This window comes from Larimichthys crocea, chromosome I, assembly GCF_000972845.2.
Source record: "Larimichthys crocea isolate SSNF chromosome I, L_crocea_2.0, whole genome shotgun sequence".
NCBI classification, from domain to species: Eukaryota; Metazoa; Chordata; class Actinopteri; family Sciaenidae; genus Larimichthys; species Larimichthys crocea.
Window position 1 is genome coordinate 27955161 of NC_040011.1, and position 69525 is coordinate 28024685.

Below are 69525 nucleotides of genomic sequence, written 5' to 3' on the forward strand. Positions count from 1 at the left end.
TGAGGGGCAAAAAACAGAGACAGAAAGAGAGCAAACTGTAAGTGAAAGAAGCAAAGAGCAATAATGTAAGTCACAACAAAAGTTGTTGTGAATCTGGGTGAAGAGGAAATGGGTGGCAATCGTTGGTCCATGCATGTGTAATACAAGTGTGTGTGTGTGTGTGTTGTGTGTGCGCGTGTGGGGGGTGTCTATGTTTTCTTTTTGAATATCTCTTTGTTAGCATGTAGTGGTGCAGGGCTGTGTAAACCCTTAACTACATTCCTGAGTGTTTGCCTGAGAAACCAGGTAACTACAGTTTGAGAATCAGGGGCGCGAGATAGGGTGACACCCACTGGTAAAACAGGGCGTGAATATTAGAGGATTTTAAAATACAGCTTCATGCCTGAGCAGCGTCTGACGCCAAAGTGTACATCGTTATTCAGCTAGTTTTCCCCAGGCTCTCTACAAAATCATGTATTTTAGCAGGTTGGCCCCGTTGGGAACTGATAACCAGGTTGGTGCTGGGCTCTGCTTGATAGCTTTACAGAATAAAAGCCATGAACTCACTTGAATGTGTCAAGTATGTGTGCGAGTTGGTGTTGAGTGAGGTAGAGTTTCATGTCTGCTGTGTCCATCGATCTGAACGACACGGCTCAATTAACGGCGGAGGAAAGAGAAGAGGGGAGACGTTACACATCACGACGTCACAAAGGCAGATTGACTGCCCAAATGATCCTTGCTTAAAACATTTAAAGTGATCACCTTCTCCGGATCAATGAAGAAAATTCTCTGACGTCTTTTGTGTTTGTAACTTTGCGGCAATGTTGACAAGGCCTCTGGAAAGATTCTGAGCAAGAGCAAAGAAAGAATTACACTACGAAACGATTATGTCCTTTCATCGTTAGAGGTTACTGACAGAATACATTTTAAGATATATCAGTGTGTAATGTTTCTCACCTTGAAATTAGCCTCCATCTCATTAAAAGCTTTAGTCTTTCCTCTGAGACTGTACAGACCAGACTGAAGAGAGAGGAGGAAGGAAAAAGAGGAATTGTAAATAAGGGTGTGGATAAAACTAAAATAAAAGCCAGTATATTCAGCAAAAAGTGTCTTTCTGTGTGTGTCTGTTCCTTTTGTGTTGATCCAGCAGATCTTTGTCAGTGATTAAAATCTTCAGCTCTTTCAGCTCTTGTAAAAACTCTTTATCGAGATCCACATCCATGTCTCTCACACATGTTATCTACAAAGAAATTAGTTAGTTGTAGTTAATTCTGACGGCATTTTTAAATTTAGTTTCAGTCCTGTGTCAAATGTCTTGTAAGGTTTTATTCTATCACTCACTACAGTTAGTTTTATCTCTAAGAAACTGAATCGTTACTAGTCATCAATTATATTGAATATTCAGCCAATCTAGTCAAGCCAAAGCCAGTATCTTTTGTAGTTTCACATTTAAGATTGTTATCTTATCATTATCTGATGAAAACACAAAGGCTGAATGATCCGCAACACAGCCTACACAATGTACACCGTTACGTCTTATGATTAATTTAATACAGCTTAAAATAAATTGTTTAATTACCTACATCATTTCTTTATGCTGAGCTTTCATATTTGTTTGTGGATATGACTGACAAGGTATTTTATGGCCACATGCTATCTCAGTCTCAGTGATATAATGAAATACTCACCTTGTTTTCTTTCTCTCAACCCTGGTGTTGTTGTTTTGGACTTTAACTTGCTTTCTGTGAAATAGTTGATGTAACAACAAGTAACTCCAGCATTGATATCAGCCTGCACAGCAGGAAATAAATTGCTGTGATACAACACAAAATCTCCTCTTTGACTCCTTTTTTTTGTAATGACATAGACATAGATAGATATTGGTAACGAATTTTATTTTTTATCTACAGTCAGTAGTGTATTTTTCCCCCAACATTGTCAGGTAAATCTGTGTTTCATATGCAACTAAAAAATCCAAGTTCATTTGACTGAGGGTCTGCAAAACCTGAAGGCCTCTGCTGGCAGTAGGAGGCACAGCAGCTCTGATTTGTTCCTTACTTCGTTATAACCACCATAAAACATACCTCTTGTCTTAACGTAACACATTTTAAGCCTTTTTTATATATTTGACTCAGAGCTTCAAAACTTTTTTGTCCTTCTCTGGATTTACCCAGAATGTTGTTAACTCACTCTGTAAGCCTCAATCTAAGGGACAAATGAAGATTAGGCTCAGGCTGATTAATATCGGTTACATAAACTGATTTAAATGCACTGTTGCCTAACACCTCAGTACAAAATGGGGAGCAAACGGCCAACAAAAACAGGGTGAAAATAGTCACCAAACAGCCCCCACGGTCCAGTTTGTTGAAAGGCTGGCCAGCACAGAAAGCAAAGTCCTGGAACGTGAGCTACTGAAGCTTCTTCTTCCCGTCTCAAGGGCGATGTTGGCAACAGAAAACAATGGGCGCATTACATCCCTAAATAAAGCAGAGGAGATCCCGGTTGTCAGGTAACTGTGCCGACACATCTGCGGCTGGTTTAGGAACAGTGCAGCTGTGACCTCTGGTTTGATGTGCAAAAAGAAAACATCTAATATGGCATTCGCCATCTGCAGGCAAGTTGGGAGAGAGGAGGGGGGAGAAAAAAAATGGAAAAAAAACGAAGAGGGGGTGGTGGAGTGGAAGACAGAGAGAGAGAGAGAGAGAGAGAGAGAGAGAGAGAGAGAGAGAGAGAGAGAGAGAGCGAGAGAGAGAGAGAGAGTGTGTGTGTGTGTGTGTGTGTGGAGACCTATTCGGAAAATTTGTCATCTCATTTCTTAGAATAAACTGGTGGCGCTTTTTCTGGGATAAAATACAGAAAATAAACTACTATCATTATTCTCGACCAACTTTGCTGCTCTCCGTTTGTGCATGACTAATGCATTACTGCATGTGGTATCATTTCCGGCACTATTTTTTTTTTTTTCTGCTTGCAAAATTTGCAGTCTGTTATGTTGCAAACTGGATAAGATGTTGCTTAACCCACATTGGTTTTTATTAGTTTAAGTCTGACTCAACCTTAAAGTCAAACTTTAAGGTCACCACAAAGTAAAAGCCTCTTCAAATTAAATGAGCAGCAGCCTCATTGCAGTAATCGGAGGCTTCATTCCAAGATACTTTACCAAATGTAACACCCATTACAAAATGATTGCCCGCATTAACGCTTACAACCGAATATTCCTTAATAGACGTACTAATGTTTAGATTTTTAGAGAGTGCAATCATGCCAATTTTTTTAAATTATGGTTGTAATTAGTGTTTTTATTTTTCCTCTCCTGCACTTTCAAAGTTTTGCTTTAAAACCCTTTCCTCGACCTCACTGTTTATCTGTGCTGTCTTTCTGGGTGGTGGCAGAGATGACAGCTGTCATTACGGGGGATGTTGTTAAAAATCACACTGACAACCCCCTAGCTGGACCAACTGTGTTCTCCCTGGTTGGTCCCTTATTCCCATGACCACACACAGGCACCCCACCAGCAGAGGTCTCAGTTAATGACACACTTAATCTGTTGGTCATTTGTTAAATCTAAAACACGAATACAGTTTATAACTCATCCCGAGTGCAGAGTGCTGAAGCAGGACTTCACAAACTGCCATCATCACTTATGTGGTTCTGTTTTATATCATCGATCTCATCACGCTCACAAGATCAATAAATCTTAATAATAACAACATCTCTTCCAAATAACAGAGCAGATAAAATGATAACATTAAACAGAATGGCATTTTGATGTAAATTTTATTTACAAATCAAGTTTACAGACACTCGGAGTGCAAACAGGGAGGCTGAAAAGCGAAAATGGGGCTTGAAAATTCATCACGATGACAAAATGATACAGTGAAAGCACAAACCGAGCGGCTTCAGCAACAGGAAACAAACCAAGGGAAGAGCGGGGTGAAGAGGGGCGAGAACGTGAGGACAAAAAAATTGCTTCAGTCGTGATACATTTTGAAGATGCAGCTTTTAATGACGCCCATGTATCTGTCCCACACAACCTGGTGCCTGAGGGGCAAAAAACAGAGACAGAAAGAGAGCAAACTGTAAGTGAAAGAAGCAACGACATACTGTAAGTCTTACAACAAACTGTTGTTGTGAAATCTGGGTGAAGAGAGTAAATGAGGCAATCGTGGTCCATGCAGTGTAATACAAGTGTGTGTGTGTGTGTGTGTGCGCGTGTGGGGGGTGTCTATGTTTCTTTTTATGAATATCTCTTTGTTAAGCATGTAGTGGTGCAGGGCTGTGTAAACCCTTAACTACATTCCTGAGTGTTTGCATGAGAAACAAGGTAACTACAGTTTGAGAAATCAGGGGCGAGATAGGGTGACACCCACTGGTAAAACAGGGCGTGAATATTAGAGGATTTTAACATACAGCTTCATGCCTGAGCAGCGTCTGACTGCCAAAGTGTACATCGTTATTCAGCTAGTTTTCCCCAGGCTCTCTACAAAATCATGTATTTTTAGCACGGGTGGCCCCGTTGGGAACTGATAACCAGGTTGGTGCTGGGCTCTGCTTGATAAGCTTTACAGAATAAAAGCACATGAACTCACTTGAATGTGTCAAGTATGTGTGCAGAGTTGGTGTAGTGAGTGAGGTAGAGTTTCATGTCTGCTGCTGTCCATCGATCTGAACGACACGGCTCAATAAACTGGCGGAGGAAAAAGAAGAGGGGAGACGTTACACATCACGACGTCACAAAGGCAGACTTGACTGCCCAAATGATCCTTGCTTAAAATATTTAAAGTGATCACCTTCTCCACGAGATCAATGAAGAAATCTCTGACGTCTTTTGTGTTTGTTAACTTTGCGGCAATGTTGACGAGGCCTCTGGAAAGATTCTGTAGCAAGAGAAAGAAAGAATTACACTACAAAACGATTATGTCCTTTCATCGTAGAGGTTACTGACAGAATACATTTAAGATATTATCAGTGTGTAATGTTTCTCACCTTGAAATTAGCCTCCATCTCATTAAAAGCTTTAGTCTTTCCTCTGAGAGCTGTACAGACCAGACTGAAGAGAGAGGAGAGAATGGAAAAAGAGGAATTGTAAATAAGTGAGTGTGGATAAAACTAAAAATAAAAGCCAGTATATTCAGCAAAAATGCGTCTTTCTGTGTGTGTCTGTTACCTTTTGTGTTGATCCAGCAGATCTTTGTCAGTGATTAAAATCTTCAGCTCTTTCAGCTCTTGTAAAAACTCTTTATCGAGATCCACATCCATGTCCTCCACCATGTTATCTACAAAGAAAATTAGTTATTTAGTGTTAATTCTGCCGGCTATTTTTAAATTTAGTTTCAGTCCTGTGTCAAATGTCCTTGTAAGGTTTTATTCTATCACTCAAACAGTTTTAGTCTTATCTCTAAGAAACCTGAATCGTTACTAGTCATCAAATTATATTGAATATTTCAGCCAATCTAGTCAAGCCAAAGCCAGTATTTTTTGTAGTTTCACATAAGATTTTATCTTATCATTATCTGATGAAAACACAAAGGCTGAATGATCCGCAACACAGCCTACACAATGTAACACCGTTACGTCTTATGAGTTAATTTAATACAGCTTAAAATAAATATGTTTAATTAACCTACATCAGTTTCTTTATGCTGAGCTTTAATCTTCAGGTTTGTGGTATGATGACAAGGTATTTTATGGCCACATGCTATCTCAGTCTCAGTGATATAATGAAATATCACCTTGTTTCTTTCTCTCAACCCCTGGTGTTGTTGTTGTTGACTTTAACTTGCTTTCTGTGAAATAGTTGATGTAACAACAAGTAACTCCAGCTATGATCACTGCCTGCACAGCACAGGACAATAAATTGCTGTGATACAAACAAAATCTCCTCTTTGACTCCTCTTTTTTGTTAATGACAATAGACATAGATAGATATTGGTAAAGATTTTATTTTTTAATCTACATTTTAGTCGTGTATTTTTTTTCCCCAACATTGTAGGTTAAATCTGTGTTTAATATTGCAACATAAAACATCAAGTTCATTTGACTGAGGATCTGCAAAACCTGAAGGACCTCTGCTGGTCAGTAGGAGGCACAGCTCTGATTGTTCCTTATTCGTTATAACCAACATAGACAACATACCTCTGGTCTTACGTAACACATTTTTAAGCCTTTTTTATATTTTGACTCAGAGCTTCAAAACTTTTTTTCCTTCTCTGGATTTACCAGAAATGTTTTATCACTCTGTAAGCCTCAATCTAAGACAAATGAAGATAGCTCAGGCTGATTCATATCGGTTACATAACTGATTTAAAATGCTCTGTGCCTTAATATCTCAGATAAAAATGGCAGCAAACGGCCAAAACAAACAGGTGAAAATAGCTCACCAACAGCCCCAACGGTCCAGTTGTTGATAAGCTGGCCAGCACAGAAAGCAAAGTCCTGGAACGTGAGATACTGCAGCTTTCTTTTTCCCGTCTCAAAGCGATTGTTGGCAAAGAAAACAATGGCAGCATAATCCCTGAAATAAGCAGAGGAGAGGTTACAGAAGCCAGCAAAAACCCAAAACAAAACTAAAGTCTCCAAGAAAATCAGTTAGAACTTTGTTGGTATCCTGAGTACTGGCCTTTTCAGATGCTGTTTTGTTAGGGTTTGCTAACAACAGAAAACAATGTAGTAATTCATCATAAAACCTACAACAAAACAGATCTGCGGTAATAAGACTACTCTGGAAAATAAACCTGAGGCAGGAAAGCTTGTACTCTGTTCTTCTGATTACCTTGCAAGCTTGTCAGAGAGCAGAAAATGCTGACGTATGTTCTCCACCAGGGGTCCTTTAAGCTCTTCCACAACTTTGAAAACGCGTTTGAAGTTGTCAAACTGAAAATAAACACATGACGCAGGAGTTTTATTAAATTGTGACTTGGATAAAAACCTGCACGAATGCTTGCTCTGCAGACATTTAGCTGAGTCACCACAACTAATGTAAACTGAACCCACTGCCAGAAAAATATTGGATGAGATATTGATTGAAAATGTTCTGCTTGTCACTGATACTCAAAACAAATAAAAAGCAACTATAATGAAGTTGATTTGTTAAGTCGCGGCAGTATAAAGCTGAAAATAAACAGTATCTTTTAAAACTGACATCGTAAAAAGTGAGCACCAAGCATTTTTAAACTGATAATACAGGTAATATAAATGTTATTGTGGTGTTGAGATTGCACTTACTTGCCGCCTGCAGCTCTTCAGTGTCACACCCGTTTTGGCACTGATATCGTCCAAGTCTTTCTTGGTTCCTTTGGAGAGTTTCTTTCCCAGGACTTCACGAACAAAAACATCATCAAAGGTGTAGTATCTGAACAAGGAAACACAGAGGCAAGAGAGGAAACATGTCAGAATATAATATCATTTACTACGTCATGCTATGGGAATGTCTTGACAGCCTTGTTCACGCAAGATGAATGTTCTAAAGATACAAAAAGACAGAAACATACATTTTTGATCAAATTAAGTATGATATAGCTTCGGATCAGAAACTGGAAACACAAATATTTGAGGGGGAATTAACTGCACCTCTCTATGAGGACAGCTTGTCGATGAGGCGGGATCTGGAACAGCAGCTGGTTGGCTAGTTTGGCTGGACTGTGCAACAGACGCTCACACATCTGAAATGTCCTGTACTGGTCCATGGTGTCGCTCAGCAGAACATCTGCACTCGCCTCACACTCCTCCATCACTCCTCCTTCTATTCGCACCTTCACTGCATCGTTCACTGTTGAATAAATCAGTTATGTTTAATAACCTTGAATAACAAAGCTACTGGTTTGGTGTGAACGTACAGCAGCACTATTGCTGCTCCAGATACTTCACACTGGGCACTACAAATGTACATGTGTATGTGTTTGGCACCTTAGCTGAGAGTTATTAGACGCAAATCACTGTCAGAAAACATCATCAGCATCATGAGACAATCCTACTACTACTGTCTGATTGGGAACTACACTCACATTTTATATCATTTAACATTATTAGACTGACAAACTCTACGGTGAAATTGTTGTAAATCATCTCGACCAAGAGTGATGTTGTCAGATTGTTTCCATTTAATAGTTTTATAATAAAAAATGATAATAATTTGTCTGTTTTTTTTCTTTATAGTCTTTTATTTGTATTCATCTTGATCCTGCCTGCAGATTGACATCCTCTGCTGCCTTTAATCAAACTCCAGTAAAGCCCACATTGTGTTCAACTAACCAGGACTGTGTGAATACAGTCAGTACATACACATCCATACCTGTGTATCCATCCAACCAGAGCTGGTAAACCTCTTCATCCATAATAGTGGTGTTACCCACGAACACATCGAGCTCTACTGCCATCTGCAAACAAGTGACAACAAATGGTCAGGTGATGACTAACACTCGGATTAGCTCAACGCCACTCGAGCACAGTCAGGGTGATGTTATACCTTGTTTGTGTGTGTTGTCTCCACCAGTTCCAGGCACGGAGATGAAAGCAGTCGTGCAAAGTGATCGTCTACAGACTGGACCTGAGTCTGCTCTCCATGTCAGCTGACAACTTCCTCCATTACAGGCTAGCCTCCTGTGCTAGCTACGTTAGCAGAGTTAGCAGCGTGAGCGGAGCCTGAGCCGACAACCGGACACGAGACCGATTAATTAAGATCTAATTAACACGAGGACATGAGCGGGTTATTAGCGCGTGTCCTTTAAAGCACGAACATCGACCAAATGGTAGATCACTCTGTCACTGTGGTGTCAACAACAGCAGACATGCAACACGGACTTCCGGTTTATCCACGTCACAGGAAATACAACGTAGACATATAGTGAATATATATAATTTATATTAGATAATAAAATACTATTTATTACATATTAATGCTGTTATATTATTATTATTATTATTATTAGTAGTAGTAGTAGTAGTAGTAGTAGTAGTAGTAGTAGTATGGTTATATCATGTCTTAGATATTTTCTTTCATGGTTTGTGCAAAAGATTTTGTCTTATTTAATTACTTATTAATTACATTTTATCCATAGGCTGTTTTTATTTTTTTATTATTTTTTCTATTTCTATGTGAATGTGAGATCATTAAAGTAGATCAGTAAAGTAAGATAAGAAAATTATTAAATATATATTTACTTTTCTTGTGAAGTGAATTTTCCTATTGTGGGATCATCTTATCTTATTTTAGTTGTGTTGTTGAAGAGTTCCTGAACATTTCAAACAGCAGCAGGCTATCAGAAGTTTTACATTAAACGCTCATGATATTAGGTCAGAGTAATGTAACATACAGGATATTCTGTGCCGTACCAAAACCTACATTGGTTTTCAAATTATTATTATTATTATTTTCATATATTGTTTGTAATGTTCGTATGTTCAAATTATTTTGAATGGTCATTGGTTTTCTACAAAATTTAATTTTTTTTGTGGAGTAACCTATTTGTAGAGATGATGCTTTTATTCTGAAACAGTATTTTTTTTCTCTTTTTTTTTTTTTTTTTTCTCTAGTGTGAGTTGATTACCAGCTCCTCCCTCCTCTCAGAGCTTTCACTTATCTGTAATTGGCTTCAATGTTTTAATTTATCCGCGTGCCTCTCGCTCTGATTGGCTGCACTGTAACACGGATTGTTCTGTCATGGTAACAATGTACTAACGATTGTAACTGTTACCAGTCAGCTTGTCCCAGAGCTACGTTTACAGTAGAGCCAGAGCAGACGGCTCCCATTCATTGTAGGCATGTGGCACAATTTAGAGACCAATAACGCCCCTACTACCACTACTACTACTACTACTACTACTACTGCTAATAATAATAATAATAATAATAATAATAGGTCATTAGTAGTATAATGTGTTTAAATGACCCCAGACAGCCAGATAACACAAGGAATTCAACAGTATAGTATGAAAAGCATTTTGAGTGAGCAGTAATACTGCCGTAGTTTATTAGTGTTTCATTGTGGAAAGAATGATAACCAGTCTCATATTTGCTTAAATGACTCGTGTGTGTCCTACCTCAGGCTATCACCCATGTCTTTATTGTGTCGCCCCACAACTGAACCTAAGGATTAAAGAAGGGGTTTGATCACATTCCTAGCAGCATGCCGACATGGGGCCCGAAACCTGTAACGACCTGCATGTACTGTCTTCTCAGAGCCAAATGTGAGCTGTAAATCCTATTGGCAAGTCACACTGCGGCGGGTGCCTTGTATTTCTTGCTTGCTGCACCCTTGAGAGACTTCATAATGCAAAGGGCGGATGAGAAACCCTATAGACTCAATAACTGGGACCTATATCATTTTTACACTATAGTCCCTAAGTCCTATCACTCAACACTATTCATGTTTGGTAAGAAAGGCATCAATGGGCGGACGAAAATCAAACGACAATAGACAATAATCCATTATATTATATTACAGCAGCGGATTTGGCAGACAGGCAGTGGTCTATTGTTGATCTCTGCCCTTTCATTTGTGCTTTTAGTCATTTTTTAAAAACGTGTCCGATCAGCGACAGGCCTCGGTGTGAGCACCCCCCCCCACCCTTGCGCTTTGCTTTGCTACGTGTACACAATCTGCTCTCTTTTCCTCCGGCGATTAATCTAAATAAATCCCTGCAAATCCCTCTCCTCTCCCTCCCTTTCTGTGTTTCTGCATGTGTCCATTAAAATCACAACATAAGGGAAAACGGACTCAGTCAACATGTCTTTTTTTTTTTGGTCGGATCCCTCGCTGCACATCAACACTCTAATGTCTAACCTCACATGACACCCTGATTCCATCCCCAGCTCCCCCTTGCACGGTTAACACCCTACATTGTTATGGCCTCAGTGAAACAATGGAGGTGGGACAGAGGGCGGAAGGATGTGGCTGAATGCCTCAGCATAAACCCATGGAAAAAAGCCTGCAGTCACACTTTCCGCCTGTGTTCTTTGAAAAGAAACAACCAGGAGTCACCCATGATGTGAATGTACTGTACATCCTTCTGTGTGGTGAACTCCAAAATTGATGTGAGGCCTATTTATTGTATGTGTCATGTTTTTACAAAGGGTTTGGAGACAGCAAAGATATGTGTATATGCCGTGTGTTCATCCAATGAACAGAAATCCCCAGAGGAAGTGTCTTCATACGGGCCTTTCCTACCCATTTCCTTTGTAAAATTGTGCACATCCGTGTTGTTTTTGTTTCATAGCATGATAAGGGGTGGAAATATGTTTTTGAATCCAAATGGGGGCGCACAAGTTCCACACGGAGAGAGCACATGGAGCAGATCAGCCTCTCATCTTGTTGTTTTTCACAGCTGAAGATGGTCAGAGTCGGTTCAGCTGGATACCTGAGATGATTGATTAGATTGAGCCATTAACGACCATACCGTAATTATGGTATGCGCGGTAAGACCTACTGGAAACCACAGAGGAAACCACAAACATTTTTGATCACTATCTCACCAACGTGTCAATTAGCAGCCATCATAAAAACTGAAACTTCCGGGAAGAGTCTACAAAATAAAACCAACAGTGTTGGCGAGCTCGAGTAACGCACTAAAATAAAAGCAAACACTGCGATTTGTAAGAAAATTATTTTGCAGCTACCAAAACATGTGTGTTGTGAGTATATGTATTTGTAACACCTCCTCACTTGTTTTAAATAAAAAAAAACCCTCACAACTCGATGCTTTTATTTTGAAAATTGCTCAGCCTGTTTCCTGGTAGTGCGTCAGCTTGACGCGCTGCTCAGCGGAGTCACAGCCGTGAAAGTGGCGGAGGCGGACATTGTTGTGGTAACAGTCCGGCCCCAGAGGATGAGCAGAGATGATGCATTTATTTTGAACGGATAAAGGGCGAGGTAGTGATTTATTTTGTTTGTTTGTTTTCTTTCTTTTTTTTTTTAGGCCGACTAAATAATGAATCGTTTATAAAAGAAAGAGGAGCTGCTGCTGCACCGCACGGACTCATCCTCCAATCAGCCAGCCAGCCAGCCGGGGAACGGGGGAGTTCATTCAGCCGAGGCGAGCGCAGCACAGCCTGATGAGACGATGCCAGCGACGTAAAAAAAAATCACAACATCTGCAGGGTGTGCATCCGAGGCTGCTGGATTAAGCCTCTGGGCCTTTGTGCACACAGTAGAGAAAAGCCCACTCGGGCGCCTGTTGCCTTCAAAATACTGCGAGAGGAGGTAAAATAAGGACAGTTGTATTCTTGGAGGCCTTTCGGAAAATCCAGCCTGCTGTTTGGAGGATGTCAGATTGACATTAACGAGGGCTTGCTGTGCGTTTTCATACACGACCTCATCAAGGCTTTATCCACGGTGAACCATCACTGGGTTCAGCTCTGAAGTCACAGCGCCTTGAAGAAAAGCCATTCAAATAAAAATATCACATGTTTCTGCCATGATTTGGCCTCCGGTGCTTTATTGCACACATGACATCTGGAACACACTGGACGCAGATGAAGATGTGATGTGTTGAGCACTGAATAGCTACATCTCAGCGCTTTTAATAGATTCTCAGGTATCCTCCAGTTTTTTATTAATAAGAAGAAAAAAAAATGGGAAGCGAAGGTGAGATAATCAACAGAGAACTGTCAAAGATGTCTGACGAGGACTTGCTGGCGTGCTCCAAAGAGGAGCTGGTGAGCCGGCTGCGTAAAGAGGAGTCGGATAAAATAGCAGCTCTCATCCAGAGAGGACGGCTGATAAAAGAGGTAAATAAACAGCTGCAGGGACACCTCCTTGAAATCAGGGAACTGAAAGTCATCAATCAGCGCCTGCAGGAGGAAAACGTGGAGCTGCGAGATCTGTGCTGCTTCCTGGACGATGACCGGCTCAAAGTGAAGAAGCTGGCCAGAGAATGGCAGCTGTTCGGGCATCACGCAGCCAAAGTGATGCGGGAGGACCTGGGCGGTTACTTGAAAAAGCTCGCAGACCTGGAGCGTATGCAGGACGGGCTAGTCAAGGAGAATTTGGACCTGAAGGAGCTGTGTCTGGTCCTGGAGGAGGAGTGTGTCAGCAGGAGTGACTCCAGCCCAGGAGGATCCACTGAGCTCAACCTGCCTTGCATGGTAGCCCGGGATCTCGGGGATGGAAGCTCAAGCACAGGGAGTGTGGGAAGCCCAGACCAGCTTCACCTGGTGTGCTCACCTGATGACTGATGGCAGGTTTATGTCAGCAGTCAGGGCTTCATATGAGGAACCTGTAGAGTAAGAGTGGTGTGATTTGGCAGACTGGAGGCTTTGCCAGGCATTACAAATTAAATTGGTGCAAAAGCATTAAGGCCTTCTGAATGCTGCAAATATTTGTGTGCCACTACATTTTGACTTCTACCACTAGAGACATTTTCAGGACTTTACAAAGACATTTAATAGATGTTTGCCAGATGATAATGTATCTAAATTTTACAGTGTTTTTTTCTAATGACTCTTCTGTTTTGGGGGGAAATACTCCTTTTTTCAGTGGTCTGTTGATGAAAAAAAAAAAAATGGGACCAAAAAAGTAGGTCACATATATAAATTTATCTCATGCACTGGACTAGCCTACACTGGTTGAAGCCTTTTTTCTATTGCACTGGACAGCGTTATCATGGATCTTTAAATCACAGATCTAAAGATTCATTTCAATCCAGTTTTGAGCCATATTTAGTCCACTGAAATCAAATAGCACTGAAATAGATGCGTTGTGATAAAAGAAAAAAAAATATGAACCTATTTGATATTTGCTTTTTTGCTAGATGCCCAATAATGTGTAATATTTTATGCACTCTCTTCCTCAGGACAGGATTGGAGTGCCATATGTGCATGATGATTGTCACAATTTGTACAGGCCTGTTAACCCACTCTGATGTAAAGGCCCTTCAGGTTTACCGTGGGTGGGGCTGCTGTGCATAACGTACATGTGCTCGAGCCAGGGCAGAGCCAGCACACCTTGTTAAGGTTTTTGGATCAGACATGAAAGATGTCCTTGGACCTCACTCAGAGCTGAACTGAACAACACTTTTTTTTAAAAATCCAACTGGAAACTCTTTGTATCAAACTGGAAGGTCTACAAGTTTGAATGATTTCTATTCTATTCTATTCAAGCTGTTCAAATTCACTTGTATTCCTTTTTTTTTATTACATTGTTGTTGTTGATGTTCAATTAGCATATCACAGAGTTTGTTTAGGTTGGCGATGGTCAGCTTCGTCTTCTGTAACTCATGCTTTGTATTTACCCTGTAACATTAGGGATACTCTTAACTTTGACCCTTCTTTATCTTGATTTATCTGTATTAACTAGCGTTACTAACCGATTTCAGTTTAAATCATAGATAATGCACATGATTAGAAAAGATTTATTTTGTCGTTAGCTGTTTATTGGTTGGCTATGCTCGTAGTGCATTGAAGAGCTTTAAATACAGTGGGTATGACACTTTGTGCTGGTCTGACCTGTTTTTTGTGTGTGTGTGTGTGTGTGTGTGTTTGACTTTGCAGAAACAAGCTTTACATTTTCACGACACAGAATGAAGGATTGATTTCTGTACTTGTTTTGACCTTCGTGTCTAAACCAACTGAGCTTGATTGATGTTCCCTTCTTGTCATACAGACTGACTTTATGGATGTTCATCAGTTTTATTTTTGGATCCCTATTTGCACAGTCTGGAGAGCTGAAGAGGGCAGTAATGCTTTTACCCACTTAGTGATTCACAGACGTCCTTTGACAGCAGCATACACACAGTTTTATTTTTTTCCCTCCCTCATGCTCTCAATCTGACTCTCGTTCCATCTCTGCTTCTCTCTCTAACCCCATTTTAGCTGAGCAGTCCAATGCTCTCTGAGCCATGTATGTATTTAGCAAGAGATTCGCTTCATTTTGGGGAAATGGAGTAACTGAGCACATAGTGTTCACAGCTGAGGGGCAAAGAGCAGTCATTAGTTTCTCAGTACATATTGCAGCCATCAAGCCCTTTTAATCAGTGTCAGGAGAAAGGCTACAGCTTGAGATTATGTTCTCGATCTATCGTTTAATCTATGAAAAAAATAATAAAAATAATAATAAAAAAAATATGCCCACTGTAAACCTGAATGCTCAAATTAATTAATTGGAATAAGTAATGAAAACTTAATTATAATAACTCAAACATTTTAAGTGCCAGTAACTTTTTTCTTGTTTTGAGTTTGCTGAACTAAAATATTTTGATTAATATGAACTATTTTACATATTATGTAACGAAGTCTTGCTTAAAACACTTTAGTTTCAACATAATTTCCTTTGACATAAAGAATCAATAGCATGTTTTAAAGAAGATACTGTTAAAAACTATTGAATCAATATATGTTGCTAAATTTTCATGAATTACGCAAATTCAATATACTACATTTATGAGTAGTTTGATGATGATTTCCCAGAGTCAAATGTTATGTCTTTAAATTGCTTGCTTTTTTCTGTCTAACAGTCAGAAATGCAAAGATATTCAGTTACAATGATAAAATTTGAGAAGTTACATACAAAATAGTTGCAGATTAATCTTCTATCAATCATCTTAATCAAATATTCGAGTACTCCAGGTTGCTACAGGTTTTTCTGGTGTCTCAGTGTTCACTAAAATGTTTTTTGTACACTTTTCACAAGTAATAATAATAATAACAACACACAGTGTCAACACAGTTATGAACTGCTGTTCTTTATTGTCTGTAAAGTAGTACAGCTTTGACAAAAGATAAAAGTAAGGCACTGCCCACCAACAGTTCATTTGTCAGAGAAAACATTACCAAAAATATATTACACTCTCAAAAATAAATATGTGATTATATAATCTATATTAACTCCTACGGCCCAGCCTTAGTGGTCAATAATTTGCATAGACAATGTCAGGATTTCTTTTAAAAGATTCATACAAAAATAAGGACCCTTTATTTGTAAGTACTATTTAGTGAGGACATTTATAAAGTGTTGTATTAAAATGTTACAAGGTTGTATTACAATGTAACAATGTAACAAGTCATTAAATGCAACATTATATATTATAATTACAACATATAACATTATTAATATATTATAACTATCACTTTTAATATATTATGTATCATATATACTTATCACATAGAAAGCTTGTCTAACTCTTAGGAGAATATATTCTGCATGCAATGCTTTCATAATAAACCTCAAACTTATTCTATATTTATTCAACCTGATAGCTTTTAAAAAGACTATATAAAGAAATATAAAGACTTTATATCAAAACTAAAGAGTGTAACATTCATATCCTGATAATGCCACTAATTTTCATGTCTAAGTACAAATCAACTTTCTAAATAGATGAAATAAAGCAGATGCACGCAGCTCATTTTGAAATGCTTATCACAATTATCACTGTAACGTTTCCCAGAGATCCTTTTTGGTCACAAACACAAACATTATGACTTCAATTCAAACGAATATTAGAGTATTGCCAGGATGATAGAGCTGCCGATCACAGAGTGAGGATGGTCGGGGAGTGCAGGGAGTGATCCGATTGGTCACCACTGCTGCTGCTGCGGCGATGAGCTATCCCACAGGGCTGCGGGGCACGAGGCTGTGGTACATTTCCCTGTTGTGATGTAGCATGGGATGTAGAGGCACTGGTGTCTAATGGGGCAGTCGGATAGGTGAAAACCATCCCAGCTGTGAAGGGCGTGAGAGAGGGAGTAGATGTAAGAATCGGGGTGTGGAGTGACTCTGATTCAGTGATGACAGCAGAGGTTGACGGTGCTGTAGGCTTGCTGGGGATGGTTATCTTTGGTTTGGGCTTCTCCATCTTTGTTGGTAGTTTGGTTGAGGGTCCAGGTCTCCCATGGTCCTCTGGCTCCATTTTGATGCCTCCCAAAGAGGAAATTGATGGATTTGGGTCAGAATCTGAATCAGATTCCTCTATCTTACAAATGGGACGGTGAGCCTCGAGAACTAGCTCAAGCCTGTCTTTCTCTTTTTGTAAATTAGCTATTTCCTTCTGTAAACGGGACTTTTCATCCTCTAGCAGGTCAGTCTCCTACACCAGGGGAAAACAGAAACAAAGACAAACATACATGTAAATTCTCCCATGCTTGCCTGAGACCAACACCATGTATTTCAAGCATGAATGCTGTGACATTTATACAGTGTTCACTCACATTTTGCAGTGTGTCTGTCAGTTCCCGGCGGCGATTGCGACATTTTGCTGCTGCTAACTTATTCCGCTCCCTTCTTACTCTCCGTCTCTCAATCTCTTCCTGGGATAACTTTATTGAAAAAGAGAAAAATAAAAGATTAAAATACATAAAATAGGTCCACCAGACACAGAGTCAAACTCTAAAGCCCCATTTAATGTCTTAAGTTGGATTGTGAAACCTCCTTGCTCTGGGTAAAACAATAATGTCAAATGTCAAATGTAGACATGTATCATAGGCAACACGATACAGGAGAAACACCACCACCATGTGTGTGCACTGAGTCATCACATCCATGGCGTCTGAATGATTTTGAAATGCCCGTGAAAGCTTTTGTGCCTTTGTAACACCCAAACTCTGACTGATGCCAGCGCCCTACTGAATAATTGCTGTTCATTCAACATTTCCCGCCCTTTCAGGATCATGAGTCACACTCAGACCCCAGCGGTGACTCAGGTGTGAGTCAGAGAAAATGACTTGTCCCTCTGAGTCACATGACAGTTCACTTCCTGTACCATGAAATTACAACTCCAAGTAAAAAAAACTCTGACGGGGATATGTGCCAACATGTGCCTGATGAAACAAAAAAGTTACCGTACAGTAAGTAGTGACAAACATGATGATGGTTAAAGTTGAGTTAGGTCGCAAGAAACATCTGTGCTATCTTGTTCTGACATGTAACATTGTTCTGCTATCAAAAACCAGACCTTTGCAAGCAGTGTGTCACAGAACGTTACACTGAGTCAACATCGACTCAAAGTAAACACTATCAAAGAACATAAACAGTGTCTTCCTTTTTAAACTGCTCAATAATGGATAATGAATCTTAATAATGTCTAATGACATCTCTAATTAATCTTATGCAATCCATATTACTTAACATGTTAATGTGATGTGCAAGTCTAAAGGAAATGACTGAATTGTGTCATAGAGTAGTACAGGAAATTATTACACACTATTTGCTCAGAAATGTGTACTAGTGTCTTGTCCACACCTCACTGCAATACCCTGAGGGAGAATATGAATCCCAAGAGATCTCCTCTCTGACACAAGCAACAAATCCACTATAATCAGTGTTTTGTCTATAAAGTTTCAGCTATTTAAAAGTTACTTTCTTACATGTTCATCGTTCCGGCGTCTTGTTGAAGCAGTGGGGTTTGCAGCTGCCCTTATGACTCCAGGTCTGAGAAGATGGGAGTGGTGAGGGGCCTGACCCAGTGGCCGTGCCCCTGTGACGGTTGGGTAAGGAGGTACTGGAGATCTTGAAGGGCCTGGTGGATGCATAAGGGAGGGCTGGACCAGCCACTGGAGGTCCTGGTTGGTTGTAATGGCATTGAGGCTTGGTACGAACTGACTGGTGCCTGCCATTGTATATTTCTGGAGAAAATTTGATTTAACAAATGTGATTAGAAAGTAAATCCAACAGGTGATCAGGAGAAAAATACATGTTGTCTGGGGTAAGTAATTACATGTAACTGAAGATTATAATTATTATGTTAATGAACATGAATGACTTAGTATTATATTATTATACGACATAATAACATGTATAACATTATAACATGTCAACAACATGACATATGATGTGACATTAACAGTATATATATATGAGCGATAGATCTCAGATATTAGTGTAGAGCTATAGAGATGATAGTATAATCTATTATAGATATATCTATATATATATAGATATTAGTATTATTTCATAGTTTTTTTCTATTTTAACAGTTCACATTCAGTTTCAGTTCAGTGATAACCTGTAGCCCGGTTAAATAAAGGTACACCTACCTGCTCCTGTTGTGTGGCTGAACTGCTGGTGCTTCCCAGGGATACAGGGTTTGACCCTGTGTACGGCGGGTTGCCTCGTCCTTGATTCCCAAAGTTTCGATACATCCTCTCTTATTAAAACACTCTAGAAAACTGGATCCAGCTGTGTCTATAACAGCCTCAAAATGACTTTCGGGTTGAGTCTTAATTCAAACCTGAGGCAAGCCCACTGTATTGCGGTAAATCGGTAGAGTCCAAACGGGTATGTTTTCAAGGGGTGAACAAGGAAGCGAATGTGTCCTCGTTCTTTCAAAAATCGCCCTAAAACTTCCAAAAACGTCTTTCAGTACTTCCTCTCGTCCTTAGTCACACATCCAGAAGCCAAAGTCTGGGAATGATTGTGAGGTTGTAAACTCTTTAAGCGGCACTATAGGTTCACCACGCCCCTCCGCAGTTACGGGAAATACTGTTGTCTGGAATCAAACCACGTGCCGTGATGTCACTGCCCATATATGGTGAGAGTTTCCTCTTGAGAGTAACACGCGGGATTCCTCAGACAGAAGGAGGCTCGAGCTCTCCGGTCGGATCGTGCTGTTTACCAGCTCCGCGTGATGCAGTGGATAAAACACTACTACAGTTTCCTACTTCAGTGGAAGTACTGTCATTCATATACTGATCTACTTACGTTGATGTTACGTGATGTTACGTTTGTGGAGTAGAAAAGTACCTGGGCGAAGTAAATAAAAAACATATATATATATACAGTATAAATTATATTGGTTATATAAATTGAACTGATATTTTAATATTTGGTGTACTTTTAAGAGATAGGTACAATATTGGACTAGTTTTAAAAAGTTAAAAATTAAAGACATTTTATAATAAAGGCAGATGTAAATATAGACATAGTTTTTCATTTACAACATCTGTAAAGACTCAACAACATTTGTATTTAGTCATATATGTAACTTGACTAAACGTTATAAATCGTATATTTAAAAAAATACTGTCTCAACATACACACTATAACACATCACAGAGAAGTTAAATTATGATATTAAATAATATTTTAATATTAACTAAATATACATTTATTATGTTAGGCAACTTATTTTTGTTTTTTTGTCTTGAAACCTTTAAAGGTTCAGTGTGTAATATTTATGGTGCTCTATTTACAGAATATACTATTTATAACTATGTTTTTTTTTAGTGTATAATTACCTGAAGGAGTTTAATGAAATTAAGTTATCTTTGCTCATTTACTAAAGATATATTTATTATCTTAAGTCAACATTTTTTATAGTTGTCTTAAAACTATTGAAGGTCCAGTTATTTAGGAGGCTGTATATACAGGATATAATGTTCATAACTATGTTATTATTAGTGTACAATTACCTGAAGAAAATATTTTTTTGAAGTTTTTGTTACCTTAAAATGAGACTAGTATCTACAGACACCGCAGGTCTTCTTCCACGGAGTCCGCCATGTTTCCACAGTACAGTAACCCAGGATGGACAAACTACTCTACAAACTACTACACTGGCTCGATATATTCACATTGTCCCTATATTTTATGTCAGCCATAGTTTTTAGGCATTCTTCATGCCTAAAAGGAGACGATGAGGTGACAGGGTTTCGACCAGCAACTATACCACTAGATGCCTCTGAATCCTACATACCGGACCTTAAAAACATTTGTACTACCTAAATAAATATTTTAATATTAAGATTTAACTAAAGAGTAAATTGCACCATGAATCATAAAACTGTCATGTCTAATAATAGTAAATACTCTTATAATGTGAAAAACAGCAGAAAGCCCCAAAAGTGCTACTCTTACAACTTATGAATGAATTTTAAGGGTTGAATATATAGAATAGGATGGGCTATAAAATACATTATAAAGTGCGCATGTGCCCAATTGTGCTGAGGTTTCTGGCAGTCACTCTCACTTTACAAACCACATCAATGTGTGCACATGCCTGTGGAGATGAGTCAGTCGATTGCCTGAAAGCTGCTCAATTATTTCAGCATCCGTTTCAACGACTGTTTTTCACTTGCGCGAGCACAATATATTACCTAGTACAGATTCAAAAAACGCATGCTGTAGAGTTGGTACGATTAGTCTGACACAACAGCTGCTGACCTTGCAATCCCCAAGGACAGAGTTCCCGGCAAGGCCTGATTTCTCCTGTCTGCTGACTGTCAAACCAATGTCTCACATTACTGCTAATTCTTCTCTCAGGAATAAGGATTGTCAATTTTTAAGGAATCACTAAAGTTAATTGGAAAGACAAAAATGTGCAGACAATGAACTGTTGGCTTGCGACTTCATAATTTATGAAGGAGAGCAGACATGGCATTCAGACAAACTGAAACTGCCTGGAGCATGACATTTAAGGCCTTTACCTGATGCTCACCTGCTTATTTTACTGCTGAGTCTCACATTTCACATTTCAACAATATTACATTGTGTCATAATGAGGGCACACATACACACATTTTTTTCCAATGCAGATGATGATATCAGATGAAGGAAATATAGGGTAAAGGTGAGCGTCAGATGACTAAAGCTTCAGGAATGCAGTGATGACACACTTTCTATGTCTCTAATTGGGATATGTTACAACATCTTTTTTGTCTTGATTACACCTTCACTGATCCACTGGATGTTTCTTTCATTTTATATTTGAACAGGAAAGTGTGATCAACAGATATACCCACAAAAATACATGTATTTTTATATATCTGTATATAATGTGTGAGTGAGTTGTTAGTTTCTGTTACTCTACACTTCACTTTGTTGAGTGTGGTTTAACGGATAAAGGAAGTTTAGATTCCTTTGTCATTTATCATCCAAATCTCTACATGTATAACTCATCCACACCGTCCCACCCACCCACCCACACAGTCAACCAGCCCACACACACATGCTTTACAGGGCATAACACCAACCTCATGTAACACAGAAATCTATTTGGTTTTAGTGAATGTTGTAATTCATGCCATGTCAAATCATGCTTAAGTACCATGAGCATACAAAGATTATCTTATCGTGTGATTGTACAGGGCAGCTTTTGAACAACCAGGAAAGTTCTGATTGTTCAGGTCATGGTTTGTTAAGGTACTACTGACAGAGTGTTTGTATGTCACATTTACTGGCAACAATATTAACTAATTATGACTTAAATTAACTAATATTTGAATAATTTAACCCAGATACTGTGCGGGAAAATGTCTTTTTAATTATAGATCTATTAGCCATAAATAATAGAAGTAAAAGTAGGCTACTCTGTAAAAGTAGTCTGAAAGACTTTTTATTACAGTGGAGGTGGTAAAAGTACACATCCATAAAAGTAGCAATACACATGTACATTAATAGAGTAGAAGACCTGAATTCAAATATCAAATTTTTGTGTGTAAAGGCAATTCTGAAATTTCTTTCAAAACACAATAAATATGTTGGAAAATAGTTGCTGAAAACATGTGTAAAGACTTTGAATGATATATTACTGAAATGTGGAGTCAGAGGTTAAAAAAGTTTTTCACCAGTTTTCAGTCCATGGTCCTAAAAGGTGGCTTGATGATGCGTTAAGGCCACCCTGAGCATACATCTCATCTACCTAACTCACAACAGTATAAAAGCCTACAGCATGTTAGCATCTGTGCTTTTACGTATGCTAGTTATTATTCTTGTTTACACTCAGTTTCTAGCTAGCTCTGCCTTTGAAGTACTGCAAACGCATCTTCCCTGGATGAACAGCTTGATTTAAACTTCCTGAACATGAACAGATGAAGAAGTTATGTGTGTAACACAGCACCTCCCTGGGCTAGTGGTTACCACATGTGATGAATACAACAAAAAGTACAACATTTCCCTAAAATATAGTGAAGTAACATGAAAATACTCAGTATTTAAAATACAAGTCTGGTTGTAGATACAGGTCTCTGGCCTGTAAAGGTGCTCGCTATGTATGTATGTATGTATGTATGTATGTATGTATGTGTGTACGTGTGTATGTTTGAGGCTTTGTACAGACTGTGGCAACAAATTTCCTTGTAAGGACAATAAAGTATCTATCTATGTATTAACCTGTAATGAGCAGCAATGCTACAATACATCAGCCTAAGTGAAATGTCAGAGTAAATATAATAATATCAACAACAACAATAATAAAAGTAAATAAAACATAAAAAAATGACAGATCCAATGCAACAGAAACAGGCAGTGCAATGAAAAGAAAAATTAAAACCAGCTTTTCATTGATAGTCTAGAAAAATAGAAGACAAAATGTAAACAGTGACATTAAAAATGTAGGTCTGGTTAAAGTAAAGTAAATGGATAAAAAGATGCTAAAAGAAATGACATAACCCCCACCTTTCTCCTTACAGTGTACCTGCACATTTTAAAGTAAATATATTAGCTAAAGGTAGGGAAGCTGTGTCTTACATGTTATTATATTTCTGGTGTTGCTTCAGTGTTATGTTCAGCCTGTTTCCCCCTCAAACATGGATGGGAAGTAAAGTGGAAACACATGTACACAGGTACCAGCAGAGCCTCTTAGTTAGCTGCTGTGAGTTGGTACAGCAGTGAGTGTGTGGGGCTGTGTCTGGTCCCCGCGCCGCGCGCTGCCACGCAGGCAGCCTGAGGTCAGCCTCGCGCTGATGGGAGGGACCATCAGTCCGATAGCCACGTAGCGAGCTAACACCGTTAGCTGTGCAGGTAAGTGCTCCTGTGCTCGTTTCATTCACTTCATTATCATAACGTTATCCTTCAGACTAGTTGTGCGGACATTTAAAACGCTAGTTATGAATGTAATGTTGTCACCTGCGCGGCTGTAGCGAGCATAAGTTCAAAATATGATGTTATTAGGTTAGCTCGTCTGGCTAGGTGGCTAGCACAGTTCAAGTAAGTTTACACGGAGGCGAGCTAGCGAGCGTTAGCATGTAACTAACCAGTTTCTTCCTGACGAAGTAACGCACTGCTGTGGCGTAACACAGTCACAGTGCTCGGGTTAAGTTGCTCATTAGTCGCACTCATCGTTACATTTAGGATAAAATGTGAGTTAGCTAACGTGTCACTGTTTGTATTTTCAGCTAACGTCAGCGAGCGTCACCATGGACTTGCCACATCACGGATACCGAGCAAGTAAGTGGAAATGTGAATCATCACCACCACCACCACCATCGGTTGTGCAAAATGTTTGCAAAATATCCGTCCAAAGCGGCTACTTCCTATTTTCTATAAGACACAGAGGGGTCAACGTGTCTGTCACATGACTCTAATGATACACCTGAGTTATAATGAACACCTTGATGGATGTACAAGAGGTGAACAAAAAAAATAGAAACACTAACACAAGCTCCAGAATGGCAATGAAGTCGAATCGCCTCTACAACACCATGAATATACCCTTTGTTTTTTATTATTATTATTTATTTATTTATTATTTATTGTTTTTTGTTTATTAAGACATGATCCCACAGCGGGGAAATTCACTTGTCACAGCAACTCGTAAACACAGTGTGGATAAGAAATTACTCAGAAATAAGAAACGTGTAGAAGAAAGTCATAAGGTGCATTCAGACAAGGGTCAGGGCAGGTGAGGGTTGTGCTGAACGTAAAAACAATTACAGTCAAACAATTCGCTGATTAACCGGTTATATCGATGCCTCTCTCTCTCTCAAACATCTTTGTGTCACTACTTTGCAGTGTAAATTGTGAGTCAGACAGATGTAGAAGTTGACTGTGTTTTTTTTGGTGGACACCCTTCCTTGCAACATCGTAGCGAAAACGCACACTACACCCACTCAAATGAAAGGAAAAACTTATCCTAAACGTATCCTGTCTGAATGTACCCTTAAACAGTCTGACAGCTGTTGGAATGAAGGACCTGTAGTAGAGCTCCTTCTTACATGGTGGGAGTAACAGTCTCATGCAGTGAGTGAGCGGAGTTGTTCATGATGGACATCAGCTTTATTGCACTATTGTACTGTATTAGTTTTATCTTGGATAGTGAGTGCTGATCACTCAAATAATAATTTAAAGAATAAAGCTCCTCATTTTACGTTAGTGATCATAAAGCATTGTTTTTCTCTTGCTTTAGGTTCAGTGTATGTTTATGTTTGATATTCTGGATAATAAGTTAGTAGCTCCATAAAATATCGTCATTAACATATCATTAAATAGAAATATGAGTTCACTCCTTTCACGCCTCGCGTCCATCTTTTCCACAGCTAAACCACGAGCTCGTGCAGCTCCCCCCACAGCAGACTCTGTCCTGTTTGAAGACACCAGCTCTGCAGCACCAGCAATGAACAGTCAAGGGTACTACACACCTGGGTACAATATGGGAGCACCCACAAGTGACATGCAAGCAGGTACTGGGGTGGACAACCTGTTTACTGACCCGATGGCGAATGCCGCGATGATGTACGGCTCTTCGTTAGCCAATCAAGGAAAGGACATGGTCAACAAAGAGGTGAGGAAAAGCTTCTAAAAAAGTGTGTTTGAATTAACTTCACACCTGTGAAATGTTTCTTTGGTTTTTCAGCCACAGGTCTTAAATACAGGTGTCTCTGCCGCTTTCTGACTCACACATTTAGACTCAGCCTGTCTCTTGATATTATCTGACAAAATAACAGATCAAAACATCAGAACAGAGTCATCTCAAATGTAGATATTTAATTTACATCTGGGCTGATTTTTATTTTATCTTTCTGTCCCAGAACGTGACTTGTCATCATCGTTCTATAAAAACCACACAGATTCATTCCTTCATTGACGTGTTCACCCTCCAGGAGAGGAAAAATACTTCTTATCAGCTGCACTCTAATGCTGCACTCATAATTGCTCGATATTAGTCACACCCAGAGCCTTTTCACAATTAAAACTTTCCTCTGTATAAATTTATTGTCTGTGGTTGACATAAATAAGTAAAACTGACGTTGTTCTACTGGATTGGCAGCTTGTTACGCAGGTGATTTAAAGTTCGGGCTGTCAAGCCAAAGTGACGTACAACCCCGAGGGCAGGCACAGCCTTCTTTAAAAATGATGATGACTCAGCTGTGTTTCTTAACTTTGGCACGCTGTGACTTCTCATCTGTTAAGTTAATGTTTGTACTTCCTTTGCCTTTCAGATCAGCAGATTCATGTCTGTGAACAAGCTGAAATACTTCTTCGCCGTTGACACCAGATATGTTTTGAAGAAACTTATGATCCTCATGTTCCCGTATACACATCAGGTAATCATAGATCCAATCGAACGTACTGCACGACACAAAACTTTAATAGTGTTCAGACTGCGGGATAATAAATCATATTTCGAACCACTTATCACATTGAAGCCAAACACAAACAAGATAAGCAGCCACTTAATCACCACTCAGGCTTCATTTATGAACATCATAATACTGTGATTGTCTGTGTGCATATTAAAAACACACTGAGCTCCGTAATTTCCCACACACTTACTGTGATTATGAATAAAGTCACCACTCCAAACATTCTGTGCCGTGATAATGTCCGAACTACACAGAGTGCAAACACCACTTACAACACCAGGGTACTGTTTGACCCTCAATGTCTACGACATAGTGTTTACTTTGTAAAGTCAGTCTGCAGACAGTACCTCATAGCTTTTCTTCTTGTCAACAAATACTCTGGCACGAACAAAACCAACAATATTCTTACGTGCTGTAGACCTCCGCTGTTCTCATAAACACATCAGTGAGCCACACTATTGCACTCAGAGACATGTTCCTTTATTATCAGAGTCTGAATCAGCCAAGTAGGTTTTCACAGACAAGGAATTTGTCCTGGTATATATTGCACATGGGCACAGTAGTTTATTTAGAGTTGAACCCACACAACCTGTCCTGCGGCTGTGAATACCGCGGATTAGTTGTGGATTAGTGCATCACATCCAACAAACTATTTACTCCTTTTTAAATAAATAAAGTTAAAACACACGCTCATAAAAAGGAAAAAAATATATGTATATTTATGGATATTTTTTTATATATATCATTCTCAAAAGGTCGACTCCCCTTCATCTCTTTTCCTGTAGAGTTCCCTCCCCACGTTTTGGGCCCGTTTGTGAAGATTTTCATCTTCTTCAGTTGAAAATAACAGATAAACTCTACCAGGCACAGATGTGACGCGTTGTGTGTGTGCGCTAATCACAGTTGTCTATTCAATGATTCAAATTCCACTAGAAGTGCTGCCGTCTGTTTCAGAAGCAGGTCCTCACTCTGGTCTAGAGTACGCGGCTGTTCTAGCACTCCGCATCAATCGGCACATAGCAGCTCCAGCTGGATGGAAGTCAGACACCAAAACAGCATAGAGAATCCAGTCAACTTTGTGCAAACTTCTGATCATAAAAACAGCCAAAAATTTAACTATAAAGCATATTTATTCATATAGATGCAAAAGAAGTAAAGAAGAAACCTCTTGTACTGAATCAGAACATATTTTTCTTTAAATGTAATATTTTACTATGTATTTACTTCATTCTAAATCATAATGGTTCATCTACCTCTGCTGTGTCCTCTAATTTATCACTGAGCTTAAATCTTATGAAGTTTCAATTAACTTTTATGTAGTAATTGTCTGAACCAATTTATTATTTAGTGTAAGTTAAGTTGTAGTAGAGCGTTGAGGTGAAAAACGAGCAGGATGACTCACACTGTATTTGTGTGTTCTTGTTAGGATTGGGAAGTTCGTTACCATCGGGACACTCCACTGCCTCCAAGACAAGATGTGAATGCACCTGATCTTTACATACCAAGTGAGTTTCTATAAATAGAAAGTGATCAGTAGCAGAACATTTTGGGACCCTGTCTGATGTGTCTCTTTGTCTTTCAGCAATGGCTTTCATCACGTACATTTTACTCGCTGGAATGGCCCTGGGCATTCAAAAAAGGTGAGTAATTCCTCTTAATTTAATTTGTTGACTCATGACTCAGAGTAAATGTGTTCATATCAAATAAGTCAAATAAGTGATTGTGAGTCATCTTTGTGTGAAGGTTCAGCCCAGAGGTTCTTGGACTGTGTGCCAGCACCGCCCTCGTGTGGGTCGTCATCGAGGTCTTGGTGATGTTGTTGAGCTTGTACCTGCTGACGGTACACAGTGACCTCTCAACCTTTGACCTTATTGCCTACAGTGGATACAAATATGTTGGGTAAATGTCATATTATACCTAATATGCATGTGTGATGGTTAATTTTAGACAAAATATTCAACTTTTTTTAAATCATTTTAAATGTAACTTGGTCCTGCATTATAAGTCATGTTGAGGTAAACATTAACTTGTTTTCAAGCTTGTTTTCTTTCACTCCTCTCCTCCAGGATGATCTTCACAGTTTTGTGCGGCTTACTGTTTGGCAGCGATGGTTATTTCGTGGCTCTTGCCTGGTCCTCTTGTGCCCTCATGTTCTTCATTGTAAGTATTTGAGTCCTTCTTGACATCACCCACTATATTTATTCATCTGTATTTGAAATGATGAAACTCACATGTGATCTACAAACTGGGTATTTATTAGCTTATTTATTAGTTCTGAGTTCAACCTACCATCTGTAAAAACAGTAACTTTCCTATTGTATAATACCACACAAGCAAAATTCGAATCCCCAAAATTAAGTTAATTTTATTCCATAATTTGATCATATATTTACGTATTTATATATTTCTTTGTCAGTTTCATTTGAAAAGAAAGACAGAATAGCAGAAGACAGCTAATACACACAAAACCTAAAACATTATATGTGTGTAAAATATAATTGTATTTTATAGCTGACATTTAAGATATGTGTACACACTCATGTTTAGGCCTTACAGTGCAATCACTAAATGTGATAAATGTTGAGTGCAACAATAAAATACATCTGATTTTATCATTAATCAGTTCTGTCATGGGCTGCATTATTACACTACATTGCATTTAGTTAATAAAATGCCAGTTTGTTATGGCATTTTACTGAAAAAGGAGATCCTAATGATCAAAGAAACTCAATTGTTCAACCTGCTGTTATTGCACACAGATTTTAAATTTAAATTAGTTTGATATTTTGTCTTGGAATAACGTGTTAGCAAAATAACAAAAATCCATTAGCATGAGGTCTTATTATCAAGTTGATGGTGCTAGGCAATCGTGGGGAAAGTTCACACAATCCCACTGTAAAACAGCAGGTAGATTTAGTTTATATTCAATAAAATACATCTGAATAATTGATTCTTAGAGTTGCTGTTAAACGGATTTTGTTACCTTTAGATGGAACACTAGATTTTTGTTTTTGAACTAAACTAACCAGCTGCTGACTGAAGCTTCATATTTAACATCAAGAAAGTGAATAAGTAAATTACCTAAAATGTTGAACTTTTTCCTTTTTAATAACATCAGCAGTGTAACTTACATGTTATTTGATTCATCCTGAACCGCAGGTTTTAAAAAAGTTGCTCTCTTTTCACAGGTCCGATCTCTGAAAATGAAGATCCTTCCCTCACTCTCCTCGGACTCCATGGGAACTGGGTCAAGTGCCAAACCTCAGTTCCGCCTTTATATCACCGTAGCTACTGCAGTCTTTCAGCCAATCATTATATACTGGTTAACCTCTCACTTGATCAGGTGACCATGAGGTGTTTAATAACCTGAAGTCTGAGTGTATTGGACCCAAAAATGTGGTTGTGGAGTGTACACCTGCCTTTATATGCCCTTTTGTGAGTAAACTCATGTAGTGTTGAACTGCAGCGTGTTTTGAGCTCATCAGATGGACGTGTTTGTAATCCAATGGTTTCATTGATTTAATCACAAAGTGTGACACAGAAAATGTCTCACTGGAAGATTGTTGTCTTCCACCATGAGTGTACAGAAACACTGACAAATGCTTATTTCTGGCCACCTAACTTTGAAAACAAGGGCTTTCATTGTGACATTTGTTTGATCGTAACTCAGATTAAGTTAAAGTTTCCTTTTTTTTATAAAGTTTCTGGATGTGCTTTCCAGTATTTACGCCACACAGTACAAACGAAACAGGCAGAAATGCACATTACACATGACCCAGTGCCACTTTTCTGGTATGGTAATGTTGGTGCATTATTTCTCTTTTTCTTGAAAGTCCTGGATTTTATTTATCTACATTTGACAAAGCATGACAATGTTTGGACTTTTTGTAGAAAAAATATATATATTTAGCTTTGTGCATTCATTTATGTCCCTTAATAAAAAATATTGTACTTTTTAATTCAACACACTTGTCCTTTGCATCTTCAGATTTCCCACACGAATGACGTGCCTATAAAATATGCATTTGTACTAATGAAACCATCCGGGCTTGACCTGTCACAATATTGCAATGATGCTTCGATGTCATTGCATCAGTATTAATAATTTAATAGAATTAAATAAATATAAATGTTTATTTTACTACACTTTTCTATTTGGTTCTACAGATTTCACCACAGGTTAGCATTAGATGATGCCTGGCTTACATATTTAAACATTAAATTTGAGAATACTTTAAGCACAATTACATTTTAATTTGTTAATTTTTACCCTATTGTAGTGTCTTACAAAATATGTACATACATAAAATACATATGTTTAAAGGCTGTTAAGGCTGGGCCAGAAATCTACTAGACTTTCCAGTTTTATTCCAGAAGGTCTGCTGTATAAAGGTGTCTGTTCATATATCCTTTAGAGTCTGATCTAGGTTACATTCTATTACTGAAAACATGGCAACAATTATTGTTTTTATGGCTGTTGACAGTATTTTATGATTTATGAACTGATGAAAAGAGATAAACTGATATGTTAACAGAATGAAACAAAACTACTGAACCTGACTGGAATACAATGCAATTAATTAAATAAGGCCTTATTATTTATATGTTTAAACATAAGTAATTATTTGTAATTCAACAGTCTCTTCACCAGTTTGTTTTTCTGTCCCTCTCCCTGCTTCCTCGTCCCCAGCAGACGATTGCATAGAATATTGCAGATACAGTGTCATAGAAAGGTTTGAACAGAGTCCTGCACACTCCAAAGGACCTCAGTCTCCTCAGCAAGTGGAGACGACTTTGACCTTTTTGTACAGGACGTCTGTGTTGTCAGACCAGTCCAGTTTATTGTTGAGGTGAACACCGAGGTATCAGTATGCTCCCACCATCTCAATAATACATTAATTCATTCTTTCACTGTCATCTGTCATTCAAGTTTCCTTGAACTGACTGAGAAGGTGATTGGCTGCAACCTTCTGTTGCTTGAGGACCTGCACGCCTCCAAGACTCTCTGATCCCTCCAACCCCGGACACAAACTCTGAATCACTCCACTCTGGCGGGAGGCTGCGGTACATTAGAACCAAAACCTCGTGCTACAAGAACAGTTTTTTTTTTCCACTGTCTGCTGCTGGTCTTACCAACAAGGCCCAGAGCCCCCTCACTCACCCTCCAGTCCAGTCAGTCTACATGTCACATTGACATAGTATCTGCAAATGAATGCTCAGTCTTTATTTAATATCTTTTGGACTTCCTTCTGCGCACTTTGCACATTATCTAGTAAATACTATACAGCTTTTTCATTTAAAATGTATATTTTTGAATACTTGATTTTTTTTAATCGTTCTTGTATTTTTACTTAATTATTCTTATGTATCAATTACACCACTATTCTGATTCTTTTTTATATAATGTTTAGTTATAATGTTTAGCTCTATTTCTCATCTCTATTAATGTTTTTATTTATTAATTTTTTTGCTTTTTATATAGTTTTCTATTTGCAAAGTGTCTATCTATAAAAAGTAATTATAATAGTTTTTTGAATAGTCATAATAATGTGATCATAGTGTTTCAGCCCCTTGATTAAACTTTACCACTCTGTTATGTTTAATTACTGCTGGCTGGTTGTTGAGCTCGGGAGCGCGCCCGGGAGCGTGCGCACTGCAAAGCGTCCTTTTCGTTTCCATGGTAACCCCGGACGGCAACAGAACACGGAGGGAGAGGTGTCCGACCCCGGTTCTAGCTTTACACAGCAGAAATTCACCTTTAACTTTTAAAAAACGACCTGTTTTTGGACCATTAAGGAGCTCTGAATCATCGTGTTTGACAACTGGGTGAGTAACCGGTTAAGTTTGTGCATTTAAAGGATTAACTAACATCACCGAGGGGGTTACCTGTGAGAGGAAAAGGCGGCTTTCTTGACTAAATGAAACTTTATATTGTTCCGCCATTTGCCTTACCGTGCTGCTTTGTATAGCCATGTGGCATCACATACAAACTTTCAGAGCTTCAAGTTTTACACATTATAAGTCTATTATTAGTTTGTTTAGAGCGTTTAATCGACGCTTTCTGTGTTCATTACAGATACAGACCTGCACCTGTCTGCTGGGCACGCTTTGTGTTTATTATAAACGAGAGATGGACTATAAGAGAGGGCACATAGTGGACCTTGAACCTTTAGTGGATGCTCATCAGAGGGGAACGGATAGCTAACATTTAACTCAGATCGAAGTCTTTTTTCCAGCATTTTTCCATAAACTATTTTAGCCTAAAATTTTGAGAATAAGGTGAACCTGGAGTAGTTAGCCTGCATGTTTTTAAAGGTAGTCACTCATAGAAAGTACATAGCACACTAGATAAAAAAAATAAAAAACATAAATAAATAGCAACACACATGTGACTTTGTATATAAAAGAAAGAGCTTAACCAGCGTACAAACTCGAGTGCACAGTCTGGATGTAAAGCTCAGCTCAGAGTTGGTCAACGCCACAATAATACCATTTTGTGAAAGCCTGCACATACATCTGTACATAAGATTTCATATTACAGCAGAGCAGGTTGACATTCACAAACATTTGGCTTGTACTACACCAACGTGGCGGCTTAAGAAGCAGTCTAATGTCATCATTATCGGCGATGTTGAGACTCTGCATGTTGTTTTTATTGTAGGAGCACCATAGGTGGGCAAAATGCTCTAAATAAAGCTTCACAGTTTCCGAACACATGCTCAATTTATACGCAAGCATATTAGCTTGTGTTACAGATTGTAAAGCCTAAATGTGATTTTATTGTTCAATAAATCACAGCAGTAACTTTCTGACATGTCTTTCAGCAGTGCTAAGGCTGAATGATCCTGGAAGTTTCCTCCTGGGAGAGAGATGGAGAATAGCTCTCACACACTGCCACCCTCGTCACCATGTCTTACCACTTTCGGGGGATCCCTTCATTTTTCTTCCTCGCCGCAGCAGACCTGCTCAGACGGTCGTGTTTCTCTCCCACTTTCACCCATTTCATCCCCTCCGTCCCCAACCTCACTTTCTCCAGCAACAGCAGAGTCTGTTCACTCTTCGTCCCCTCTTTCACACTGCGCAGTGTCTCAAAGCTTCGATGGACAAAACACACAGGGCCTCAGCCCGGCAAACATATCTGACCAAGATGACCTGACATGCCTCAGCTGGCTGCATCAGAGGGGAAACCTGCTACCACTGCAGCCTCTTCCCAAAATGGCACCACTGCCTCAGTTAGAGTCCCATCCTCTTCCTCCTGCCTCGTCAAAGCCACCATACTCCTTTAGCAGTCTGATTTTCATGGCAATAGAAGATTCACCCGACAAGAGGCTTCCAGTGAAGGAAATCTACGAATGGATTGTGAACAATTTCCCCTACTACAGGACAGCCACAGGAGGCTGGAGGAACTCTGTTAGACACAACCTGTCCCTGAGCAAGAGCTTTCGTCGCATTCAGAGGGACAAGAGCCAGGTGGGGACATGAATCACCACATTAAGTAAGAGTAAAGAGAATGAGCTTAAAAATAAAGGACAGAGGTTCAAGCATCCACCCCCCTGAAATCTCTTAACACACTGTAACACACTGAATCCAGATGTGCTGCTCTGTAGTCAAGTCAGCAATTCCTTCCCCTACAGGGGAATTATTCTAATGTACTCCACATGTGTTAATGTTGTTATATGTTCTAATGTGTCAGTGTTACTTAAGTCTAATATCTTTGAATGTTTCAAGAGGTTTTGTATGTTTGTTTCAGTCAGTGGGGAAGGGATCGCTGTGGTGTGTGTGTCCAGAGTATCGGCCGGCACTCCTCGAGGTGCTGAGGAAGACGCACAGTTATCACAGTACCAACAGCAGTCTGATAAACAAGCCTGCACTGTGAGTAAAATCACACAGTTTATGTATGTTCAACAGGGCTGCACAAACAACTACTGTCATCATGAAGCCATTTTTTAACATTACATAACATTTAACTCCATTAATTCCAATGAGATTAAGTGGTCATTATAAAGTAGTAAATAAATAAAAGAAGAAGAATTAGTGGTGATACAATTACTTGACTGGTTGAAAGACAATTATTCTACATTTTTGTTCATCAGTCACTTAAGTCACTTATCTGAGGTAAAATGCTAAATAAATGTGAGAATTAGTGATGTTTCACTGTTTTCAATTTAATATCTCTGATTTTTAGACTGTTGGTTCGACAAAACACACAATTTAAAGACTTTTCTCCAGTCTACCCCAATGTTTTTTCATAGATAAAGAAAAATAATCAAGTTGCAGCTAAAAAAAAAATGTCTTTCCTGGGTATTCTTGTATCGATTGGGTTGTTTTTTCTGTTAATACAGTACATTGCTTCCTATCCGGATCAGTGAAATATGATTTGTCTGTAGTGGGCGAGGTGTGTCTGAATAATTTTACATTTTAATGACTCTTTCTCTTACTGAGGTATATTTTTAACAAGCAAAATAAAAACAGTATTTGTGGACTTGTCTAACTATATGGTGCCATGTTGTGTGCAGGTTGGAAGGAGCTGAGTTTGGGGTGCCGGCAGTGTGTGACTCTTTTGAAATATCAGGTTAGTGATGATGATGAGGAGACGCACGGCAGGCTCACGCCACTCAATTAACACACAAACCTACATATTTGACCCTTTATGAATTCTGCTATCACTTTACGATATTTTATTAACGGAGTAACAGGTCTCTGTGACACTTTTATTACCTAAAGCTTTTATCCCGCTCTGCGGCTTTCTCAGCATGCAACATTGTGCCTGTGTTTGTGTTCTGTTGTCATGGCTACAACCTTCTATTACCATGACAACCCAGCAATAGCCTAGCTTGGTCCTCTTTATGTCCCCTCATTTTATTTCCAAGCCTATGCGCTATATGGGCCCACATGTTCACGTGGAGACAAGCAGTTGAATCAGCCATTATGATGTGATTTCCTGTTATTGTTTTTGTTCTCACATGCAGATCCTCTTTCTCACACCCTCCTCCTCTCCTCGCCCTCACCCCAAACGTTGACCAACGATAACCCAACCCTCTCGGAAAACCCGCCGTGCCCTTTGACTCCGGATCACGAAGAGCTTGTCACCATGGAGTCAGTCGATTACCAGCAGGAAGAAGTCAGCGAGGAGATGGAGAAGGACCCCCTGTCAGACAGTGGGTACATTGAGTTACACTATTACCAGTCCCACCAGTACCAGTACCTGGTGCTGCCGGGTGACACCGAGCTGGACCTGGAGACTGTGGAGATCCTTCAGCTGGATGCCGAGGCCCAGGAAGCTGCTGGGTCACTGCTTGACCTAGCAGGTGGTGGATATTAATATTATATCCCATAAAAAAAATCACAACTGATGCAACGCTCCAATCCAGTGTAACCAAATACGGCAGATTTATGTTTTAAATGATATGACATGATAATGGCTGGAGTGATGATGTTTGACAAATTGGCTGCTTCTCCCTGAGACACTGACACTGCCCTAAAGCTTCTGTATTGTTTGTAGTTAGGTAAAAATATATAATCAACTCTTTGATGGACTAACAAGACTACGGATCATATTGCTTCACATGTATTTAGGCACTTTCAATGCAGAAGCTGAATTTACCACTATACAGTGACAACCTGGACAGAGACTTGAGAGTGCAAAATGAAACTGGACAAAATTATGCTCTGAGATTAAGTATTAATGCTATGGTCTTCAATACAATACTGTGATTTTTAACACATTAAGTTCATTCTCAGGGGTGGAAGGAGTGCTTCCAACTCATGTAGAAGTACTGTTTCTTGACTACAATGTCTCCAACTTTAAGTAAGATTTATACGGCATTGAAACAAGCACAAGAAAAGTATAAGTATAGATATTTTTAGGAATACACTGAGCAGCACCTCATGTTTAGGTTTTTATTGAAGTTACATCACGAGAAAATAAAACGTTAAATTGAATATCTTGCCCTTTAGCACTGTTACTGTAGCCTACTCTGAAAATGTTGTCTTTCTAAAAGTAGTTCATAGTTCTTTTAAATGTTTAAGTTATAATGTAGTTGTGATTGTAGTTTGCACTCAAAGAGTGGAAAAGCACTACTCAGTTAGCATAATATAAATACTTCCAATTGTATCGCTAATTCATTTCTTCTTTCTCCACCCATTGGCCTTCTTCAGATCACTTGTGCTAGAGTTGATTCTATGTACATGTTGTCATGTTACTGAATCCCTGAACGTCCTTTCTGTGAATCTGAACACCCACATGCGATCTTGTAAGCTTAAATAAGCTGTTTCGATCAGGAATAGTTTGGATTTTGAGTTTGAAATGTAAGGTGGACTCACTGCCATTTAAAACCACTTTACATTTCAGGGTACACTGAATTTCTGTTTGTAAATTAAATGTATTTTTCCAAAGCTTTAGATTTTGTAATCTAACAAATAAAATCTGTCATGCAATAAAACATGAGCTGATTGTTGTTGTCTGCATGAGTTGCACCATTAGAGGGCGTAACAGCTCGCTATTAGGACCTAATAAATGCTAGATTTACATGGGATGTCCTCAAGATAACAACTGTTGCTAAGCGACAACGTCTTTTTCATGCGTGGGAGTTTTTCCACATTTCATTTGTTTACGCAAAACACCTCACTTTTCATTTACATGACATAGTTCCGTATTCGTCACGTTACATTAAAAAAAACTACATTTCCCACTGCTACGAGGCAGGGTGGGTAATGTAGTTTTTAGGTAGGGTAAAGTACAAACGTAAACGACGCCAGAAAACTACATTTCCCATGTGGCGTTGCGCAGGCTGAAGGTTGATGGTGGAAAAAAGTTCTCATAGTTGTTTTCATGCCAGTGTGTGGTTAAAGTCAGCCTCTTGTAAGACTGTTGAAGCTGTTTGAAGACATCTAAGGTAACATTACACCGAGAGACAAGCGCTAAAACAACAACATGCGTTATTTGCTGCAAATTAAAGCCGCTAAGCTACATTTGAAAACATTTCTACAACGTTATTTTAACGTTAGTTTCCCGTAACAGCTAACAACAGACACGGGTTGGCAGTTAAATGTTTTTGTTTGAGTACACGCAGACTTACATGCCACTAGCTACAACCGTGAACTAGTAAACTAGTCCCTTAATACTTCTGGATGAAGTTAGCTGTCTTTGGACACACAGTGCTGACGTTAGACAGCTGTTTAGCTCTTTAGCTGAGCTAAGCTGGTCCAAGCTGTGCCAGCTTAGCCAGCACGGCTGTAAGTGGTGGCTGCTAACATCCACCCGGGTTGATTATAGAGACGCTGCTGCACAATTTTAGATGATCTCATGAGGTTATTAATGTCAGACAGGTTGCAAAATATGCCAATATTCCTGTGCTTTTATTAAATCAACTCGGTCCCGCATATTCATCCTGCAGAAATGTCTGGTATGCTGCTGCTGAGTGCCACACCTTTTGAGGTGTTCACTTTTTATGAAAGGAGACACAGATACAGAGAGAGAGGCTGTTATGAAAGCACACCTCTGTGTTAGTCATCGTGAGAAAGAAAGAGAAAGAGAAAGAGAGAAAGAGAGAGAGAGCATCCTCCTCTGAGAGCACCAACAATGAAGTCCATTGAAGCAGCTAGAATGGACAGTGTTATTGGAGAGCATGCTGGAGGCAAAGCAGCATGACACCCATAAGAGCTTCCCACAGCCGGCCTTACACAGAGATAAATCCTGTGTCTGATGGAGGAATCAGTGCGTGTCTAAGTTTCCAGTTTGCACTGAGGAAATCATATTTACTGAGTAAACACACACGAGTGTGCTTATCATATAAATCTCTCACCAGAAAGTAGATCGCTCACTTGGTTCAGCAGAAGGATCTTTGAGTAATCTGGGCCTACAAATAATGTCAGCTGTCATTTTTGATTAATGTACTGATTAGTCCCCCATTTCTTGCGAACAGTTTATCTGTGGTTTCTGTTTTAGGGTTGGGCATTTCATGTGCCACAGCTCTGAATAATGCTTTCCATTAGGACTTACCTAATCTAATCTATGTGTATCTAATGGCCAGCCAACACGCACCATATATTCCATCTTAAAATACAGAAAAGAAATAACTAAACTTGGTGCTGATTCAATTATTTAACTGGTAGAAAATGAATTGCCAGCTGTTTTTTTTAATAAAACTCATAATTTGCTGCTTTTCTATTATTTTTATTATTTTTGGCTGCAGGGACCAGAACCTCTTAAAGATGGGAAGTGAACCAGGCCCAGTTCAGATCGTCACAGTGTGTAAGGAGGATCACTCCTTTGCTTTGGACACGGAGGCATTGGCTAAGATCCTCTTAGCCCCTAAAGTCCGAGACAAACACGTGGTGGTGCTGTCAGTGGCCGGAGCCTTCAGAAAGGGCAAGAGCTTCCTGCTTGATTTCATGCTCCGTTACATGTACAGGCAGGTGAGTCAAACTCAGAGTTCAAGGGGAGGTATTTGATGCTGAAATATTGTCATGGTAACTAGCAGATGATTAGGTTTTTCTGCATCCGCGAGGTGTTATAGTCTGGAAAATTACTAATAGTCTGCGGTTGGCATGTAAACCTTTTTGCTGTCATTCCACATAGATGCTCCACCCTGCTGTAACATGTGAACTAACAAGTTTAGCAAAGAAAATAAATTAGCCATTCCCTAAATTAAGGAGTGGAGTCCACCCTCAGTTTGTTTTACTACACTGAATGCTGAGCATTACATTTGCTGTACTGCCTGATTAATCTCATTAATATTAGTAACTACTGTCTTTGGCTACTATGTATTTAAGCTTTTTGACGTTCACACAGTGCAGTCAAAACATAGCTGTGTGAACTGTGAAGGTAAGCATGACCTGTGTCTTGTCGATATTCCACTTTTTTGTGTTGGAAGACACAGAAGAGCTGAAGTTTCTATTAACAGCTCAGCACTAAATGTCTTGTTCTGCTAGATTTGTCAGGATAATTGGACTACATGACTTCACTTATTGAATAAGCCAGAAGGTTTAAGGTTACACAGAGTTGCACAGAGAAGCCCGAGCCTGCCCCTGACTGATCACAAACTTGTATTTCTGCAGAGTGATGGAAACTGGCTGGGTGATGATGATGAGCCGCTGACTGGGTTTTCATGGAGAGGAGGTTCAGAGCCAGAGACAACAGGCATCCAGCTGTGGAGCGAAGTGTTCCCCGTCCAGAAGAGCGATGGAACAGAGGTACTTACATACATGTGTGTGTTGTGGGATGTTACATACTACAGTAAAACCAAGAAAAAAGTATTTAGTATTCAGGACTTTGTAGTTTAAAATCTCAAATCTTTTCTATGAAAGGTCTTTATTTTACCTTGGTCATTATCTGCCACCCCCTCTTCCTATTGTTGACCTTAATATCCTTCATTTTTCTGACTATGTCACAGTACATGTACTTTGACTTGCATGTTGCTGTGCAGAAAACGATCTGTCTACAGATAATTAATCAACAACAACAATTTATTGACATTAATCAAGGAAAAATGTCGATAAAAGATATTTTCTGGTTCTTAATTGTGATTATTTGCCCTTTTCCCTCCATTTTACATCATTGTAAATTGTGTTTTGGGGGTTTTGTTTTTGTTTTTTCTGATTATAACACACATTGCGTTCTTAGGGTCGGTGTGGGGGGCAAGTCTAGTCCCAAAGTGTGCTGTAACGTGACCTGCATTTTGTCACTCTGATCCTGTAGGTGGCAGTATTGTTGATGGACACTCAGGGAGCCTTTGATAACCAGTCCACCGTGAAGGACTGTGCCACCATCTTTGCCCTCAGCACCATGACCAGCTCAATTCAGGTCACTGATCTCCTCTGATTATCACTGATTCATTCCTCATTATCCTCATTGTCATGTGTGCTCACGTAGTTTGTCTTTTGTAGATCTACAATCTGTCACAGAACATACAGGAGGACGACCTGCAGCAGCTTCAGGTCTGTTTATATTTTTATGACAAGAATTAACCTGGGGCCTCTTTCAGAAAGAGTTAACAAACTCACGTTGAACTCTGCGTCGACTTTAAATATATTTGTTTAGCTTTAACGTTGGGGCGAGTCATGACAGAGAAAGACAGGCTATTGTTGAGTGTCTTTCCGGGACCTACAGAAAATAAAGTGGCAAAGTAAAGTAAAAAAGTGAGCACACTAACTGTTGTGTTATGCCTGTTTCAGCACCATAATTTTCTTTTAAACAAAGTTTAAGACTATATGATTTAGTCTTAACTGATATTTAAGGTTCAGGATATGAAGTATAAACATATTTTACTTCTTGACATTAGGTGCTCTACAGATTTTTTCATTTCTGTATTAATTTTGCATCACGGCTGCCTCCTCCTCACAGCTGTTCACCGAGTATGGTCGCCTTGCCATGGATGAGAGCTTTCTGAAACCCTTTCAGGTACAAGACAGATTTGTTGCAGTGTTGCTGGTGTTGGCTCTGTTTTTGTTTTTAATTTAACACATTTCTTTTCCTCCAACAGAATTTGATGTTCCTAATCAGGGACTGGAGCTTTCCTTATGAATATACCTACGGGTTTAAAGGAGGCAATGAGTTCTTGGATAAACGGTTACAGGTACCAGTTCTGTCTTGTTGATTGGTCAGCATATAATATATACATTAAACTTATCAGAAATACCAGAGTTTGAGATTTTACAGTACTATTGCGTTGATTTTTAAAGGTGAAGGAGTCCCAACATGAGGAGCTACAAACAGTGAGGGAGCACATCCATTCCTGCTTCACCCAGATTTCCTGCTTCTTGTTGCCTCACCCAGGGTTGAATGTTGCTACCAGCCCTTATTTTCAGGGGCAACTGAAGGGTAACATCTACTGTTTCCCCTGTTACCATTCTAGTTAGTTTAAGGTTGGTATTCAGCAGAATGTCCAGTATACTGAGTTATATGTCCTGATGTGTCAGATGTGGCCCCGGAGTTCAGAGACCAGCTGCAGAGTCTGATTCCTAAACTTCTGCACCCGGATCGTCTGGCTGAGAAAGAAATAAATGGAAACAAAGTCACTTGCCGTGGCCTGCTGGAGTTCTTCAAGGTAACATCTTCTCCATCTGAGATTTCTTTCAAAACCCAGACACGTTTTTACATATTTAATGTTGTCATTTTTGTCCTACCAGGCCTACATCAAGATTTACCAGGGAGAAGACTTGCCACAGCCAAAGACGATGCTCATGGTACGTGCAGGACTAACAAGCCACTAATCTTCCCTGTAAACTAGAGGCATGAATAACTTTATCTGTTTGTTTTCCACTCCCATACATTTAACATGCGCCTGTTTGTCTCACCAGGCTACGGCAGAGGCTAATAACCTGGCAGCCGTGGCAACCGCCAAAGATCAGTATTACAAGAACATGGAGAAGGTGCGTTCACTTACGTATGTGAAAAATAAAAAAAGTTATCAAGAAATGCCACATTCATATAATTCTGACGTCAAACTCTCTATGGTTTGCCGTCTAAGATGTGTGGAGGGGATTTGCCCTACGTGTCTCCTGAATCTCTGGAGGAAAAGCATCACTTTTACTTCCGAGAGGCTCTTCACGCTTTCTCCTCGACAAAGAAGATGGGCGGACAAGAGTTTTGTGATCGTTACCAAACACAGCTGGAGAAGGAGATGGAGGACATGTGGCAGTCGTTCATCAAACACAATGAGGTCAGAGACGGGATGTAATCTTTTGACATTAAAATAAACAACTGAATCATACACAAAAGTATTTTATACTTATCAACATAACTGTTCTCTTACTTTACATGATTCAGATTATAGTATATTGTCATTGCTTTAGGTTTTTGGTAGTAAAATCTTCTTAATCTGTTTTTCTCTTTGCTGTAAAAGTCAAAAAATCTCTTCAGCGCCTTCCGGACCCCCGCAGTGCTGTTTGTCCTGGTGTGCCTCCTCTACGTGCTGTCGGGCGTGTTGCTCTTTGTTGGCCTGTCCACCTTCGCCTTGGTGTGTGACTGTACTCTGGGCGTGGTCATGATGTCAATGCTGATGTGGGCCTTCATCCGCTACTCTGGCCGGTATCGGCACGTAGGAGGAGCCATCGACCAGGCTGCAGGTGTCGTCCTGGAGCAGGTGAGTTGATGGGGCTGGTGGCAGTGGCCAGTTATTGTTAACTGATGTTTATCTACGTGGCTTTCAAAGCCTTTAGTTGTGTAATTAGAGCCAGTGCATGTGCCCATAAAAGTCACTAGAGGGAGCAATTGTTGTTTGGAAGAACAAAAATGGCCTCCAGTAAACTGTCAGTGAAAGAAATCATTTAACTTTTTACAAACTGCTTACAAAAACAAGATAAACAAGCTACATTTGGCATTTGACAGTCATAAACTGGATATGAGCATAATAATATTTAAAAAAATAAAATACCCAAACAACAGTAATTTATTATTATATCATTTGCTAACAGTGACAGATGTTTGGTGATCGGCAGGAGCAAAGTTGATCGGGTCATTTTGGGTCTAGTAAAGAATTTGTCATCAGACGAAGGCCAGTGGTCATGTGGCTGCTTGAAATCACAGGTTAACTATGTGATAGTAGATAGTATGATAGTTAGTCTACTTAAAAGGAAAACGCCGACAATTTTACTCTCCTAACTACAGCATGTGTTAAAAGTTGTATAAAGCCTTTTGTGGCTACAGAGGAAAATCTGATGATTTAAGTTAGTGTCGATTTGACCTGAAGATCACAGGTTTGAAATTTTTCGGTTTGAAAGAGGTGAGCTTACCAGACCTGTTGTAAGGCAGAGCTGTGCTGGGGGGAAAAAAATGTTAGTTTGTTCTAGTTTTTTTGTCTGCAACATATTTAAGGAAGTGGCTGTAGCTTTTCTGAACAGTCGCACTCAAAGACGGTCATCCTATAGAGGGGAGGAATTGATAGTTTACATGTGAGAATAATGCCTCACACGTCAAGACCGGAAGACGCTGATAGTGTTGCACTCAGCCCTGCACACAAATGGTAACAGGAGTGGTAAAATTCGAGCTAAAGAGAGACGTTCACTGTTCTCACTGTTCACGTGGCCAGTTGCGGCCAGAAATGGGTGTGAACGTCAGATTATCTGATTTGGAAAGTCGTAGAAACACAGCCCTGCCAAACCCACCATTTGAAAGATGGGTGGGGAGGGTTGGAGTACGTATTCGGTACAATCAGAGACGGCCTGATGGATGCTTAATAGTGTTTTATTTGCTAACTTTGTTTGTGTTTGTCTGCTTTTTGGTACTGTATAGGTTGCTTACATTGAGTTTTTATTTGAGCTTGTTTGTTGAAAATGGCCCCCCCTGTTGTGTCTTAAAAAGGGAACCAGTAAATCTACAAGTTATAAAACCAAAACAATGAAGCAAGATCCCATATGTAACCTGCTGATGAAAAAAAATGAAAGGCACAGTCCAAGTTTCAACCCTGTGTTGAGTACTTCTTGTAACACACTAAATGTCCGTTTTTATATCAAAACACACTGATTCTCTTCCAGATAAACAATATATATATATATTTTTGACTCCTCTTCATCTCAGGGGTTGTTAAATTGCAGGTGAGTGAGGTGTGTGGAGGCCAACGCTCCTCTGTAGTGCCATATGTCTCAAAAGCTCCATATCAAGTCACCATTAAATGGCTAAACCATGCCCTCTGAGAGCGATCCAATCACATGTTGACTGAGATCACTAGTAACTAAACCTGGAAATATGTCACATTATAGAAACTGAAGACGCTTTCACTTCTGTTTCACTGTGACTTCAGCTATTGCAACCCCTTTCACGTAACAGTTAGTTAAAAAATAATATGTAGAGATAAAACAGAAATAATTAAAAAAGCTGAACATTAACAGAGCACAAGCAGGAAATGAAAATAACCACAGAGCCCTCAGAGTTCAGTCTCAAGTTCATGCCTCTTACTTACACAAAACCAGAAGTGGTTTAAACAAGAGCAACCGAGCTCTTCCTGCCTGGTTTAAAAATGTAAGGCCGAGCTGTGAATTAACCACTACTTACAAAAAACAGAAGTTGTCGATTAGCTCAGTTGGTAGAGCATCCACCCATGTACGAAGCCTTGCCGCAGCGGCCCTAGGGTTTGAATCCGACCTGCGGCCCTTTGCTACATGTCACTCCCCATCTCTCTCTCCCTACATTCCTGTCACTCTTCAGCTGTCTCTATCAAAAATACAGTTTGATAAAAGCCAAAAAAAAATCTAAAAAAAAAAAAACAGAAGTTGGCAAATGTTTTAAAAAAACACTCTGATACAGTGAAACTGTCTTTCCTTTTTTCTCTTCTCTGTTTTCAGGCCACCGTCGCGTTGAACAAGTCGCGAGGTCCAAGCACTGGTGACCAGAAGAAATCCAGTTAGAGGACCTCTGAACCTTCATAATCTTGATGCAATTCAACCAGGGCACAAAACAAGCACACACATTCAGCACTAAAGCCTTATCATGCCACCCATTGGAACAAATATGCAGCTAAAACACTTTGGCACAAGGTAAAAATATGATGCCAACACACCAGCATCTTTATTATGCATGTTACTCCGCCTGTTAGAGTCCAGGCTCATGCAAAGGTAACTGAATTCACACCACCCCGATGTCTCTTATCCATACGTTGTCTTAAATTGACACTGCCATCATTTTACAAGTTTACACTTGGTCTTAAAAGACAAGTCGATGTTTACCTTTAAACTTTATAAAAACTTAGATTTTCTATTTAAGCTGAATGCATCTTATTTGGCTGTGTCAAGGGTGGTCAGGGTGCATTTCAGACAAAGCTTCTGCATCTATCTTTAAATAATTACCTTTGCTGGCTTTAAAGCTCATGCATATATACATATTTCTTTGTGGCTATATTTTTTTTACTTTGTGGCCTTAAAAACATTCCTCTATGTTTTTCGATTTGCTTTATATTTGATATAAACTAGCATTTCGAGACGGGTTACTAATTTGAAAGAAGATGATATGCACTCTCCTATATAGCACAGTAGGTTTTGGGAGCTGCATGTAATCAGATGAATCTCATGTTTCAAGCACTTTGATATTTTTTCCTTGATGGAAATGTGTTACACTTTATAATTTGGATACTAAACCCTTACACACACACGCATATATATAGGAACTGCAAAACTTTCCAACTCCAAAGATGACACATTATTGGAATACTCAAAGGTGTTGAGCACCAAACAATACCAGTCAGCCAAAGAGTTAGCTTTAAATATTTGAATCATACTTTGGCCTTGTATCATTTCAAACCTCAGTAAATATAAGCTAACATATAGTTGGTATTCTAAACAGGACAGCTTTATTCCTTCCAGATTTATAAATTGCAGCACTTCAGGAGATTCTGATCAAATTTGGTGGGTGGCAGAAATCATTAAGTCATGTAGTAATGTTAGTATGTTTGCACCTCATGAAATTATCTCCTGCATCATGCCTTTAGGGCCTGTGCTATCAGAGAGAATACTTAGTGATATATCACTGTGATGCAGTTTATAGTGGTAACACTGGTGATGTGGCTGCAGTTAAATGGGATGTGGGATATTTCAGCAGTTCGTAAAAGGCCCTGATGTGATTCTCTTTGAATAAGACAAACTTTCTTTTGGTAAAATGATCACATAGCTATCAATCCAGCTTGAAACTATTGCCTACTTCGGTCAGAGCTTCAGATGACTTAAACGTAATGGTTGAATAGCATAATAAAGTCCTATTACAGGAAAGGAAAAATAATAAATTTGGGCTGACTTGTTATTTAGCTCCTCGTTTACTTGCAGCCATTTCATCAGTCATACAGGGGCTTACAAAGGTGGACTACACAGTGGATTAAATAGGCTTTAGTTTTCCCTCTTTGGGGTCAAGCAGGCCTTCTCAGGCCAACTTCTAATGAATCAAGTATTGGATTAAAGGACTGCAACCATGCCCTACATCTCTGAATATGATGAAATGCAGATTGACGATTCAGGAAAATGGCTTATCAATGCCATACCACCTGAGAGCAAAACATCGGATCCCGTAGTCTTTTGTAATCAATATAAACTGTACACTTCAACACAAAAGTGGAAACACAAAAAGCTGATTAACCATGCTTTAATTTCACAGTGATCCCATGCCAAAAAATAAATAAATGTGGAAATATGAAGGATGGCAGATTTCCTCATTCCATGATTTTTGACCATCTTTTTGCACTTTCCATGTCTGCCCCTCTTCACTTCAAGATGTTTAACAAGCACCTATTGCACTTCCTCTCCTCTTTGGTGCTTTTTGCACACAACTCATTCCAAAAGTGAATAAATGCTTGCAGTATATTGTAGTAACTCCTAATGTAATCATCTCCTGCAGGGCTATATGGTGGCCTTGATTTGAGAAATGCTGTTTTATAAAGAATAAACAGAGCTTGAAACTGTTCATGTGTCTTTCCAATCTGTTCTGTTTTCATTTTAAAAGGTCACACCAGGGATGAAACTCAGTTTAGGTCGTAGACATTTAAAGGCAGTACAAAACTGAAAAGAGGATCTAGTATCATTTGAGGTCTTTTACCACACAGAGAATATTTAGCTAAAATAAGATTACATCAAACAGATTAAACAAAAGGCAGTTTAGCATCTAACAAGCTAGTGTAAACAGAAGCAAGGTGCATATATATATATATGTGTGTGTGTGTGTGTGTGTGTGTGTATGTATATATATGTATGTGTATATATATGTAAGTGTGTATACACATAAAGTATGTAATGTAATGATATGTAGGCCTCCATATGAGTGTATATAGACAATCAAATGTAAAAATAGCAATAACCAAAAGGGAATATGAGTGATATGATGGGATGAAGCTATAATATATACAGTTTTAAACAATAAAACACACAGTATGTAATGTAATATGTATGAGCAGCAACAATAGAGTATTTACAATAGGGTTGGTGAAGCTGCTGTAAGCTGGTCTGTCATATGAAAAGTGTAAAAATAAGCCAACACCAAAATATATCTTGTAAATGAATGTTAGCAGCAGGGAGCTCATGTGTTTTGTATATAAATTAGCGTTGTGTTTTATTGGTTGTTACACCACATAATGAATGTAGGTCATATTTTACAGTCTTTGTTTGTCTTTGTGTTTACAGCCAGAGCGCCGTTACGCCTTCACCCACGTCCCACAACAACAAAAACACAGTATGAATCGTCCTCAGCTGTCATATTATAGCGGTAGTGTCGTGTTTTTTTTTGTTTGTTTTTTTATTCTCGTTTGTCGTGTCACTCTTGCCCCTCGTAATCTTCCGCCCCTCCTCGCTCCCCCTCACCCGGCACACAGGCCTGAAGTCAGCCGCTGCCCCTCATCCTCCTCACGCTGACCCTGTGTGTGTGTGTGTGTGTGTGTGTGTGTGTGTGTGTGTGTCTCCTCCGCGAGATGCCGTGTACAAAAATCTGCTACGGGCGAATTTCGTGTCCCTTGTTTCCTTATATGGTGATCAGCGTCGCGAGCCCGACCCTCCGTCCTCGCGATGTGAGCGAGGCGCGTGCACTGACCGTTGCCGCTCACCGTTCGCTTCCATATTTGGAAGTGAGTCCAACAAAAACCGCAGGGAGGGGAGGGGGGGGGAGACAGAGAGGGGGGAGAGGAGGAGGAGGAGGAGGAGGGGAGAGAGGGAGGGATGGCGGAGAATTTCCTCCCATCCTGAAAATCGCTTACGCCCGACTGGCTGCTGAATGTCGGCGAAAACGACAGCACACAAAAGCCTCACTTATTAACCACTCAGTCATCACGCCATCGGTGTCATAATTACTAAGCACGCCATCACGTCTCCGACGGCGAGGTTACAAAAGATGGCAGCGCTGCTCACGATACTAGCGACACGCACACGTAAGCTATACGTCCATGGTTTGTTTTTATATAGGTTACAGTTAAAACAAAGACGTGTAAGTACTGCCAGTATTCGTGGTAAGTCCACTGTCCACAAAGCACCAATAAAACACGATGAAATCATTTTAATTAAATGCACATTTATATATTTATTAGTCGAGAACTGAAGACGCATTCAAGTGCTACACAAACACATACTGCCATAAAGCTATCCGCTACCTATTTGGTGTGTTTGATTTGTTTCCCCGTGCGTGCCGCCACTGCTAAATGAAATACGTTTTTTAACAGAGGATGCCAATATCACAGGAAAATAACTGTGAAGATTTTAGAATAATTAGCATGTAAAATAAGGTTCCCCTCAAACAGATAGCCGACAGTGTCAAGTTTAATAACAGTGGATAATAGTTTGTTAAAATATACCTAGGGAAATAACTGCCTGTTTTGTTGCATTACCTGATTTATTTGTGTATGTAAGATATTAAACTGGAGCTAATTAACTGCTTGATTAGATTTTGTGTTACCACAAGTGTCAAAATACACAGTTTAATGGTAAACACCGAGCAGCAGATAGACAGGCGGACGGTCGTGGTTGAAAGACAATGCGCTCCCGCTCGTGCACTTTGCTCAAGCCGGGGACGCGCTTATAGGCGCGTTCACGTTGTGTATCCAGTGTGTGTGAGCGAGAGCGACAATTCATCATCACAGTCCATTCAATTTCTACCCAGACGCTGACCTATTCAGAGTTACAGCAATGGTAGGTTTAACGCCGTCTTTATCACACGCTGCGCCTCCTCGCCGGTTTGACTGTCTGATATAACGTTAATCTCAAAGATGTGTGTGTTAGTTTGTGTTTTTTTTATTTTATTTTATCAATGGTTGTATTAGTTTTACCATCAAACGTAGTAAGCCGATATTGTGCCGCAGGAGCAGCTACTAGCGCCGGTAGCAGCTCAGCTATCCGAGACGGCTAACACTACATATATTTTACATTCACTGTGCGTGACTGTGCGTGACTGTGCGGTACTTTTCCACAAGATTTTTTTATTTTTTTAGATAAAGGGACTAAAGAGATAGCAAACCACTGGCGCCATTTCGTTCGCCGACAAAAAGCGGAAAGGGGGTCTCTCGCCTGTGTAACACCCACACCGTTGTCATGACGCCGTTCTCCGTGTTTTCACCGCATCATGTTTCCGTTATTTCTCCTCACGCCCGTCGGTGTCGGTGTGAGCACGGACAGCGGCGCCGGCAGGTGCAGCGGCTCCGGGCTAGCAGGCTAACGGTATTGTTAGCTCGAGCTAGCGGAGGACACCATGATGGCTGCTAGCTGAGATTTTTTTTTTTTTTTTTTTTTTTTTTTCCTCCCCTTGTTCTTTGTCTGTACTCGGCTCCACAGGCTAACACTGTGTCAGACGCTGGGTTTAAAAAAAACCGTGTGCGCTTCATATCTGGTCGCTTTTTTTTTTTCCCCCACCCACATTTTATAAAAAACATGTTTCACTCTGTGGGTTTATGTCCGAGCCATGACACAAAATGAATGAATAGACTAAACGGACAGTGATTGAGCCGAGCTCTGGCCTTATATAGCAAAGCTAGCGCTCACGTGTGTGTGTGTGTGTGTGTGTGCTGCATTCATGGCCCCACCCTTAATTTGGTGCAAAGACCATTTTGTTTTGGCGCTTGTGTTACAATAAATCTGCAGTTAGATTAACTTTTGCTCGCCATCTGCCGTGTGATGCTTTGGCAGTCTATCAGGTGGGAGTATCTGAAGTATATTTGACTGGTGAATTGTCACCATTATGTAAGACACACTTTGGCAGTGTTGTATCCGCTAGCTGAAGCTAACGGGCCTTCCGCCTGTGGGTCTCCATGGTCGGTACTGCGCATCTTTTTTTAGTTGCGCATCTACTTTGTACAGCCGTCTACACACACTGCACACTCATCATCTACTACACAACACCAAGAGGGAATAATTAACGGATGCCTTTTATTTACTTAAACATGCATTCATCCATTTATACACAGTCATCAGTGATTAGAGATGCCAGACACGACATAATCTGCCATATTTTTGTGCATCACTGCAACATTAAAAAGCCAAAAATCTATAATCTAACGCACTGTATGTCAGGTCCTCCTATTCATGTTGCTTTTCTTTGCTGAGTCTGCAACCCAGACTAAATCTGCCCGCTGCATCAGGCCTGTGTTTGAGTGTGAAATTGGTCTGTGTGATAACAGTTTGACACCTGTAATCTTAACCGTGTAAAGGAATTCAAAACTTGGGACTGTTTGTGTTAACTCACTTGAACCTTGGCTCTTGTTGTCGAGAAGAAGTATCCACGGTTAAGATTAGATAAGCTTGAGAGTTTCGTGGTCACCATGGTGATTTTTAGCTCGCTGCTACAACAACAAAAAAGTAAACGGGATATAAACAATATTGTGGGAAATTAAAGCCAAAGAAAGGTAGCGAGATAGGAGCGTAAACAGAAGATTTTTATCAACTTTACAGATGTGAATCACGAGAGATTGAGTATTTCTCAGCATCTCTGTGGGGGAAGTGTCCACTGAGACAGATGTGTCATGTGCTCGCCTGTATTTAAAGAGATTTGTAAACCTCAGCAGATATTTTGGAAACTTTCCTGCAACTTCAAGGAACATGGAAAGACTCAAGTACCGTCTTATTTTATTGATGATTGAGGAAGGGAGTCGTTTGGTTAATAATTACTCTGAAAGTCACCGTTATCTCACTCGCGTCTTTTACACCCTGAGCAAACACACAGCGCCTGCCTGTGCTGCATTGCAGTTGGGTTCCTTTTCCGTCTTTTCCTGTCTCTTTATTTCCTTTTCATTGTTGTCTTTTCTTTTCCGCGGACACACTCTTGCTAGCAGATAGCAGTTTTCTTCCATCTCCACCTGTGATGCAATACTTTAAACAGAGTCAGGAGACCTGATTGAGTGAGTTTATGGAGCAGCTGTGACTCTGCGATGTGACTTGTATTCTATATTTCTACAGAAGGCCCATTGTCTGTAACTGAACTCTGCACTGAAACACTTAAGTCCTGACCGCACCCTCACCCACATGGTCTTCTTTATGGTGGAGAGACACGACTGTTCCGTCTACAGAAAGTTAGACACACCTGTTTAGCTAAACTTATTTAGTATTTATGTTCGAGGTGGACTTTGGACACGCTGTCCTGGCTACGTATTTTATTTCTGTCCTTCTGTATTCTTACAGTCTGACCATATACATAATAAATAGAATTAAAAGGCTGTACTGACTTAATCGTCAGTGTTGATTTCATTTGGTGCTGACATTACATGACTTTTCTTCCACCACCACGGCTTACAGTGTGTCACGGCCACACCTTTTTAACATTTCAATCCTCCGGCCTCGTAAGGAGCATTCCTGCTCTGTGTGTGTGTGTGATAGTCACATGCCGTCCTCTGAGGCCCTTCTTCAGCTTCATGATGTCTGCATTTACTGTACTTTAAGACGTCACGTCTGGCCTGTTAAAGGCAACTGCTCAGGCAAAACTATTACCGCTGAGCTGCAACTAACAATTATTTTATGAATCGTTTGGTCCTTGTATCACAATTTCCTAATGTCATATTTCTGGATTTGTCTATCCAGCACTTCAAAACATAAAGATGGTTAGTTTAATATCATCAGACCAAGACAAACGGCACATTTGAAGAGGTAGAAGCAGTGAGTTTGATGAAGCAGAATTTAAAAACATTTTATATTTATGTCAGGACATTCCTACAAATCAGTTTAAGGTGAAAAAACTTCTTTGACCACATCAGGTTGTTTTTAATTATAGTTTATATGATAATTAACAGTTGGGTTGTTTAAACATGCAGTTGCCATGTTGATACATAAAAACTTTGTTCGTTCTCTTCGCAGGCCTCCGGTGTGAAAGTCACAGATGAAGTTATCGCCGTCTTCAACGACATGAAGGTGCGTAAGGCTCAGGCGAACGAGGATGAGAAGAGGAAGAGGAAGAAGGCCATTCTGTTCTGCATAAGCAAGGACCTCAAGAACATTGTTCTGGATGACGGCAAAGAGATCCTGCTGGGTGACTTGGGAACCACCGTCCAGGACCCATACCAGCACTTTGTGAAGATGCTGCCCCCAGACGACTGCCGCTACGCCCTGTATGACGCCACCTATGAGACCAAAGAAACAAAGAAGGAGGACCTGGTCTTTATCTTCTGGTGAGGGCAGACGTTATCAGACGTTAACGTGTGTTTGACCATCATCAAGACGACATTTGGCTTTAATGTTTTATTGTCCCCATTCACAGGGCTCCAGATAATGCCCCCTTGAAGAGCAAGATGATCTATGCCAGCTCAAAAGATGCTATCAAGAGAAAATTTGAAGGTAAATAAAATGTGTCAACAGTTTTGTTGATAATAAATGGTTTGAGAATCCCAAACCTGCAGGTGCAAAACATGTTTAATTTATATTTTTTTGTCTACAGAACATCTTAGCTCATTGTTTAGCTGCCTGTCCAGTAAATTAGTGTTTGGTGTTGTTATCAGACACAGCAGGCAGCTGTTGGGCGAAAGTCCCTCTGAAAACTACCTGTGAATATTAGACTTACACGTGTCGGGTGGCCTGAAACATGAGTACACAGTAATGCTCATGTTGCTTCGTGTGTGTTGGATATGTAAATAGGAAAATGTTCTGCGATGATGTCAGTTTGGTGTTAAGAGCTTGTTCTGCCGCCACCGTGTGGACAAAAGATGAACACTGCTTAAAAACGTCTTGATAGATAAACATAACATTTTGGTCCAGCTTGTCATATCTATGAAGCACTATTGACACAATATGTTGGAAATGGAAAAAGTGTTTTCATTAGTGTATAATCACCTAATCCATAATCCAGAGATGTTTCTACACTGGCTCTAAATCGGGTCTTTCACAGCCACCGTAGTTTTCCCTCATGTTAGGAAGGAGAGGGTGAGATAAGCAGCACCTGCGCCACCAGATGCCACTAAATCTACACGCTGGTCCTTTTTTAATTATTTAATGTTGGCATACAATCAAGTTTAAAACCTTAGCATGATTTTTCAACATACCTGAAGGTTTAGTAAAATATAATTGATCTGAAGATTGATCCGGTCAAGAGAAACTATTAGAGACATTATTTGTATTTCTTACTGCTTGTTTAAAGCATAATCTCTTAATATGGATGGACACCTCACTAGGAGTGAACCTACACACCTTTTCATTGTCTAGCTTTGTATCGATGGTCACAATCTGCATCTGTTCTTTTTGATTGTCTTAGTGCTAATGCTGCTTCTCATCAAAGAGTTCAGTGTATATCAGAAAAAAGTTCCTACAAAACGTTGTTCATGGACGTGTGGGACAGACTTTTATTGCTTAATTAAACGACAGGTTTGAGCCATGAGATTATTTGTATACTGTCAGGAAACAGATTTGTCTACTATCCAGTTTTTCTTTTAAACTTCACTAAAACATTACAGCCATTCCTCAGTCATTGTTGGCAATGTTAAAAATCAGCGAGCAGGACTATTATCGCAATTTTGCATTTTAATTATTTTGCGTTACTCTGAAGAACCTTTTATTTGCATACATTTATATTTTATCTATAAAAAGGTTCTCACTTTTTAAAATTACTAATACATATACGGATTCTACCCATTTTATTACATAGTCTGCTCCTGTTAAACACATCTTGGTCAGCAGACATTAACAAAGATGAGCTTATTAAAATATTAGTACTTGATGAAGGTCTCTTGATCTAAACTTTGTTTAATAAGTGATCCGGTAAGATTTATTTCACCAACATTGTATTTCTTTTATTTCAGGTATTAAGCACGAGTGGCAGGTGAACGGTTTGGAAGACCTCAAAGACCGGCACACCCTGGCAGAAAAGCTTGGCGGTTCGTCAGTAGTCAGCCTGGAAGGATCACCTATATAAATATTGACCCCGCCTCCCCTTCCCCTCTCTCTCTGGCTTCGATCGAGGCCTTTCAGACACATCCTTTGGGTTTAGCTGTTCATTCCAGTGTGGTTTGGAGAAGGGCAAAAAAAAGCAGAACCAGCACCAATTGCGGGACTCTGGGTGGGATATTGTGGGTGGGTTTGGGATCAAATGACAGACGAACAAAAAATAAAATAAAATAATCTACAAATGCAGACGGTCATTCCAGTTCATGCAACATAAAAAAAAATATGAACAAAACACACACTAAGGAAAAAAAATTAAGATACAACTGAAGAAGGATGATGATAAACGTATAAACGATAAAAGTACACATATTGTTCATGTTTAAGGACAGGGTTTAGTTCTTTCCAGGTTCCATTTGAATGATTGCAGAGAAAGGGACAGGCGAAAAACTCAAGTTTTCCAACAACCATTGACAAAATCTCCAACTTTTTTTTTTTTTGCCAAACTTCTAGTTAAGTTTTGTAAGTGTGTAGTTGAGACTAGGTGTAGTATGAACTAATTCACTCTTGATTGCACAAGATGTAACAAAACCTTCTCTGGGGGAACATGGTTAAATATATATATAAATATATTTTTCTTTTGTTTTGTTATGCCATTGTTGTTGTTTTTTTCTTTTTCTATTTGAACATGCAAATTCCAAAACTTGAGTTATTCCTTTTTATTTTCCAGTTGGGTTCGATAAACCACAGCATCCGATGTAGTTAAACAGATGACATTCCTTGTACTTGTTAAAACCAGGATCCTCTTGATTTAAAAATGTTGGTGTTATGAAGGTCTGATGGGGAGCGATGTGTATATGGAAGACCAGCGGTCAGAGTTAAGACTGAATATTGAATGGTGGATGTTTTGTATCGTCTCCTTATCTCTAATAAAAAGCACTAAACTACTGACTTGTTCTGCTCGTTTTCCTCTTTAGTTACCTGTGACACATTTTGAGCTGCTGGCCTACTTTTTAAAATATTGTGGTGCTGATCTGTCACACATCTGATAACCTTTATGCCTTCATAAATAGACCATGTAATGTCGTACATTTTAAGTATGATGCTCAAGGGTAATGATAAGATAAGGTAATGAACAATCTGCTAATCCAGTTTTATTATGGCTGAAGCTGATTTTTGGCCAGCAAACTTCTGCAAAATAAACGGTCTCATGTGGAGTCTGTTTGGTTTTCTCTGGGCTGCTGTAGAAACATGGTGGACTCCATGGAAGAGGACCCACTCCCTCTGTAGATATAAAAGTCTCATTAGTTATGAATATTATGTCAATAGATCCCCTTAAATGTTAAACACTGGACATTTTAATATTGATTAGTACTTAATCCTGGGTGGAGTTTCCATGTACTCCCCATGTCTGCATAGGTTCTCTCCGGGTGCTCCGTCTTCCTCCCACAGTCCAGAGACATGCACTTAACAGCTAAATTGGTGACTCTGCCGTAGCTGTGAATGTGAGTATGAATGGTTGTTTGTCTAATGTGCCTTGTGATGAGCGGGTGACTTGTCCAGGGTGTACACCGCCTCTCGCTCTAAGTCAGCTGGGATAGGCTCCAGCCCAGCCGTGACCCTGATGAGGATAAGCGGTTACAGATAATGGACGGCTGGAGTACATCTCTGCTGCAGTACCTTTTTATAACCACAGGAGGGGACTCCAACACCACTCCTCAAACAAGTCAAAACTGGAGACACAAACACTGTTATAAATCTCTGTTTTATTAAAATATATCAAGCATTTTTTCAAAAAAATAAAATTAACACTCTGTCTCTCCAGCCCACACCAAGGAGAGCATACCGTCTGCTGAAACGTTACGATCGAAAAGCATCAGTGGTGTCCAAAAAACTGAATAAACTGAATGATCCTTGAAGAGCTATAAAAACATCAAACCATTTCCCCAAAGTCAGAAAAGAGAACGAAGGCAAAATGTCAACAGATCGCTGTCATTCACAGAAGGAAAATATAGTGCTGCTGACACGCACGGTGCACACAATATGTTTTTTCCCCTCTTATAAAAAGTGGTTTATATTAATACTGTGGAAACAGTGAGCGTGTTATTAATCTGACTGCGGGCAATAACATATTAAAAGATGCCGTGGTGATGATCTCACAGGCGGATTTGTTTAATAGGCCCAGAGGTTACAGGGAGCAAATTAAACACATGAGAAGGGGAACTAGATCCAAAAATAAGTGAGTAGATCTGCTCTGCTGGTGTATCACTGAAGGCTGTTATTTCTGTATGGATTTGTGTCTCACTCTTCCTCCTTCAGGGGGAATTAGACATTTCACCCTGCAGGTTTTCAGGTACTTTATGCTTTCAAAACCTCCCTTTGTCCTTTTTCAGTCCTGGACACAGTCAAGTCGATTCCCGTGCACCCAGTAACAGATCTGAGCAAACTTCAGAGGAGTGATGCGCACGGCCACGTTGTAATCCCGGTTCTCCCCGTCTATCTCCAGCCACTGGTGTCCAGAGAAAATGCCGATGACCTTCCTCTCCCAGCGCTCTAAACTGTTGTCCCACACTCTTCCATACACTCCTGAGCCGCTGGCTCCAGGTCGAGCATCACAGTGCTGGTATATCAGATCGCTGGATTCTTCTTCCACAGGACAAAATCTATACACAAGCTCCCCGGATCTGTCGCTGTCAAAGCCAGAGAAGTGGATGCGCTTCCCGGCAAGGTCATCTAAGGAGGGAGCAACGGAGAGGCGCATGAAGGGACGTCTGTGAGGCCAACGCAGCTCCAGCAGGGCATAATCAAAGTCCATGCTGATGTCCTGAGGGCCCTGGATCCAGCCCTTTGGCACACGGGTACGTTTCACCCTCACCCAGCGGACCAGAGGCTTCTTGGCAGAAGTGAGGTCAGCTTTTGTGCCGTTAAAGGATGGAGGAATCAGAAAGCCCACCCTGAGCCTCCGGGCACCCTTGACATAATCCTTCCCATCGTGGACGCAGTGGGCGGCTGTGAGGACGTGCTGCTGGGACACAAGAACGCCGGTGCAGCCGGTGGAGATCCGCACGGCCGTGGAGAAAGGGTAATCCAACAGGAAGTTGTCACCTTGAATGTTAAAACGTCCATCTGCTCCGTAAATCTGCCGCCTCACACGTTTGTGCCTGGACTTAACTCTTGGTTTTCTCCTCGGTGCACCTGCATCCCCTTCAAACTCCTTATCACCCTCCACATCTACAGTAGTGAGAGTGCGGGAGCCATCGGAGTACAGCGTCTCAAAGGCCAGTTTCTCTGTGAGCTCCTCCTTCTGGACCTCCTGCTCTCCTCTGTGGAAGCAGCTGGAGTTGCAGTGAGTGGTCAAGTCGAGCTGAGTGTGAGCGCTGAAGCGGGAGCGGATGAGAGGCGTCGGCACATGAGGTACCAGCGTGGGGATGTGAACCGGAGGAGGGTGGTGAGGAGGCTGCAGAAAGGACAGGGTGTGAGGGAGGAGGAGATGGAGGAGCAGGTGAGTCAGGACGGAGCTCTCACGTGGCATCATCGTGGTGAGGAAAAACACTGCAAAGACACAGAAGATAATCAAGAACTGTGGAAAACATTCCCAAACACAGACACTAATCCACCATAAATCTGGACTCCTTCACGGTTGATTGTTCATTATAAATCACAGCGCCTATGCAACTGAGGTCAGCTTGCAAAATCTAATGTTGCAACGCAAGCCTGAGTTTCATCTGTTGTGGCGAGTCAACAATGGACCTCTTGTTCCTACAATATAGATTACCAGGCAAATAGGATTTCAGCCTGATGGAAACAAACAAGCATTTTAATGTCTGTTTGGTACAAAAGAAAGGAAAGAAAAAGGTTAGAGGAAAGAGGAAGCAAAGTGGGCACAGACATTCACTGAGAAAGCCAGAACATAGAAGAGTTGGTTTGTAAAAAACATGAAGTACAAGACAGAAAATCAGCTTCACATGCAGACTTAGTGGGTGAACAAAAGGTGGGGACGTTCCTGTAAAAAAAAAACACCAATCAAATATTTGTCTAGCTCAGAGGTAAGAAGGTGTTTTCCATCAAACATTAACTACTTCTCAGTGTACGTGGGGCTTTCAGGACAGATTAGCACAGACAAGGAGATACTTGATCTCCTCTAAACGCTGTGGACCCTGAGGCACTCATGGCACGAAGAGAGCAGGTGTGTAAAAAGTGAAAAGAAACAAGTCGGGGCACGGTGGCAAAACAGAGCATTATTCCTAACAAAGGGCAGGGTGGGGCCTGTTCACACACCTATGTGCAGTTCCATATAACACTACAAAGGAGGCAGAGTTACAGAAAAAAGAGCTCCTGTATGGAGGGAACAGACATATTTCCTTTCATGTTGACATGCCAGATACTTGACAGCTGTGGCAGACAATTACAGCAGTCACAGCGGTTCTTAAGTGGTAAATTGGCTGGTGAAGAACCGGGCTGCGGTGAAACAGATGTAGCAATGAAATAACTGTGTTTTCAGAGTGTGGGGCACATTGTTTGACTCTAAACCAAAAACCACAGCTCTGTGCAGAAGTGACAACTTATAACTGAAGGCAATGAGTTTTTGGGTAGCAACTTGGAGCTTGGAGATTATGGTGCATCCTCACAGCTATGCATATCAGGACACACATAACACATGCAAGTATCCATAACACTCACACAGAAGACTCTCTGTTCATTTAATGTGATCTAATCTTGTCTGATATTCTATGCAGCAGAGTCAAATGAAGATCAACCACTCTAACATCTTCACAACAACAAAGAAACACAAGTTAAACACATAGAAAACACATAAAACATAAACAAAAATATTCTTTATTTCATCTTTGACCTTACATTTAAATAATCAACTTACATCTGCATGCAAAGACCAGTCTAAAACCCTGCACCGTGGTATGCCTAAAATGCCAATTCACAAATAAATCCAACTAAATCTGATACATTACCTCCAGATTTGAGCTCGGTGATCCGTGTTCACATCCCAGTCAAGTTTTCCTCCCCATCAGACAAGACCTTCAGGTTCATTTCCCAGATTTTCCTCATCATCTCCGGCACCAGCAGGTAGTTTCTCTCTCTCTCTCTCTCTCTCTCTCTCTCTCTCTCTATCCCCGGGCTTGTCCTCCAAAGGGAAAATGTTGCTCGGCATGTACAAATAAAGCGCCAGCTGCTGAGTCTCTCTGGATGTCCGGACAGTCAGTGCTTCATCTGAAAGCAGCCCAGCTCAGACAGAGAGCCACAAATAAAAGTCTCTTGTCTGTAAAGAAGTGTTTACCCTCTCTGAGACGTCCTGCCTCGCGGTCCTAGCGCCCCGCCTCCGCCAGCCTGCACAGTGGGAACAGTGGCTACCAGTTTGTTATAAACCATCAAATACAGCTCACAGTTCATCTGAATTTTATGTTTATAAAATGTAAAAATAAGAGGAAAATATCAGATTTATCTAGCACTGTGTCTTGCATACTTCCATACTTGCACTTGCTGAAGTACATTAGTGTGATCACACTGTCAATTATAGCAAAATGCAGACACTTCTCCCTCTAAATGGTCTCACCATTTTGGCTATGCAGCCAAAAAGGAGTGACCACTGACACTGAGGAAGCTGTTCAACTCTTAGCCCTGAGCTTTTTCTTTTGTTATAGCAGTTGCTATAGAAATGTAAGTTGTACATGTTGTTTTATGTTTATATTTTGACAGTCAAATCAATGCTCCGCTTGTGATTCTGGTTGCAATTCAGCAAAGAAGAAAAAGAAACTGCTGTAAAATGCTGCAATCATCATGTAAGTGCACAAAGGCCACTAACCTACTATGCCAGAAAGTACATATTGTACACAGTACTCTACATGGAAGTGTATTAAAGGAAGTTAGACACAGCTCAGGCTAAAACCTCTGTGGATGTGAAGTGAAGTGCCAAAAACTGCAGCTCCTCAAACGCCCACTTGAGGCTGGCTATGGAACCAGTCAGTCTCCGTAAGCTCCCATGTTAAAATGTCCAACTTCACAGCAGAAACAAACATGTTTCAAACCTGGTACGAAGAATATTTTTGGTCTCTATAGCTAATTTCTCCGTTCATAATAACTGTACTGAGGGTGAATTTGAGGGTGTTTTTTTAGCTCACCTGTTTAAATTATATTAAGGCTTAAAGTTATGCATGATTAACAATGTGGACACATCAGCTCTCGAGAAACCTGTGGGTGACGTCATGCATACGCTGTCCATTCTTTATACTGTCAGTGACTAAAACATCTACAGTTATGCTAGCAGCTTTGTAAGAGTGTACCTGGGCACTGTTTGATTCGAGCTATCGTCAATGTACTAAGTTGCAAACATTAACATATTTAGCAGGTGCAATGTTTAACATGTTCATCATATCACTTTAGTGTATTAGCATGCAAATATTTGATAATTAGCACTAAACACAAAATGCAGTTGAGGTGGATGAGTTTGTTTTAGTTTTGCAGGTCAACTGATGGAAGTGCTTAACGTGTATGTGTAAATTTCCTGGCAATCCAATAGTTGTTGCAGCGTCATAGTGAAGCTGTACAAATCCTACAAGTCCTTTAGGACATACATACTTTACACTGTGCCAATAGATGTTGAAATATTTTAAAGCAGGACCTTCAGTTGGTGCTAAAAGAAAAGTCAGAGGATCCCCAAAGAAAGAAATTTGTTTTCTAGGATCATCAATTGTACAAAATTTCTTGGCAATCTATCCAATAGTTGTCTAAATTTATTCAGTATTTCAGTTTGAACCGACTGACCAAGACATTGCCATCTCTACTACCATGCAACTAGCATGGCTAAAAACAATATATTTTAGAATATTATATTTATTTATTATCAATATGAGAGCAGACTATCAAATATTCATTTCACCTGTTAAATGACTCTCATAGGTTACCACACAGACCATAAAATGCTTTTACTGTGCGGCAAAAGAAAAAAAACAGCCGAAAGAAAAACATCAGCAAATATTTGCTATTTTTAAAAAGCTGAATGACTAAAACATTTTTTAAAAGGCAGAAAACAGAATTATTGCCATCTCAGCATTAGTCAGCTTGACCTGCTGAATGAGCCGATTGTGAGTTTTATTACATCGGAGAACTTTGACTGAACTTTTAAGCCCAGCTGCAAATTCGAGGCTTCAACATGAGTGATGTTCTTTCTACAGAAAAGTACAATACTGATGCATGTTTTAAACATCATACTGTCCTATTGTTCATATCAGGTCTTGACCTCTCTTTAGCTCTGTTACGGCAGTATATCAACATGTCTGATTATTGTTTTGACTTTTATGACTCGGTTACAGATCATAAGTGTTTATATTCTTCATCATAATCAGACATTTGGCACCTTCATTCGGAGCCTACAGCTACACCCAAGCAAGAAAAGTCTTGTTCCTGGCATTACTGTGTTCTAATTATCATCTGTGCCAAGAGCCTTGATAGACTGAAGTGAAAACCAATTCCTGTACACTCAGAGATAGCTGGCAGGCGAGGGACTGTTGGGGCATGTTGACAGCAGCATTCGCCTCATGCTCTGCTGCCTGACCTTGATCTCCAAGAGGTCTTTCAGCTTTCATTTGGGATCTCTGCAAACCTGTGGAATTTGGGAAGCTGTGCAAAGTGACGCTCCCATGGAGTTTCTTGAAACATCAGGGGTGCCGAAACAGAGCTCCCAGTCACAGCGACAGTGCTTTCAGGAATGCTGAGGAATCTCCCAACAAGGACACAAGTCAGGCTGTCGGCACAATGTGGTCGCTGTTGTCCTTGGAGCAAATGGGACCCCAGAGGAAACACCTACCGAACCTGCTCCTCATCCCTGTAATAAAATCTTCAGCTGGTGCTGTTCCTGCCTCATGAATAGTGTAGCGTTGACAGATTAAGTGTAAGGCATATTCCCTCAGAAATATAGATGAAATCATTGTGGATGTGAAGAAAAGTAGCAGGCAGAAGGCCAGAGAGGTGTAAATGTGTAACTCTGTAAGCATGCTGTGTGTGATGATGATATCGCTACCTGTCTCTGCCTCACAGAGCGAGCACAAGAGATTTTCTTTGTGTCTCTGTGTGTGTTTCACATTGCAACTTGGCTTCTGTTTCTCTACAGATTCCTTTATTTCCGTTCTCTTCTTTTTGCTCTTCCTTGCAGAAAGTTCTGCTCATAAACTGTAAAATTATACCAGAACATAGAGTTATTAAAGAAATAGTTTCATAATTTGGTCATTATGCTTAATTGTTTTGGGGTTTTTTTACCAGGAGAAAGATGAGAAGGTCAAAACCACTCTCATAACTTTAGCTTGGCATGAAGACTGGAAACAGGGCAAATAGCGAGCCTAAAGGTAACAAATTCAATCTATAGGCCCCTCTAAAGCTAAACACATTATACCTTGTTTGTTTAATCTGTACAAAAACCAACATAACTCCCAGAAAGACACTTTTGTTTTTGTGCAAATTAATAATTGTAGCAGGTATGTAGGCTAGCTATTTCTTTCTGTTTCCAGTCTTTATGCTAAGCTACGCTAACCGCTCCTGGCTTTATATTTAGTGTACAGACATAAATGGAAAAGGTGAATAAGTGAGTTTCCAGAAGTCTGTTTTTTTGTTTCAAAGTTTAAGTCTGGCCTTGAAATAAAAAAAACATAACTGTATCAAAGCTTCTTCCATATGATGGAAACTTTCCTGTATATTTCTCTCAATTTGTCATCTGTGTAAATTGATGTGTACGGTAAGAAGTCTTGTCAGGAAAAATCTTTTCAGGGTCCAGTATCCCACCTGTCTCCCGTCTGTTGTACGCTACATTAGCAGTTTCTTGTCTAACACGTGTTTAAGGTTCATTCATGGTTCAGTTTTAAGAAGAGGCACATGCTGTATGTTTGACAGTTTAAAGGGAAAATCTGCCTTAAAACTGTTAAAAACAGCTGTTGGTAGTATATCTTTCATTTCCGAAACCATTTGTTTTGTTAGACAGTGTTCATTCACTTGTACTGGCTTTACCTGCTTATTCCTGTCAGGAATTACAAAGGGCTGTCCTGAAATAAGCTCCCGGCATGGGTTGTGGAAAAGTGCAAAAAACTCTCTGGACGGGGTTCTACCGTAATACAGATACAATCCATTTTAGCCTATGAACATAAATGTCTTTGGCATTTGAGAAGGCACAGAATTGAATGCATGGAGAACTTGCCAACCCCAGATGAAAGAACATTCCTGGACCAAGAATCAACCCTGTGACACCGACACAATACTACCGCCTCCTATTTTATGGTGTCATTTCTTTCCCATCTGCTCAACAGACCACGAGCAACATGTCACAAAATGTGTTCATTCATACATGGACACCAGGTGGGATGGTCATTTCATTGTTCACCCTTAGGCTATGCAGTGTCAGGTCAGTCATTGTCTTTGACTGAGCACGCCGTCTGGTCAGTGAACAGACAAGATGTAAAGGTTAGAGCTTTTGAACAAGTGATTTATGAAATAAATCTTGACTTTAGAATGTTTTTTAGATTGTTTACTGTGATTAAATGCCAGCCACTTTTAAAATGTGTGTCTGAGTATAAACCTGCCGTCCAGATGACGGGGTATGTGTAAAACAACAAGACAAAGACTCTATAGCCATGTAAGCAGCTCTGTGAGGCTTATTCTTTGGCATAGAGGTGCCTCAAACTACAGTACCAGGCAAAGGTTTGGACACACCTTCTCATTTAATGTTTTTTTTACATTAAAGATTAACAGAGCTATAAAAAGAACACATATGGAATTATGTTGTACACAAAAATTGTAAACAAACCAGAATATGGTTTATATTTTAGATTCTTCAAAGTAGTCTCATTTTGCTTTGATGGTGGCTTTGTACACTCTTGGCTTCCTTTCAACCAGGATGAGGTAGTAACCTGGAACGCTTTTCCAACAGTTTTGAAGTTGTTCATATATACGCTAAGCACTTGTTGGCTGCTTTTCCTTCACTTTGCGGTCCAACAATTGTGTTTAGGTCAAATAATTGTGGAGGCCAGGTCATCTGATGCAGCACGCCATTGCTCTCATTTACCTCCTATGTAGCCTGGAGTTGTGTTTGGGGTCATTGTCTTGTTGGAAAACAAATGATGATCCCACTAAGCTCAAACCAGATGGGATGGCATGTCACTATAAATGTGGCTTGAATTTTAAATGAATCAGCACCAGAGTCATCTACAAAACAACCACACACCAACACACATCCTCCTCCATATTTCAAGGTGGGAACCACACATGCAGAGACAATGTGTTCATTTTCTTATTTGGAACCAAAAATCTCCAATTTGGACCATTTGGATCATCATCATCAGACCAAATTACAAATTTCCACTGGTCTATTGTCCATTCATTGTGTTTCTCGGCCCAAGCAGTTCTCTTCATCTTCTTGGTTTCTTTGCAGCAGTTCGACCATGAAAGCCTGATTCAAACATGATGTCGATGTGTCAGCTATTCGAACTATGTGAAGCATTTATGTGGGCTCTAGTCTGAGGTGCTGTTAATTGGAAATTTCAGAGGCCAGTAACTGTAAAGAAACTCATCCTCTACAGCAGAGGTAACTCTTTCTTTTCTGAGGTAGAACCATTATGAAATCATTTTTAATATATATTACAGTAATAAGACATTAGTACTGTTGATTTCATGTTTCAGGCTGGCATTTTACTTACAATAAAAAACTATGACAGTAGAAGACTGTAAAATACACCATTAAATATTACAGTGTTTTACTGTATAATTAACGGTCTCTAATATAAAATACTACTTTATTCTAATTCCCATAACATGGTGTATAAATAAAGGTTTCACCATAAAATATGACGTAAAAAAAAAACTGTTAGCTGTGGTTGCCAGAATTTTACCGTAATAAATACAGCATAACTTTTTCTAATATTTACTGTAAAAGGATATTAGTATGGCTGATTTGCTGCTTTATTCCATATATTAAAATGTCTGTAGATTTTATGGTGAAAAACTACCAAACCATGACAGTAAAAGACCATAAAACGTTAAATATTACTGTGTTATATAAGTATGACTTTCTTACTGCATACAGGAAAACACAGTCATACTTTTCATGACCTATTTTACCTTCTTCTTTTAATGTATGACTCTTGAGGAGAACATGAATGTCTGTTTTAACAGCTGTAAAGACATGTCACTGAAAACCAAAAATATCAACCCCATGGCAGTGGTGGAGGAAAAGTTGCTGGATCGCCAAAGTTAGTAGGATTCTTCTCTGGAGTCCAATCAATGGCTGTACAAAAACGTTCCCGGGAATCCATCCAACAGTTGTTGAGTCTGACCCAAAGTGGTGGACTGTCTGGTCATCAACTGTCTGACTGGCATTGCCATCCTTGGAGCTGTGCTGCTAGTGCAGATAAAAATAAAGTTTTAGTCTGATGAAATATGGTATTTCCCTTGGTCAGACTCTTGGTTCAGCATTCATATGGTACAACACTCAGTGGTTCCCAACCTAGATGTCCAGATCCAATGTATATCTAAGAAATTGCAAGATAATTAAAGGCATGAGAAAGAAAAAATATATGATGGTCAATCTATGTTTGTAACACATAATTATGTTTATTTTTTACAACTTTTATTTTCTGCTCTGATCTCTTAAAACACGTCAAATGAAACAATCTGAGCAGGACAAATTATTTTTTTGGTTTAACTGCTTACAAAACATATCCACAATTTGTTATTGCTTAATTTTAAGGTGTCACAAGCCAAAAAGATTAAGAACGTCTAGGGTACAGAAAAGGTGCCCTGTGGGACTAAATTGTCTTTTTTCTTAAATTAACTGGTCTTACATAAATTACATGATGTGTCGAGTATATGGGTGCCCAAAAATCTTTACATACATCTTACAGATCAGACAAAAACACGTTTTCTCCACTAACATGGAACCAATAGACCAGAAGAGACAGAAGCTAACTACTGCAGTCACTACTGTTTTTTTCAGTTGTCGGAAATCATTTTCATGGAAGTGAAAGAATGGGAAAAAAATAAAAATATACACTCAGTGGAAATACACTCACTGCACTACAGATCAAAGATGTCTGACACAGTGAGTGGTGCATTCTCTTTAACACTGAGATCCTGAAGTTCGGTGACCTCTGACCCCTTCAATCTGCCCTGACACTCTCACTTTCTCTGACCCACACTCACACTTTCCAGGATGATTCATTTAAGAAAACAAAAAACTCCTGAGAGACACGTGTTTGTTTTTTTTTACTCTCTCTGGAGAAATGTCTGTCATGTTCATTAACATGTGACCACTTTTCAGGAAAGTGCGTTATTAGTCTGTCACTCACTGTATGACTGGATGGTGAGAGATGAAAGCCACCAGGTTGCAGTCATCTGTGTCACTTGACTTTCTTTATAATTATACTGTGTTTGTGCAGGATTCCCTAATATATGTCATTACTGGTAGCTGTCAGGGCTGAGCTTGTTCAGTCTGGAGGAAAGCAGCATGGAGGATTCCAGATGAGTGAGTTCACAGCAAGCATACCTTAAATTTCCATGGAAATGGTGCTGTGGCACTGAGTGCAAGTCAAAGCCTGTTATTCATCCATAACATATAGAGTCCATCCCTTATGTTCCCTCATGTGCAAAGATGAGGTCCCCTTGCCTGCTATAATGCCAAAATGGTGGGCCAAGGGATCAAGACTTGTGTGACCGTTGCTGAACAGTCAAACTAGTCTTGATTGTTCAGCTGACATGCTGTGAAGGTTATGTAAGCAAATGGGGATTTATTAAGTGGATCACAGGGTTTTCTCTTGACTCTTTAATCTGATAATTGGCTTCAGATTTAAACAAATCTTCTGAGCCTTAAAACACTAGAGTGAACCTTTTCTAACAACCCTGTAGCACTTGACCAGACCCTCTCATCACTTAGAAACCACAGAATCTGGAGCCTTTTTAGAGAGCAGTTTTTTTCTTTAAAGGAGGACTGTCAACACGAATAATGTCCCCTTTCTCCTCTCTGGCCTGTGCTTCAGTGTTTTATGTCCTTTTTTTTTCCATCCGGATATATTTATTGCTTCTTCACGCAGTCTCTTTTCATCAAAAGCCCTCCCATCCCATCTGTCTGTCCTCTATCTCTCCTCATCATCAGGTCAAAACAGAGCAGATATTTTCCACATTTCGGTACACGCACTGTTGCACTTGACAAAAGAGCTTCATCTGTGCCAGGAATTACCTTTTCAGACTTTATTTTATTTTCCTCCATGATAAATATCTCATCCTCCTGTTGAGCAGATACCCTTCTCGCCACTGGTCCCTGGTTCTCCTGCAGGGCCTTGTGGGTACGTATTTAGCCTGACTTCCCCTCGGCATGATGTCATTTCAGTTTGGCTGCTGAGCTGTAAGAGGAAAGGGGGGGAAAAAAAGGAAAAAACACAGTTAGCAAAAACAGAACATAGGAATGCAAACTGACTGTGAGGAAATCCATCAGGACAGAGGTGCAGAGTGTGTCTCTTCATATCTTAAACCAGTCTGGGCAAATTAAAGGGTGTAAGAGGGAGTCTACTGCTGAGATTGCTCCTCCTGAAATGTTATTCTTCATGTTATGTTATGCTCCAACTTCTGTCCTCCCATAACAACCTTAAAACATCTCTTTGGCCTGGATATATGGAAAGGAGACAGGCATCTGTTGGCTTAATCAAGTCATATAATGGCTACAGCAGGAATTATGGCCCCAAAAGACAAAATAAATCCACTTATCGCAATTAAGTCAGTCCCAATATTGTTAGCAGTAAGGTGTTGGCCAAAAATATCTTATAATGCAAATGTTGTGAGTGTTGCTGGAGAAAAAATAAAAATAATTTATGTAAACTGACTTTTAATATCTTATTATTTGAACCAGATACAGCTGATCTTTTTTTATAATATTTTCTTATGTTAGTCATGAGCTTGAACAAACCCTGACCCTGAAAACAATGCTGTCCATTTGGGAAATTAACACAAGCAATAGATTTTATGTCCTCAATTCCTTACGAAAAAACACTTCCCACACAACCTCCCAGTATGATGAAAAAATCTGTGCCAAAGCATCGACTTGAGTGTGGCTTGAATATTTGGGTGACTTTAAATGATACCAGAGGGAAGAGAAGTTACTCAGGGAATGCAAGAAATCTTGTGAGTTTTTTTGGTGACAGATGATACAGAAGTGTCTCCCCATCTGTGATCAACAGTGACAACTGAAGTGAAAGGGTCTGCAGGCTCAGACAGCTATGCAGCTGTTATATATTGTGGAAAATTCAAGTATGTGAGCCACATAGAGAATGGCATGCCAAGTCAAAGCAAAGCATTCATCATTTATTGCACCAATATGGTTCGAATATCGGGAAATCATCATCAGAGGCTGTGATCGAAACACAACGCAGGCAAGTGTAAATCATGTGACCACATGAGATGAATCAAACTTCCTCAAGCTGTTTCCATGGAGGAGACAAAGAGCATTCAGGTCATTTGAGTGGAGGAACAAATCTGGTGTAAAGGACTTGGTAAACAATCCCAAATATTTACAGCCTCAAAGCGAACATTCCCGCTTACACTCTTCTGTATGAGTCCCCCGTTCGTGCACAGACACAGTTAAGTTTCATTGATGAGTTTGCTGCTGAAAAGATTAGTCTACCTCCTAACTGCATATCCCCGTTCCCAGAAGTGGAATATGCAGAGCATCAGTGGTACCTGAGGATAGATCTCAACAAAACGTGGATCATGGAAATTATTTTGTCATCTAAAGCTGCATTAATAGATTTTTTGGCCTCTTGGGGCCAGCATAACTGGCCATATAAACATATCACCTATAATTTGTCAGCTGTTGGTAGCAGAGTTTATACACATCCAGCAGGACATTGGGTTAAGGGCAACATTAGCGTTAATTTGGAGCTGTATTTCAGGCCGCCTGACAAATAAAAGTCTAATATTTACTCTCCTTTTAGCTCTAGTTTGGCTTCCACCAACTCCTGAGAAAAAATATGTCTCTTTAGCTTGCTAGTTCCTGTCCTGTTATCCTGTTAGTTGCTATGTGTGTGTCTGCTGTTTGGTGTCAGACTGATAGCAAATAGTTACAGCTACCTGCATTGTTTAAAGTGTAACTAAAGCTTTAAACCACTGTATGGGCATTTATTAGTTTTGGTGTAAAGTACTTGAATTACACATATTGTGCTATATGTCTTGTGTTGTTGCACTTGCTTGATGTTTGGCTGTCAGCAGTCAGCTGTTGTTGTCTACTCACTAGTTTATCATAAATGCACATGTTCAACTGTCCTTATTTACAACAGCGGTAATGCACTCAGAAACATCTCCACAATAAAATTTAAAGGTCCAGTGTGCAGAATTTAGTGGAATCTAGTTATGATGTCTCAGACTGTAACTAACTGAATACCCAGTAGGTTCAAGCATGAAGAAGAAACTACAATGGCCGGCAAACTTGTGAAAAACACAAAAGGTCTGATGTAGAGTCAGTGTTTGATTTGTCTGTTCTGGGCTATTGTAGAAACATGGTGGTTCAACATGGCGGACTCCATGGAAGAGGACCC

The 69525-nt window shown here is 39.8% G+C and overlaps 8 protein-coding genes across 10 annotated transcripts; 5 read left to right on the forward strand and 3 right to left on the reverse strand.

Annotated features, from left to right (window-relative positions):
* Nucleotides 1–3737: 3737 nt before the first annotated feature.
* On the reverse strand, nt 3738–8799 carry fibpa (fibroblast growth factor (acidic) intracellular binding protein a). Its single transcript, XM_010746583.3, has 11 exons — nt 8444–8799; nt 8270–8354; nt 7549–7747; nt 7204–7330; nt 6752–6852; nt 6360–6493; nt 5147–5255; nt 4966–5029; nt 4770–4856; nt 4569–4666; nt 3738–4020 (listed from the first exon to the last, which is right to left on the reverse strand). The coding sequence occupies exons 2-11, from the start codon at nt 8352–8354 to the stop codon at nt 3951–3953; spliced, it is 1074 nt and encodes a 357-aa protein (XP_010744885.1). The 5' UTR covers nt 8444–8799; the 3' UTR covers nt 3738–3950.
* A 2907-nt stretch (nt 8800–11706) lies between these two features.
* On the forward strand, nt 11707–14405 carry ccdc85b (coiled-coil domain containing 85B). Its single transcript, XM_010746582.3, has one exon. The coding sequence runs from the start codon at nt 12548–12550 to the stop codon at nt 13148–13150; it is 603 nt and encodes a 200-aa protein (XP_010744884.1). The 5' UTR covers nt 11707–12547; the 3' UTR covers nt 13151–14405.
* A 1228-nt stretch (nt 14406–15633) lies between these two features.
* On the reverse strand, nt 15634–19384 carry fosl1a (FOS like 1, AP-1 transcription factor subunit a). The gene is made up of 4 exons (XM_010746581.3): nt 18944–19384; nt 18275–18532; nt 17120–17227; nt 15634–16998 (listed from the first exon to the last, which is right to left on the reverse strand). The coding sequence occupies exons 1-4, from the start codon at nt 19046–19048 to the stop codon at nt 16444–16446; spliced, it is 1026 nt and encodes a 341-aa protein (XP_010744883.2). The 5' UTR covers nt 19049–19384; the 3' UTR covers nt 15634–16443.
* Nucleotides 19385–23462: 4078 nt separating this feature from the next.
* Nucleotides 23463–30170, forward strand: yif1a (Yip1 interacting factor homolog A (S. cerevisiae)). 2 transcript variants are annotated; one of them, XM_027285878.1, is made up of 9 exons: nt 23463–23645; nt 24020–24071; nt 25160–25404; nt 26063–26167; nt 27633–27711; nt 27789–27846; nt 27950–28105; nt 28273–28366; nt 29395–30170. In XM_027285878.1, exons 2-9 carry the CDS (start codon nt 24041–24043, stop codon nt 29551–29553), a joined length of 927 nt encoding a protein of 308 aa, XP_027141679.1. In that variant the 5' UTR covers nt 23463–23645; nt 24020–24040; the 3' UTR covers nt 29554–30170. The 2 variants fall into 2 exon arrangements, with proteins under 2 accessions (XP_027141679.1, XP_027141682.1); XM_027285881.1 differs by lacking the exon at nt 23463–23645 and adding an exon at nt 23697–23831.
* Nucleotides 30171–31712: 1542 nt separating this feature from the next.
* Nucleotides 31713–36648, forward strand: LOC104931555 (forkhead box protein N2-like). 2 transcript variants are annotated; one of them, XM_019253513.2, is made up of 5 exons: nt 31713–32032; nt 33031–33676; nt 33957–34078; nt 34723–34778; nt 35176–36648. In XM_019253513.2, exons 2-5 carry the CDS (start codon nt 33077–33079, stop codon nt 35526–35528), a joined length of 1131 nt encoding a protein of 376 aa, XP_019109058.1. In that variant the 5' UTR covers nt 31713–32032; nt 33031–33076; the 3' UTR covers nt 35529–36648. The 2 variants fall into 2 exon arrangements, with proteins under 2 accessions (XP_019109058.1, XP_019109059.1); XM_019253514.2 differs by having other exon boundaries at nt 33034–33676.
* Nucleotides 36649–36971: 323 nt separating this feature from the next.
* On the forward strand, nt 36972–46589 carry atl3 (atlastin 3). The gene is made up of 14 exons (XM_010746579.3): nt 36972–37101; nt 38401–38623; nt 39266–39400; nt 39906–40010; nt 40094–40144; nt 40551–40607; nt 40690–40782; nt 40889–41027; nt 41126–41253; nt 41336–41392; nt 41507–41578; nt 41677–41868; nt 42052–42291; nt 44489–46589. Exons 2-14 carry the CDS (start codon nt 38420–38422, stop codon nt 44549–44551), a joined length of 1536 nt encoding a protein of 511 aa, XP_010744881.2. The 5' UTR covers nt 36972–37101; nt 38401–38419; the 3' UTR covers nt 44552–46589.
* Nucleotides 46590–48650: 2061 nt separating this feature from the next.
* cfl1 (cofilin 1) lies at nt 48651–54901 on the forward strand. The gene is made up of 4 exons (XM_010746577.3): nt 48651–48793; nt 51941–52251; nt 52341–52417; nt 53872–54901. The coding sequence occupies exons 1-4, from the start codon at nt 48791–48793 to the stop codon at nt 53982–53984; spliced, it is 504 nt and encodes a 167-aa protein (XP_010744879.1). The 5' UTR covers nt 48651–48790; the 3' UTR covers nt 53985–54901.
* A 1420-nt stretch (nt 54902–56321) lies between these two features.
* prss23 (serine protease 23) lies at nt 56322–59224 on the reverse strand. Its single transcript, XM_010746576.3, has 2 exons — nt 58921–59224; nt 56322–57505 (listed from the first exon to the last, which is right to left on the reverse strand). Exon 2 carries the CDS (start codon nt 57486–57488, stop codon nt 56343–56345), a length of 1146 nt encoding a protein of 381 aa, XP_010744878.2. The 5' UTR covers nt 57489–57505; nt 58921–59224; the 3' UTR covers nt 56322–56342.
* Nucleotides 59225–69525: the final 10301 nt, after the last annotated feature.

Coding starts and splice junctions, on each gene's coding strand:
- fibpa (XM_010746583.3), bottom strand. CDS start 8,354: ATGGCAGTAGAGCTCGATGTGTTCGTGGGTAACACCACTATTATGGAT. Junction 7,331..7,548: donor CAAGCTGTCCTCATAGAGAG/GTGCAGTTAATT, acceptor TTCCTTGTTCAG/ATACTACACCTTTGATGATG. Junction 6,494..6,751: donor CTCTCTGACAAGCTTGCAAG/GTAATCAGAAGA, acceptor TGCTTATTTCAG/GGATTATGCTGCCATTGTTT.
- LOC104931555 (XM_019253513.2), top strand. CDS start 33,077: ATGGAGAATAGCTCTCACACACTGCCACCCTCGTCACCATGTCTTACC. Junction 34,079..34,722: donor CTGATAAACAAGCCTGCACT/GTGAGTAAAATC, acceptor TGTTGTGTGCAG/GTTGGAAGGAGCTGAGTTTG. Junction 34,779..35,175: donor TGACTCTTTTGAAATATCAG/GTTAGTGATGAT, acceptor TCTCACATGCAG/ATCCTCTTTCTCACACCCTC.
- yif1a (XM_027285878.1), top strand. CDS start 24,041: ATGGACTTGCCACATCACGGATACCGAGCAA. Junction 24,072..25,159: donor ACATCACGGATACCGAGCAA/GTAAGTGGAAAT, acceptor TCTTTTCCACAG/CTAAACCACGAGCTCGTGCA. Junction 28,367..29,394: donor GTGCCCTCATGTTCTTCATT/GTAAGTATTTGA, acceptor CTCTTTTCACAG/GTCCGATCTCTGAAAATGAA.
- ccdc85b (XM_010746582.3), top strand. CDS start 12,548: ATGGGAAGCGAAGGTGAGATAATCAACAGAGAACTGTCAAAGATGTCT.
- prss23 (XM_010746576.3), bottom strand. CDS start 57,488: ATGATGCCACGTGAGAGCTCCGTCCTGACTCACCTGCTCCTCCATCTC.
- atl3 (XM_010746579.3), top strand. CDS start 38,420: ATGGGAAGTGAACCAGGCCCAGTTCAGATCGTCACAGTGTGTAAGGAG. Junction 40,608..40,689: donor GCTTTCTGAAACCCTTTCAG/GTACAAGACAGA, acceptor TTCCTCCAACAG/AATTTGATGTTCCTAATCAG. Junction 41,393..41,506: donor AGCCAAAGACGATGCTCATG/GTACGTGCAGGA, acceptor TTGTCTCACCAG/GCTACGGCAGAGGCTAATAA.
- fosl1a (XM_010746581.3), bottom strand. CDS start 19,048: ATGTATCGAAACTTTGGGAATCAAGGACGAGGCAACCCGCCGTACACA. Junction 18,533..18,943: donor CAGCCACACAACAGGAGCAG/GTAGGTGTACCT, acceptor AATTTTCTCCAG/AAATATACAATGGCAGGCAC. Junction 16,999..17,119: donor TGACAGACACACTGCAAAAT/GTGAGTGAACAC, acceptor CCCCTGGTGTAG/GAGACTGACCTGCTAGAGGA.
- cfl1 (XM_010746577.3), top strand. Junction 52,252..52,340: donor GACCTGGTCTTTATCTTCTG/GTGAGGGCAGAC, acceptor CCCCATTCACAG/GGCTCCAGATAATGCCCCCT. Junction 52,418..53,871: donor TATCAAGAGAAAATTTGAAG/GTAAATAAAATG, acceptor CTTTTATTTCAG/GTATTAAGCACGAGTGGCAG.